We start from the raw sequence: 60,948 nt of genomic DNA, 5'->3' as shown, positions 1-60,948 counted from the left end.
TGCCAATATAAGATGACTCTGATTATAAGACAACCATTTTTCAAGACTCATTTGTGGAAAAAGAACATTGAATGTCACATAGTCTAGTCCCTGAATACGGGTATAATTGGAAAATAATGTATTATATTCAGCACAATAAGGTAGGCTACTCAGAAATTACTAATGCAGACAAGAATTGATTTTCAAGCCAGCAAAGCACATCGGTTCTCAGCAACAAGAAACAGTATAGTCTATAGAATTTCAGTAGTGTACTAAGGAATACAAATGAAGCTTAGGGGTCGCTGACAACCAGCACGAGATGAAATATTCATGGAAGCACAAGTGGTTTGAGAAAGAACCTTTGAGACAAATGCTGCACGCGCACGCGCACACACACACACACACACACACACACACACACACACACACACACACGGTGAGAGATGAACCGGTCAGTGTCTGTCTCGTAGCAACCAGTGGCCTATTCCCGCATTATGATGTTAATAAACTCCAATAACAAACAAACTGTTGATGTATTTTGGAATTTGAATTATTTTCTGCTTCAAGTAGTGTAATACGCTCAATTATTTTATGTAATATTCTATTATATAATGCTGTGATTCACTATCATAGTATATCGTTAATGTCGGGTGTTAACCTAGTCCGAAACGTTCCTTTATTATTATTTAAGTAGGGCAAAAAAAACATAAAAATGTGAAACATGGTTTCTGCTCGACATCAGTAATATGTAGCCTAATATTAATATTATATGATAATGTCATAATCGAAGTTGACAAAGATGATGAAAAGCTGATGAAGAACTAAAAAAACATAACAGAAACAGAAAGTCACATGCTACTTAAAGCATAATGAAATTTAGAATGTTATATAGGTTGTTAATGGTGGCCATATGGATTTGGACGCTGTGGCGACCCCGAAGGTCGCCGGCTCGGGCACCCTAGCTAAATCATGAGCATCTGTGCAAAATGTGGTGCTTTTAGACGGATTAGCACAAAATTATCCCTAAGCTCATCAACTAGTATGCTGATACATTTAGGAAAGCCATGCCTTCAAACTCTTATCCTCCTCAGATGGCCAACCTTACAGCAAGCTATAACCCTGAATGAATGCAGCACAGCCCTTTTAAACCCTGTCTGGAGAAAGGAGCATATCTGCACATGGCTGATACTGCCATAGTAACAGGTCTACCTGGTTACTGCACGTTGTAAAGCGCTTTGGATAAAGGCACTCATTGAACCATTTACCATTTAATGAGAAATGAGCCTTGACTTCTGCTGTTGATACTGAAAAATATCTTCAGGCTGAGACCAGAAACTGGGAGAAAACAATCAGAGGCTCATGAGACTGTCTGTGTGAATGTCTGACTAATAATATCCAGCAGCTGTGTGCAATTGAATTTGAATACGTTAGAGTTATAGGCTATACATCAAGCTTTGTTTAAACAGGTTGACAAATTGCTATACTCAGTGATGCTCTGGGTGCAGTTTGGAGAATTAAACGGTGACCTGCCGGCTGCCAATAGGCTCACTAGTTTAGAACCACCACTTAAGTTTACTGTCAAACAAAATTAAACAGGACAAGAAGTGTGTTTTTTTTTTTTCAGTGTACGTGAATGATATGACAGATACTTATAACTGATTTGTTCCTGTACGCTGATTATTCTGCACTGCTAATGTCCCACAAGGATCAAACCACATTAGAAAGCTCCCTGAGTGAGGAAGTAGCCAATATTAGTTCCTGGCTTATAGATAATAAGTTATCTTTACACTCAGGGAAGACAGAATCAATTCCGTTTGGCTCGAAAATCAAATTAGGAAGAAGCACAGACTTCAAGATCCAAAATAAATTCGGAATACATAGCAGCAAAATCACCAGTGAAATACCTGGGTTCAGTGGGTTGTATTTTAGAGGGTAACGTAGACGGCCGAAGTATGGCCAGCAACGTGCTAAACAAGGTCTCCGGACTGACTACGTTTCTAGCTCGAACAGCAAGATACATGGATAGGGACACAAAATGAGTGGTGGCCAACTCCCTTATCCTGTGCCACTTTGATTTTGGTTCGAGGGCTTGATTAAGTCTTTTAAAACCAAGCTAACAAAGCCAGTATTGCAGATGTGGTGCTCCCTGCTTTTAAAAGTAAAGTGGGCAAAGGCTCATTCATTTATAGGAGCCACACAGTGGAATAGCCTGGAATCCAGTGTTAAACTGACCTCCAATTTGAGGACATTTTTAACAGAAGACTAAAAAATGGCTACTGGAAAAGGTTCCCCTATAAAGGGTCATCTTAGAGGGATGGATAGGGACGTACTTGTTGTATTGTGTATGTAATGTACTTGTTAGGTAGGGATAGGTCGAGCCTGGCTCATGGACTATTCACATCACCATGGTGCATCGGCAAGAATGTGTAGACAAGGAGTTTTCCGTGTAAGCCTTTATTTCCGTTGCACAGACACGCATTTAGATTTGAGCAAGGAGGTGGTGAGGCATCACGGTTATGGTTTTTACTATGAAAGATAGAAACACATAATTATTATACAATCCAACAACATTTAAACAATACACCAAGTGAATATTCTCTAAGGTTTGTGATCATTGCATTTCCTTGAAGTTCACAATAGGCCAAGCACATGTGCATTTGCATTACACAAACATAATACTATAAGCTTCAAGGCAAGCAAATAGTCATTCTCCATCACAAACCCAATAAAGTACAACATACCGGTATGCATTCATGAATTTAACTGAACTCACTTCAGAGTTCAGTGACGCATAACCATATGGCCTGCTGAGACTCCAGAGCAGAGGCTCTCAGCTGGTTGCTACTGCTGCTGCTGCCAAACAGGGACTGAGGGAACAGGCAGCATTATATACCAGCGGCCACCAATGAGTTGAGTGAGGACAGCAGTGATTGGTGATTGGCAATGAGTAGAGCAGGTGAGGGGGGTGGATCCCATCCATGAGGGAGGGTTGCTGACTAGTTGCTGACTAGTTGACTATAAAAGTATTGTTCCGTTCGGTGTGAGAGGACCTCAGTGGAAATAAGTCTTTGGACTTTTCTGTGTAATCCTTGAATCGCTGATTATAATGTTGTATTACTGTATGATTGCTTTTCTAAATAAATCAAATCAAATCAAATCAAAAGTCTACTCTACAGCAGTGATTCTCAACCTGTGGCCCGGGACCCCACTGATGGGCCGTGAGGATATCATAAGTGGGTCCCCAAATAATTGACAGATTTTTACAGTTTTCATGGTGGTACTAAAAACAGATGAGATGAAGAACTTATAGCTCCGCCTGCTATTCCAAACGTAACCTAAGTAAACTATGCTTAAACAGTTAAATCTAACCGTATTCCTAACCTCCTTCACCTCAGTAAAACGGTGCCAAAACCTAACCCTATTCCTAAACTTAACCCCAGTAAAACTATGCCTAATCCTAAACGTATTTCTAACCTTATTCTACAAATACAAGAATACAAGAACCTCCCCACTGAGCCTCTTGGTGTGAGGTCGGCTGGTCGGAGGAAAAAAAATATGGTGATCGTGTTTTAAAGCGATCATTCCTGTTACCGATACGAGTGGTCTGATGGCTGGGCCATGGACGCTTTAGAGATTTTCAAGTGGGCCCTTATCCAGAAAAGGTCAAGAACCACTGGACTACAGAGAATAACAAGCAAAGCTAGAAACAAAATTAGAAGAACAGATCGAAGAAGAGATAAACTAATTCTGGTGCTTTTCACTTCTTTTGTAATGCCTTTAAACACACTAAAACACTCTTCAACTAAAGGACATTCACATTGCAAATGTGTCCCTCTAATATGGCAATGTAATGGTCACTTAGTGATATTGTGTGTGACTGCTATTGAAGAGAAGTATGTTAGAGTGGTGCAGGACATGCAACTGACCACATTCCCGGTGCGCATTTCTGAACGCACCCATAATGTTCACACGACGGAATAGGGTCACTTAGGGTTCATGTGGTTATTTAAAGTGACATAACTGTCAGTTCAAAAGCAGTTGAAATAGTGTATCTAGTTCCACACTTGTTATCTAAGAAAAATACTGGAAACATAACTCTGTCAAGTTGCATTTAATTTCACACTCATAAATATTCCAAATGCCAAGCATCAGACTACAAACATTTTCAAGGAATTACAAATATTGCAATAAAACAGTTCACCAACCCCTCTTTACCAAATATGTGACCGGCAACAAAGTAACATTTTACAATAGATGCTACATTCTGAAACATGTATAGTTATAGTTATGTATAACATGTACAAATATATTACACATAACATCTCATATCAGATTATCTTTTGTAATCATTTTTTTTAAATTATTATTATTTTTTAACTATGGACACATTATCATGATCTTAGTGTTTCATGGATTGTACATGAAAAGCTTAGCCAATGAACCACTTAAACCCTAGCCTCGATACCCAGGCTTTCATTTCGTACTTAAACCCTATACTTCAGGGTTTTCAACCCTTTTCATACCAAGGCCCAGTTATTTATTGGGTATTTAGCCACGGCCCACGGACCACCATTTGATGGCATTTAGCCTCTCAGACCAAAAACTTAGAATATGTTGTTGTCGTTGGACAAGACGTTTGTCCACAATTCCATGCTGTATTGATGTTGGTACCATTAGGAGAGATAACAGGCAAATGTTGATCAAAATAACAATTCTTCTACATTCTTTAATTGTGGAGACTTCTTAAGTAATAGATGTTCAACATGAATTAAACTCTTGAGAGCGTAAAATGAAACCAAATGGACCCGGGGAGGTTCATTTTCATTTTACGCAAGAGTTAAAGATCCATAAGGGTCCATTTGGTTACCAACTTCTCCATCATTTAGGTGGAGACCAAGGCCCACTGGTGGTCCACGGGGCCATGGGTTGAAAACTTGAAAACCACTGCTATACTTAATTGACTGATTGGGACTTCACCCTAAATAACAGATCTACAAGCTTGCAAAGCGCCACGTTGCCACACCATGTGCATGAGCTTGCAGCTCTGGTATTTTCAAAATGTGTTTATACAAACTTGAAATGGCACATTCTGCATAATGAGTACTTTTACTTTTAGTACTTTAAGTGCATTTTGATGGCAATACTTATATATATATATATAGTATTATAATATAGTAAAAAGTACTTTTACTCAAGTACTTTTTGAATTCCGGACTTTTACTTGTAACAGAGTATTTCTATATTGCAGTATTGGTCGGCTACTTTTACTTAAGTAAAAAACTTGAGTAATTTTTCCACACTGATTTTCTCCAAATGTTTACTCCAGAATAGGGACGCTAGTGTTCATGTGGGAAAATGACAACACTATACAATGACAAGTCATTACAACTAATCTGTCATACTTTCCCAGAAATAGTCTTATTTTTATGACATGGTATCACATAAGACTAGTTACAATAAAATACAATATATTTGATTGGGTATAAGTTATGGACAAAAGTGGCTTCAGTTCCATTCATTGCACTTAAATCTAACTTTACAATACCAATGATTAATGTCCATTGCCTCACTCTCCCGATGGCGAGAGGTCATTGCAATGATGTTGAAACTGCAACAAAGATGGTTAGTGGTACATCTAGTGTCCAACCCGTCACCTTCAAATAACTTGATTGACATTGTCTTTTTTTAATAACATTTTTATCCCACAAGTTTTGTAACCCATTTTTTCACCCACTGTCAATTGTCTAAATTAGACAATTAACTCTAATAATACTCTTGACTCTAGTAATCCTACACTCCCTCTGCCACGCTGGGGGCAGCAACAGACTGACCTCATGCTTCCATCAACGCATGAATAGTCCAAGCCGCTTCTTTTCAACTGACAGGGGGGAGTTTCCTCCGTTGGACGTTATTCCAACCAGTTCCTTTCCCCTCATCATGCACCCCGGCTGGCCAGTATAGAGAACAGGATTACCGCATATCTTTTGGCGGGTATACCTACCCTTAACCCTAGGCGACACGGGGAGAACATGCAATTAACTCCACCTCCCACCTAGGCTATGGGAAGAAACTGATGACGCAGAGGAGATCATTAATTGACATTGTCAATCAATTGGTGTCCTACCCGACTCAGGGTATTATTGTCTCCACCAGCTCCATCCACTGCAGATGTACTATTTACAGTACATTGTATTAACTTAGTCTATCATACAGATCGGTTCAAATAACTAATAGCTAAAGTATAAAATAGGGTTAATGTGGATAAACCTTTCCTCATTTTGCTGGGGACCCCGAGGAACCCCCTCAAGTACCACCGGGGTTCCCTGGGCCCCACTTTGAGAACCACTGTCCTATACAGTACCTCAAACAAAGGACCAGCCGGCAGACGGGACGTATTCAGGTGATATTGAATGCCATGCCTGTGCTATCATCCGTGAGGTTGAATCTCTTGCTCTCCTGCCTCCGGACCGGCTCAGTGCTCTCGTGTGACGAGTCCTTGATAACACTGTAATGCATGGGTAAGTTGTACTTGCTCACACTCTCGCCCTGGCCTTTGCACCTGCAGAGATTTTGAAAGGCGGTGCGGAACTTCTGAGACATGAGGTTGTAGATGACCGGGTTGACGGCGCTGTTCATGTAGATGCACATCCGGCAGAAGAGCACCAGCCAGGTGTTGTGATAAGGCGGGTCCATCAGGGAGTTGACCACCACCAGTGTCCGATACGGCAGCCACAGCAGGGCGAACAGAACCACCACCACGGCCAACATCTTTGTCACCTGGAGGTTTTAATTAAGGAGATACAGAGAAATAGCGTCTGATGACAATTAGGAGGGATAAAATAATTATCCTGATGGATAATAAGTATGCAAGCCCTTTGGGCAGAGTCATTAAAAAATGATATGTTAAAACAAGTTGAACAAAAATAGCATACAGATGATACGCAGAAAAGGTGGGAAATCTATTAGGAGAAATCTTGATACTATAACAAATGTTTCAATTTTCCAGTTACCAGAAATAGGCCACTTAATGACAATCATTAATACAAAGGGCACCGATAGCTGTGGTTAAGGCCTGTACTGTACCATACGGTAGGCTCTGTGACACCGGTTGGATTCCCGTGGGTCCCTGGGTGGACCCTTCTCTGGCATTTATTTATAGTCATATAGAGAGACAGAGTCTGGGAGTGACATGTCACACCCCGACTCCTACACTGACTATTTATATAAAGGCCAGAAAACGTCCTGAACTTATTTTATGACCAACTTTCTCAGGAAGTCACTTTATTTTCTATTCCTTTTGGGCTGTGACGTGGGTTTGTCTCTCAGGTGGGTACCTGTTTCCTTGACGAGAGTGCCCCTCTGTTGGCCCCGGGCCCCTGGTGCACGGAGCCTCTCTCTCCTCTGCTGGCCCCGGGCCCCTGGTGCACGGAGCCTCTCTCTCCTCTGCTGGCCCCGGGCCCCTGGTGCACGGAGCCTCTCTCTCCTCTGTTGGCCCCGGGCCCCTGGTGCACGGAGCCTCTCTCTCCTCTGTTGGCCCCGGGCCCCTGGTGCACGGAGCCTCTCTCTCCTCTGTTGGCCCCGGGCCCCTGGTGCACGGAGCCTCTCTCGCTGAGATGCGAACCCAGCGGGCTCACAAACAGAATCCTGGCGATGAGTCCGTACAGCACGACGGCCACGGCGAGAGGAACCACGTAGAACAGGGTGAAGTCCAGGAAATAGATGGGCATGTAGAGGTTCCGTGAGACCCGGTAGCCGCAGGTGACCACCACGCCGTTGGTGTAGACCCTCTCCTCCGTGTCCACCAAGAAGAACCACATGATGCAGTAGAGCGACGTGAAGACCCACACGCCAGCGATGATCCTCTTGGCCCGGGAGACCGTGCATATGAACTGAGCCTTTATGGAGTGGCAAATAGCGATGTAGCGCTCGACGGTGAAGGCCGTGATGGAACAGGATGACACGTTGATGCCCAGGTACTGCAGGTAGGTGATGCAAACACAGCCGGTGTAACCGTACACCCAGAAGGCCAACACGTTAGAGATGTTGGGTAAACCGGCGACGAGAAGCACAATGAGGTCGGCAATGGCCAGGCTCACCAGATAGCAGTTTGTTGGGGTCACCATGTGCTTGGTCCGCAGCACGACTAAGACCACCATGACGTTTCCGGCTATTCCCACCCCGCAGATGAGCATCGTCAAAACGATCGTTATCACCTGCTCTTCCACTGGGTTCAGCGGCATTTCAGTCAAGTTCAGGACGTGACTGGAGTTTATGTTGTGAGCGATAGTGGTGTTCGTGTCCATGGTGTCCATCAACTTCAGTTAATCATCAGGGCCATGAAGCAAAAAGCCTATAAAGAAATGAGACAAAATATACTGTGTTCACACTGTTACTTCCTGACAAACTGTGTTCTATTGCACCTAGGGTGCATTTGGTCCAATGTCCTAACAGCACCCCGACATACGTGGCCGGTTAAGACTCACCCGAGGCTTCCGCCTGCGGTTAGGGTTAGGTTAGGTTTATGATGTAATATTGGGATGTCGTACTAACGCTACGCACCCCATTTCCAGGAGGTCTCTCCCAGGCTTTTCTTTTCTCTTTGAGGCTAGAGTAATGTTGACTCCATAGACACATACAAAACAGAAAAAGTACAAAACGATGACACCCCATCTTTAAAGCAGATATTAACACAATCCTTCTCACTCAGGGAAATGTAAGGACATTATTACAGTCACAGACATTAGTCTTTCTAGGTGTTTTATTTCTAGTTCTAGTTGTTTTGGTTCTATATTCTTGTCCTCCCAGCTGTTTTCCATGTGTAATCAACCCTCCTGTGTATATTAGTGTTGTTCCCCAGTCAGTTCTTGTTGGATCATTGTTTGTGTTGCATCATTTATTTGTAAGGTTTTGTGTTCACCTGTCCACTAGTATTAAATTCCCAATCAATTGAACACTATTTTGCCTCGCTGTCCTGCATTTGGGTTCTCACCACACCACCAGATTGTGACACACATAGCATTAGATGTTTCTTTTAATTCCTGCATAGATAGAACAAACACTCATGAAACACCACTTAAACACTACTCTGTTGGTCGGGGTCCACACTTGGTCCCCTCCATTTTTCCCTCTACACCAAACATCTTAAAAATAGGTGGACAACAATATACAGTAGCTATAATGTTTGTTGAATGATCGCCTATTTCTGCTGAATGTTTGGATGTTAGGATTCATATGGCATTGGTTATTATTCTTTATTTATTTAAGTGATACGATTCCACACAAAGAATACAACCAAAACAGACATTCATTTCTTCATTAATGAAGAAATTAGAGTTGAGGCACTCATAATTTAACGTCTGACAACTCTCTTAAGAAAATGAAATTTAAGAGCTTACCATATCCATGTTCTGCAAAGAGCCGGACTCAAATAGCTCCTTGAAGAAGAGCTGCAGACCTCCGGATTTAAGAAACAGAAATGATCACTCCTATAAACATCACACTAACCACCACTAACCTCTCTCTCTCTCTCACACACACACACACACACACACACACACACACACACACACACACACACACACACACACACACACACACACACACACACACACACACACACACACACACACACACACACACACACACATGCTCACTCACTCACTCACTCTTGCTTTCTTTCTCTTTCTCTGTCTGTGACTGTCTGTCTGTCTGTCTGTGTGTCTGTGTGTCTGTCTCACACACCCACACGCGCGCGCGCACACACACACACACACACACACACACACACACACACACACACACACACACACACACACACACACACACACTGACAGACTATATCCACAATGCTATGCATTGCCACATAGAACCACCTACTTCAAAATCGATTCGTGCTCCAGCCTCCAGCCAACCGTGGTGTCCACTGCTCTCATGGCTCCCATGATAAAGACCCTGTCATTATTGTTCAACACAGAAGATAGCCAGCAATTCAACACCTCACCAGCTACTTCAGATATTAACTACCAAGCAGGCGAGCACCACTGACACTTTTCACCCTTCTTCTGGGCTTGTCACTATAGGCAAACACTCGGCAAACATAGCAGATCAACGTGTCACAACAGCGCAATACATTGTGAGCTGTCAAATGATTATTAATGAACCATAAACAAACCATAATGTGTGTGCATAAAGAGTGAGAGAACATCCCACATGTAGGCTAGATATCCAACCGCTTCTCACGATAAAATTCATACAGTGACCAAAAAAAAGGAACAGGCTGAAGCCCAACGTATTCTAAGCACGTTCAATCCCTGGCTGCATAAAAATGGTACCCAAATGCCTCTCTGTTTGGCACTCAGCATCAAGGGTTGGATCGGGGGTAAGTCCCTGCGACATACTAGACCTCAGCTTGAAATAGGGCTTAACTGGTCAAAATTCATACAGTAATGTACCATTTCCCTTTAAAAAAATGTAATGGAAGTGGGTGAAAATTGTAAGTATCCAAATACTCTGTAAAGTACAGATACTCAAGTACAGTACCAAAGTATACTGTATGTACTTCATTGCTGTCCACCACTGGCGTCATGTACTGTACAGAGGGTGTACTTGTACATCAAGCTGCCTCACAGCTACAAAAAAAGGAGATAGGCTCCTGACCTATAGGACCAATGGCTCAGGAATTGATTGATTGATTGAAGTATTTATGAACAGTTTGCAAAATTACAGTACATTTCAAGCACAACTCAATACAAAAACTGATAACTGTGGACTACACCATAAAGCATAATTATTACACTTGTTTACAATAGGGTCCACCATTTTCAATTCATCAGAACATGTAAGACATTAACATTTAACATTAAGTAGCCTTTGGAAGCGTTGGTTCCCAAGGCTACTTAATATGTTTAAAGTCTTCTAGCCAGCCTCGTTGCCATGTTGTTACAGCCTTTACGGCCAAACTAATCAGACAACGTAACCATCTGTAGATCAGACAACACATTCTAATGAAGCACTTAAAGTCCTTCTGGCCCTAGAGAGCTCTTGAGCCCTTTATCTACACAGGACATATGAATACTAATGCATGACAGACGAGTGTGAAAAACGGGTTTTCTATGACTTGCTAAATCCGAGGAGAATAGGAGATTACAGCCTTTCAGGGCTTATTTTACAGGAGATAATGTGCACAATACCTAGATGTATATTCTGTTAGACTTCAACAGGGGAAAGGCACACAATGTCGCATTTCTTTGTTTTATTTTATAACAAACTCTGAGTCTGGCACTGGGTCAATAAATCAATGATCCTATGCATAACTGACGTCTTTAGGTTTCGGTTTATTTGAACAGTCAATCATCCTTTTGAACTGACGGCTTATACATTTTCAACACATTGAATTTGATTGATAATACATATTTTAAAGCATGGTGATGGAGTTGAAGATAGAGTAGATAGAGATAGAGTGATGATTGCATAGTTCAAAGATTCCAAATCGCTGCTGTCACACAAATAGTACTCTTTATTTAGCACATTGACTTGAAGATTTATTTTCACCAGAAATGCATGAATAATTCAATATCCAGACTACACAATCGCAAAGTGAATCTTCTTCACAAAGACTGTGACATTTTGAAATAATAATGGTTTGATGTGGCTGGATTAACAATAGACCATAAAGAGCTGGGTTCTATATTCTATGAATATGAATTATAGTAGCATTTCTAAAGGTTCAGGTTCAGTCCAACGATTCGTGACAAAACAGTTTGATGTCTGATTTGTAGTTTGTTGCGTGACAGCGTTGCATGCTAAAAAAACGAGCATAACTTCAACATTAGTGAGTAATGTATAGGCACTATAGACCATAGGCAGTCTTGGGAACAAATGGTTCATATATGGCCTGTGACCTATATGGCTGTTAGGTCAGGAGGAGCTGCCCCTTTTGCATGATGCAAGTACAAGTAGCCTACACCCCTTGAACATGACACTATAGTGAGTATGTCGCAGGGACATATTACCCCAATCGATAGATAGATCTTTATTATCTCCACCAGGTCGAAGGCATGGGGAGAGAGTATGTTTTGCACTCCGTCCATCCGTCCGTGTGTGTCCGTCTGTGGACAGCTAATCTCTGGCACCGTTTGATTGCAGCCATACTCTGCACACACACTCCCTGAATGCCACAGCTGATCCTCTGCCCCAAGGTTTTCACATTGGCTCTTATAGCGCCTCCAGGAGGCCGCTTTCTGCAAAACATTTTTTTGGACTACACCTACAGATTTTGTCCAAACATCACACAAATTGGTACACAGTCTCCCTAGAGCCATTCAACGAAACGGGTTGCCGTTTCGTTGAAAGGCAAATGCCGCAAATCATGAACACATTGTGTGATTGACACATGAGGGACTAGAGGAAAATGGTACCGTGTGAGCATTAGTGAGGAGTCGGACCAATTATATGAAGATAGGTTGAAAATGGGTGTAGTGGTCCTTTAACCATCCATACATTATAGTCTTATAAAAGATCTAGAATGAAGACAAATCAAGAAAAAGGCTTTCTTTGCTAGTTGCTACTGCACATAGAAGCAAAATGCATTGAGTCCCCCAAGCTGGGCCACTCCTCCCCCCCCCTCTACACCGAATGCTGTACGAAATGGAGTTGGAACAACCAAGGTTCGGGAGGTTTGGCCAAGCAGAAGACAACCCACCTGCCTGCCATCTCCACCCTTGCCAACCAAACTCCACCCTTGCCAACCATGCAAACCACTCACCCACCTCCAACTAACCTGGCCACTCCTACCTCGCCCATAACTGTGGGTACTTAAACTCAAGTGTCAAAAATGCTTTGTGCCAGTTTCTTGTAACCCACCCTCCCTCCCTTTCTCCTTAATCTGCAGGTTCCAGAGGGGGTTCTACTATACCACTCAGGCTCACGCCTCGACCCCTAAGCCAAAGTATCTGGGTCCGCCCCCTCGAACCTCTGGTCCCACCATGTATTCTAAGCCTTGGCCGTTTATGATGCGCACTCCATGCTGCGCATGCGGCGCATCCATAGACGACCATGCTGCTTCACCACGTATTCCATGCCCTGGCCGTCCATGCCTCGCGTCCCGTGCTTCGCATGCGACGCGTCCATGGGCGACCACGCTGGCTCCACCATGTATTTAAGCCTTGTCTATAGATGCGGCGCATCTATAGACGACCATGCTGCTTCACCATGTATTCCATGACATGGCCGTTTATGCTGCGCACTCCATGCTGCGCATGCGGCGCACCATAGACGACCATACCCCGCATGCATACTTCAAGCCTCTGCATTTGTGACCACAAGTACCCTACTCCTTCATTCAATAAACCATCTTAAAGGGTTCCTATGTCTGATGCTTGGTCTTTCCTAGTGAAATATACATAATTTAATTCTGTGGTAAATTGTTTAGGATGTTGAGGTATTGTATTGTTGAGGATTGTTTGTGGAATGGTCATTAATGACATTCAAAGTTTTCAATAGAAGCTAAAGCATGCTTGCTTATAAAAAGTGTTCCACTGCATGTTCTCTAAATGGGATCCAAGGTCAGTGGTTCCATCTAGTGGAAATATATCGTAAAGACATCAAGTCTATAGATTTTAGTTTCCTTTGAATTAAACTGACCAATATCTGTGTTGGCTATGTTGTTGGTTATAATAATTGGTAAGTATACAGATATTGGGATACTGGTAAGGGTATTTACTATTTAGATTCAGAACCAGGTGAGTAGAGGTAGATTCAATATCTTTAATATATTAACTGAGCTTGTAGACCAGCTATATGTACCCGTCACATAACCTTTTCCAACTGGGGGTTCTTGGCCAAATACATATGGGTTTGGGGAACCTGGGGTTCATTGACATGGAAATGTTTGAGAACCACTATAGCTGCCATATGAGGGGCCCATAGAGGAATGACGTTAGTGTTTATTGGACCATTGAGTAATAATTGATGGAAATAGCATTCTGTGAGATGACGAAGTTATGCTGTTTTGGTTTGGTGTCCTGTCCTAGGGTATTCAAATGTGTAATTTTGGCAAACTTGGTTCAGTGTTGTGATTTGCAAAAGTGACTTCTGTTTGGAGACATGTGCTCAATCATTCAAGATGAATCTGAGTGCTTTATTATTAATTATTTTCAGCCTCGTTTCAGCTGATGTGTGTGACTCTTGTTTCAGAAACACAACTGTTTGTCATGTTTGTGAGCGTCCCTCACTGCAGTGAAGAGGCAGTGGAGTGTCCTGTGACTCTGACTCACATCTGCAACAGGTCCTTTTCTACAAATACAACTGTAGAAAATGCAGGACAAGCAGACTGGAGAAGTTCAACTCAATATTTTAAATAACCAACAAAGGTATCGCCAAACAACAGGGCTGACAAACTCAACTGGTAATACATTGGTTCCTAAACACTACACTGCCGCTGACACTAAAAAGGCCAAACTGAAAAATAATCTCCAAAACAAGCAGGCATATATAGACAAAATTCTAACAAGACACAGGTGAACTCAAACCACAATCAACACAGGGATAGGCTGGGGCAAACTGGACACAGCTAACTAGGGTTAACAATAATTAGGTGACAAGACAGACTGGTAACTAGATATAGGGAAACAGGAAGCACAAGAAAATAAGATACACAAGAAAGAAACACCTGGGGAATTAACAGAACTCAGACCTAGACACAGAATATACAAACACAGAGCTACAGATCAACTAAACAAGTACATGTAAATCAGGTGCTGGAAGTCATGATTCAAAGTTGACTGAGGGCTAAAACGCAACTGTAGAATTACCATCAAAATAAGACCAATACCATCCATTTTAACTGGCTGGGTTAACAAATAACTTCTGCTTTGTTCGCATTTTCTGCAACAAGAAGTCAACTCTCTTTTTTTCTTGCTGTTTGAAGAAGGATCCAGACACTTTAGTGCGTATTCGCCTGGCGTAGACCTCCAGAAACACCAAGCAGTAGCTCATCAACCATAGAAAACCCAGCAGGAGTCTCACACCCAGGTGTGGCGGTGACATCGGGTTGGACATCGTGACATCACAGAGAGACAGCTCAGGGCTGAAGGTCAATTTATAATCCCGGTGGAAGTTTGTCAGCTCCTGTTTCCCACACCATTCTGGCGCAATGGGATGGAAGATACAAGTCACTGGCATAAACCACTCGGCCTATCAGAACAAAAGACATGATGGCACATGAAGAACACTGGAATGGTACTTTGTCAATGTATCTAAACTCAATGTCCTGCATGTATGAATCAGATCAGTCAGATGTATAAAAGATTATGATATATCAGAGAATTTGAAAATCAGAGATTCAGATTAATCAGATGAATCAGAGAATCAGATTAATCAGAGAATCAGATGAATCAGAGAATCAGATGAATCAGAGAATTGGATGAATCATCAGCACGCAATCTGTCGTCTCACCTTAAAGTTGACACTGATTCCTGCAGAGGTCGGTGGGAAATCCAAAAGCCAGGAAACACTAATCTGAACGATGTAATACACAACATGATCCAAGGCAATTATGAGGCTGATCGCAAGGAAATATAGAGTTACCACAGCAAGTGAAATGACACACACAGAACATTCGTCACTTGTTATTTTACAACTCGTCAAACAAGTCTTATTGGCTGATTTCTGGGTTGTACCATCACTACATTTTTGCAATAGATCTTTTGAAAGGTTGGCGTTATCAAAACGCACCGATGTCAAATAAGATTTCAAGTAGCGCGCTGACTCGATGATTAGAAGAAAAACAAAAATGGCTGCTAGGATGCGGTTGGACAGCAACTTGTAATCATTTAAGAAACTTCTGGCATGTGAAACATTCATCTCTATCTGCCCACTCATATCCTTAAACAACCTTGTGACCTCTGACACGTCAATATGTGTGAACTCATCAAACTTCTTCAAGTTAGTGACGATGTTCAACTCTCCCTGTGTCTGTTTCACTTTGATGGCCGCGTCCACGAGGTCCTTCTTCGCTCTGGCCAGAGGGTCGGTCGAGTTCAACAGAGTCCTCACGAACCCCTCCGAGCTGCACTTCAGAACGTGTGCGACGGCCCCGACGTTCACCGCGATGTTCGGGATGACGTTCAGCACCAGGACCATCACGGCCGCGGAGACGATGAGTTTGCGTCCCTGCGCGGTGCAGACGGTCGGCAGCGTCAGGGCGAGGACGCAGCGCAGCGGGTGACAGAGGAACGTGCACAGGAACGTGCACGCACTGTAGACACCGGCGGTCCTGACGGACATCTCGTGGTCGTATCTCAGGGTGTTCCACAGCCAGTGGTACAGGAGGCCGCCCGTCACCACGGCGACCATGAGACACAGGGACAGCAGGGTGAGGACCTCTCTGCCCCCTGCTGGCCGGGTAGTGGAGTAAACATCCCAGAGGTGAAACACGGTGGACAGTAGGACCTCTCTGATGCAAGGAGGACCCTTCCTGGGAACAAAGTGGAAGAAGGCTGCCCTGTAAATTCTTCCTGAGTATTCATTTAACTAGAGAGTCAGTGTATAAATGTAACCAAATTGACCCGTAAATGTCTGTTTGGTTGCATTTACTGTACAGACACGATAATAAGTAATTGATCCGAATGATTTAGACACATTCAGCAACGGCTCCAGAATATTTTGACTGTGGTGACTATAGGGGGGGGACTGGCCATTTAGAACGGGGGCTAATGAATGGTTTACAATAGAAGTTGGGTTTGTCATGTCAATTGGGTTTGTGGGGAGGGGAGGCTTAGGGGGGCTAAGCCTCCAACAGAGGGAGCTAAACCCCCTTTCCTAGCCGTCCCCTGGAGCCATCCCCTAGCCTGACATGAAATGCCCTCGTCATTTACTTTCTTTACTATTTGATTTTATGCTATGATGAAGAACTACAGTAAAATGTTGATGTAGGCCTACATAACTGGCCAGTGGCCATGTCAGAATAGATACATTGATAAATGAACACTGAAGATTCTACTGTATATTCATTTGTATTATGGAAATAAAAGAATCCTCATTATGTTCATCCACACTTTTGAGACATCAATAGGCCATTTACATCAATAATGGTACAACAATGGAAAGCTTTTATATAACCAATATTGTTCCATTATTATCTTTAACATAATACAAATTGTATTACACCTTGATAGTATGCCGAGTGGTGCCAGGAAAAATATATCCCCAAAATATGAATCAGGATGTCAGGATATCATGAGACAAAGAGAAATAAAAAGTAAAAACATCCAAATAAGAAATTGTATTAATATTTCTTACCTGAGAGTGTTGACAGAGTTTCGAGACTTGATGAAATTCATTGTGTTTTCAGGGTTTTCAGGGTTTTCAGGGTTTAGATGAGCATGTACGTACTGTATGTTCTAGAATATGGACGCTCAGGCTAAAAGGGAAGTATAGCTGAACAGTCATATGGATATTTGTGGAATGACAATCTGAATTTCCACGTGGGAACACATGTGTTCCCACGTGGAAATTCATATTGTCATGACACACAAACAATCATATGGACAGGCATGACACATTTACATAAGTTTGGTTGATGAAGGTAACGTTAGTGGTTGTTAAATAGGGAACTGTGAATTACATCATTTCCCCTTTGCTTTGCTTTTTAATCACTCTTTTCTGTGGTTGCACTTTCTGTGTGATTTCTCTTTAATCACAATAATTCTAGCGTTTCTGGATGCTTTTAGATTGGCTATTTATGGCAAAGAGCTTTTTTTTTTTTTATCTTGAACAAATAAAAAAGTACAGAAAAGAAGTCTATGCTGCCTCAACACAATAACAATATATTTTTTCATTCAAGAAGGGACAGAGAGAAGCAAAAGTTTATATTGTCCGGCCCCTTCATACCTTAGAATATATTATAAAACAATATGTTATAATACAAAAATGAAGTTTATATAATAATAATAATAATAATAAAACCCTTATATTACATACAGTAAATATAGTCCTCCCATTATACTAACTACTGTATAGTATATTGGGTTTAAATGAATAAAGTTGAAGTCTGTCTGTCTGTCTCAGGTTATGATCCGGGGGAAGGTCATGGGCAACTTTTTTTTATACTTTAATACTTAAACTTTTCAGAACTTGAATTTTAGACAGAAAAAAGGATAGGAAGCTTTGGCAGACTCTTTGCCCACATATGGAGATGCCTGACAATACTGGCATTCTGATGTCACAGACAGTAGGCCTACTGACATCATAGATTGACCTGGTACTTTGTGCCAATTTCACCTGGAATAACCCTGTCAGCGCTGGAAACCCTGGCAGTGTCATCCATAAATGAAGTTGAATTTGGTTTGGTTGTGATAGGAGGCCAAAGGGGAAAAGGCAACTAACTGCCTAAATTCATCAAATGATAGTTTGACTAAAACAGTCACACTCGAGACTGCATACTTCCATACAATGTTGTTCCTTCCTTTCCCAAGGTGATTTAAAAATCAGAAAAAATGCAATCTCCTTCTTGCTCAAGTCAAACATGGTTGTAGGGACAATATGCCTTTCTTTCTATAATCATTCACCAGAGATATACGGTTTAACGTGCTCACACTTTGGGACTTGGGCGTCTTGTTGTTGTTTACTCACTTGTTGTATAGTTGTTTGTCGATGGCGATTGATGACTGCAAGGTTGGTATTATTGGTAGGAGTTTGTGTTGTGTGAGTGTATGGTTCAAAATAAACGGGGGCAAACAAAACAAGAACAGGCTCCAGACATAAACTAAATAAAGGTCTCAAAAAACAGACGAGCGCAGCTAGGGTTCGATAACAAATAATAAAGTAGGCTACTTTTCTTTCTTTCTTTCCTTTCTTTCTCTAACTGCGCTGTTTGTGCGTTGCGTGCAAGCTGTTGAAAATCTGTATCTCTACTGGCGTCTTTCTTCCTACAGCTGTGAGCCTGTGGCTTAATTAAAGGGAACCATGGTGCCATTTCTCAAGGCAACCAGTGGGGGCGCCATTTGGTCAAATCAAATAAGATGGCTCCTACAATGGTATTCTTTCCTCCATCTAACACGTACGTTACACAGATTCATGCTGTCCATTGTGTCCAAGTCATCATTCTGGTGTTGGGTGACTTATAGTTTAGACATTTTGAACTGGGACACACAGGGCCCCTGGTCTTCACTGACCCCACCACTAACTAACAGAGTTCAGTTAACCATGAAGTTAACCATTGTGGCAAACCTTGTGACTTTCAGACAATTTACAGCATCAAGCAGACGTCAAGGTATTTACAACCTCATGGTCCTTCTCAAAGGGGCTCATGTAATATATCATGGGTTCTAAATGTTAATATGAATGAGGAAATACATTTCATAATACACTGTATACACACGCACGCACGCACACAAACAAACGTTCGCTCATATATCATAAATGTATTTCTTAATATACCAACTTACTCTAATCATGACCACGATATCACTCTTAATCAAATGAATGTACAACTTGCAAACAAATAAACTTTTGTTCAGTTTATTTTAAATGTAACATGTTATGCAATACTGCAAATCACGCAGTAATTTGTCTGGATTCATATAGACTACAGTAAGACAATAATTGTAATTTCATTCGGACAAAACAAACCTTCAACAGACCAGAATATAGCAAAACATATATATATATATATATTTATAATAACTAAGAATGGGTTGATTTGACCTCTGAGTGATTTAAAGAAAAACCAAGGAACAAAAAACATTTGAAACATACAGGTCAAAATACAGGACATTTAGTGCCAGCAGATGTCAGCTCAGCAGCACGCACACACACACACACACACTGTGACACGCACACACGCACACACACACACACACACACACACACACACACACACACACACACACACACACACACACATTTTGTTCTTTATTTGAATCCAGAAATTACAATTAATCTTTTACAAGGAAACAAATATAACAGGGTCAGTCCATGTTCACTTAAGGATACACATGGCACCTCCTCCTCCACACAGACAAACTGCCTATAACAGCCGAAACAGAACAGTACTATTTGGCACGCACTGGCACGCACGCACTGGCACGCACACGCGCACACACGCGCACACATGCGAGCGCACACACACAATCACACACACACACACACACACACACACACACACACACACACACACACACACACACACACACACACACATTCTGAAACACACATTCTCAAATGGAAAAATACTTCCTTGCAACTAGCAACTACAGGTCAAGTTGTGGCCGCTCACAGCAGGATAAATGTCTGTCCTGTTGGGCTTTATCGAGTCAGACAGTACAATAATGTGTCCCCCATCATGTTTTTAAATTCTGCATTCTTGAAGCATCAGGACTTGAAGCTTCCCTCTGCTAAATACAACAGCTCACAGCATGAGCCTGAACACAGATGGGCTGCAGACTCCTCAATACTTGAGAATACAAATATTAAAATATGTTGAGTATTATATAAGCTCATTTAATGCATGGCCGGAGGCAACAGCTTCCATAAGTTCCAACCTTTTTATGACCATTATTATTGAGTGCAGTTTAGTTTAGTGTCTATTAATAAACACAATGTTATCAACTAAAGTACAGTATGCTGATAGCGTTGTGAATAAGATAATTTAGTATTAACTATATAATGTACAGTATATACTGATATATTTATTAATACACCTAATGAGTATGACTTAAAAAGTAATGCTTTTATCTTTGTTAATAAACATCATTGAGTATGAACTATATAAGGTATACTGATATATTTATTAACCACTCACACCCTACATACTTTGTTGGCTGGGGTCCCCCAGGGATCTATAGCCCCCTCCGTTTTCCCTCTACAGCAAATCTCTACAAGCTCACAATGTGTCGCAACGTGACCTATTTTGCTATGTTCGCCCATCTTCACACCAAGAGACTAAATCAAAGTGTAGAATTGGTCACTGGGAAGGATGGGATGCGCACATCGATGACATCACTGGTGACGTTGGGGTGGAGGCGAGCCCAGTCTGGGAAGGTGTTCAGGTCGAACATGGCCACGCCCCACGTGTTCATGGCCAGCGCAACGGACAGAACACCGAGAACATTCATGACCACCCCAGTCTTTACCTGTGATCAAACACAAATATCAAACTTAGTATCGAAGAGTGTTTCGTTATTTAAAAATTGTTACAAAGGTTTCTTTGTATGGGAACTTCTCAAGAAGGAGTATGAAGCTCAGAGACTACTTCGCCCATGTGGGTGTATAACATCTGAGCTCACTGGTAGAAATGTCATCTTCTAGGTAGGAGTCCTGGGTTTGAATCCCAGGAAGGGTATCAAATCAATCTCTTGGATTGCAGCTTTAATACATCAAAATAAAGGTAGTGGGTCGCACACACCAAGACTGCAGTTCAAATAGTTTATTTCATATTTGAACAAATACGGACAAACGTTTCGGCTATCCAGCCTTCATCAGTGTGGAGTGTGACTGAATGTAGGTTCCTTTTAAAGGAGTGGTGACATGTTGCAGGTGCACAAAATCACCGCTAATCACCTCATATCACACCCGGTGGGTATACATCAAACAGATTTCAACGTGTTTTAGGAATAGCAGCATGTCAGATAACGCCATTCAAGAGAAATTAATAAGTGGTTTACTGAATTTCCTCACCATGTCTTTCACCATAAGATGTCCTGAAGCAAAGGCGATGGAGTTTGGTGGAGTGGAAACGGGCAACATGAATGCGTATGAACATCCTATTGTTGCCGGCATCATGAAGTACAGAGGGTTGATGGAAACATGCATCGCCTACAAGACACAAGCACACAGCATGTCAACAAAACCACAATGTTGTTACCGTCAGGCAGAAACCTCTTACCTCTATATTTTAATTTATATGTTGTTGTTTTTTGTGGTAAATAAATGGCCTACTTCATCATAAAAGGTCACACAAAAGTAGCAAAAATAGCAAATCTACAAGCTTAATACAAGTCGCATCGGGACGCATTTTAAGAGATCTGCTATTTTTGCTATTTTTTTATTTGAATCCTGAAAAGTAACCGTTTTGGACATACGACAATATATAAAGTAATAAATGCACCAGCATGTTATTCTATTCAAAGAAGGTAACTAGGTAAGCCATTAACGGCATGAACACTAGCGTTCCTATTCTGGCCTGGGGGTCAACATTAGTCAAAATAGTCCATCTATAAGCTCACAACGTGTCACGTTGCAATGTATTGTGAGCCTATAGATTTTCAGCAAAGAGATTTGGTATAGGGTCAAGCATAGACCTCTGGGGGACTCCAGTCAACAGTGAATATGGGTTTAAGTGGTAAACCCATAGGGTGTTAAGGTGTATCAGATATATGCTGCTGACATCTAAAAATATGGTGGTGTGGTTAGTGGGTATATGCTCCTGTACTTTTAACAGTATTGCAAGATTTGCAACATTGCAAAGCACAACAAATCCTCAGATAATGATTACTGTCTGATAACCGCTGTTAATGTCCAACCCATGCACCATTATGTATGTCAACAACTGTGAGAGTTTAACAAGCCTACTGTATGAATCCACTGTTTAACCAGGAGGTATGATGTAAATGGTAAATGGTGCATTTACTGTATATAGCGCCTTTATCCAAGGCGCTTTTACATAGATTGTGCATTACATTCACCCATTCACACACACATTCATACACCGATTGCGGCGGAAGCCATGCAAGGTACCAAGCACATCGGGAGCAATTTGGAGTTCAGTGTCTTGCCCAAGGACACTTCGACATGTAGAGCCGGGATTCGAACTGCCAACCCATGGATCATTGGACGACCTGCTCTACCTCTTGAGCCACAGTCGCCCCTGTGTAAGTATATAGTAAAATATTATGCTTATACGTATAGAGCTTTGTTAATTTATTCTAAGATATGACGATATGGTCTAACTACAGGAGTTATGGGCTGTAGTCCATTGTAACCCAGAATAACTGACATTCCCCTAACTGTCCCCTCATGTCACAAGGGAAGAAATAATATTCAAACTGGATCTCCATATGCCTATATAAGGGCATATCAGGTCTGAGTCATAGTTCAGTGACATTCCTATCGGGTGTGTTTATGGTTATGTCTGAGTCATGGTTCCACGCGAGGCTGTGGTCCTGCCTATATATGGGCGTATCGGGTTTGTTTATGGCAGAACCAGAGTTACGACATTGAGGGGGTAGAACACAGTCTGGTCACGTGGTTCAAGTGAACTGTATAGAATAGATAATAATAGTAATATTCACCCAGTGCACAATATGCATAGTTATTATGATGATTTTGATTATGATTATTATAAACCATATTAACCATGGCGATCATCATTAGGGAGCAGCAGATGTGTGCAGATATGCTGGAGGCACTCACCAGTTCAGCGATGACAGGTAGAAATATGATGATTGTGGCCGTGTTGCTGGCGAACTCTGTGAAGCAGGCCAGGAAGGCTGTGATCAACATGACAGCTGCAGCTGGTGGGACCTGAGCGATAGGCTGGAGGTAACCTCCGATCCATGTGGCCAGACCTGACTCCTATAGGATGCCACCACCACCACATCACCACACAACATGAGCAGCACCATGAGATAAAGCAGGACAAATGAGATTGGGTTGCAAAATTGTGATTTCAGTGTAGTTAAGGAACAGTGTGTGAAAGATATACAATGTACTGTTTAACTTTACATGCTGGCTATGCAAGGGGCTAGCTTGTCTAGATCTGTCTGTCTGTCTAGATCTGTCTGTCTGTCTGTCTGTCTGTCTTGGCCTTGTCCACAAGGCCCAGACTGCAGGCATAGCGGTCAACCTGATGTTCTATCAATAAAGCCATAAAAAGCTTAAAATAAATCTTTAAAAAAAGAAGTACGGTAAGCTCCACAATAATAATAATTCTTCACATAATTATGTTTTATATTTGTTTGAGATATTGAAGGTATTTGTATATAATGGACATCAATGGGGCTCTGATCGTGCTGAAACTGTGACTGACAATAATCAACAAACTCTACCTCACAGCCTTTGGCCATCGCAAAACCTCCACCAAGCAACAGAATGATGTTCCACGGAACCGAGTCTTGAACTTTCTTCCAGGACAGCAGAGGAACATACGGTGTGTTTGATGCTGAGGACAAAACAGTTTAACATAGTTAATTTGCATTGTTATTTCCCACTAGGTCTGTTACAGTACATGATGCAAATTACTTCAGTAAAACTAAAACTATCCAGTTGTAACTGAGAGTTTCCAAATGAAACCAAATGGACCCTTGTGTTTCCATTTAGTTCCATTTGTAAAATAAATGAACACTGAGGATTTCTAGAATATCCTTGTTCTAATTGCTTTCTCTTTTTTAGAAAGAAAAGGCTTCTACAAACCCATTCATGAATCTCACTGATGAAGCAATAACTATTATGGTAATACACATTTAGTAATAACCTTAGTCACAATATTGCCACATGTTTTTCTTCTTTTTATTATAATGCCACTTACAAGTACTATGAGAATATTGTTAAATGTACTCCAGCGTAACATGTAGCCTACTGTAAATGTTGTGCTCAGTCCATGAAACATAAAACATAAAAGCACTTTGGTTTTGAAATTTGGTTAAAATTAAATGAGAAATTCCCTAAAAATGGAACTGTTTAACCCAGTGAACCCAATGTTCTTTTGGGTTCATTGTGAGCTTTTTTCTATTCTTCATGCAAGTCCAGTGGTTTGTTTGAGCAGCTGAACACACACACACACACACACACACACACACACACACACACACACACACACACACACACACACACACACACACACACACACACACACACACACACGCACACACACACACACACACACGCACACACACACACACACACACACACACACACACACACACACACACACACACACACACGCACACGCACACACACAAAAATGAATGAACACACATGCGCGTGTGCTCATATACAGCTAAACACACAGATGTCAAATGCATGCATGCGCGCGAGCACTCACAGAGCGAGACTGTGGCAACATTTTCTTGTGAGATTAATATAATCACACAAACACCTTGTTCAGACTCTAATCTACATCATTAACATTCCTCTGACGATTTACTACTTATTTGTAACAGCTGCAGTTCAAGCTCACATTAGAGCCTTTGTGGTGGTCTGGTTAAAGCTGCAAAATGTTTTAATTAATAAAACCTTATTTTAACCAATCTGTATGGAGTATGTTAATACTTTACAACTAGTACATCTGTGGTTGCTGCTCTTCCATTGAGACATTTAGACCCTGGTGTCTTGCAGGACACCTACTGGTTGACAATGTCAATAAAGTTATTTGAAGCAGACACAGCGCACCAGGTTGGACACGAGATGTGCCGTCATCTTTATTGTACATCGGAAATAAAACCTACATATTGTAGATTAATTCCAGGATGAAACACGAATGACATTTGTTTGTTGCTTTGGTTCAAATTTGTTAATTCTAATTCATTGGTACACTGAGTCAAACGTGTTTGTTAATGTTGTGTGTGTTTAACCTTGAGGGTTGGACCACCAGCTGAGAGAAGGTTTCTTGGAGGGGAAGAAGAAGAGCATTGAGACGATGATGACTCCTGTCACTGCGTCAGAAACATACCTGAAGGAAACACCATCGAATTAATCCTTTTAATCAAGTTGATTTGAATAAAATAACCAATAAAAAAACACCAATGGGCTCAAGCACATCTTCGCGCACAGCCGCGTCAGAAGAACCTGACGCCCGACGTCAACCCCGGCTTTTTAGACAGCTGGTGGATGGAAAAGAAGCTCCACCTCCGCGGCTGACTGACGCGGAGTAGAGCGTTTCCGGGAATCTGCCCGTCGCGTCAGTCAGCCGCGAAGGTGGAGCTTCTTTCAATGAGCCAACACGCCAACGCAAGTCATAATTATGAAGTACAAACCAGAAAACTGCCACAACCCACACAAGACTACAAAGACTAAGAAACAGAGGCATCTGCTGCAGATGAGTGACCATACCCTTGGTTAAGACTGTCTGTTGCATGTGTTTCTTACCCTTTCTTAAAGAACACAGACCAGCCGCTGACAAACTTCGGGTCTCGCGTGAACAGCAGGACGGCGAACAACACGAAGAAGAAACAAATGGACCCTTCAGCAAAACTAAAAAAAAAGTGTGTTGAGAAAATTTAACGTCAGCACGAAGTAGAGTGACGTCAATGTAAACATCAAAATTACGCTCCATGGGATTGACACACACAGAGATCCTCACTTTATGGGTCCCAGTTTTCTGTAGTCATCATCCAACGCGACTTCTGCTTTGGCTTCCGCCATTGCTCTTTGATCCTGTCGTTTGACACACAATCTGTGCAACATGAAGATGTCATAAACTGTTGAAAATGATCAAACATCACACAGAGGGGAAAGAAAAGAAGAAGACGGAAATGCTTTGCTTTCAGAATCACTTCTCAATTTCAGTGCAAAATGACTCATAGGGTCATGATGTTCTAACGGGCAGGGTGGAGGCTATTGGTTTAAGTGGTTAACCACTGTCAACATGGCGTCTCTAGATGTCATAATTTATGTGTGATCAAAAGATTTTCTGAAAGTGCCGAGATCTTCACGCTCACGAGCTTGTAGATCACACGTTCAAATGCGTGATTATAGAATCTCTCCGCACCTTGTGTTCAATCCCCCGTAGAGAAACGAGATCCAGATCCAACCCAGGAACAGAAACACCACCATGAGAGGGAACGCAAATGCAAACCAAGATCCAAAGTTGAGGACATCACAATCTGGAAAGTAACTACAAATCAAAAACAAAGATCAAACACTGATCAATACTTTCCTCCTGAATCACAAAATCTGCCTACATTTTATAGTATATTTTGAGTCGGCACCCAACATGACATGTTGTTGACCTTTTCAGCTGTCCAATCAGGATGAGGTTGGGTGTGGTTCCGGTGAGCGTGGCGGTGCCTCCGATGCTGGCCGCGTACGGAATGCAGATCAGGAAGCCTTTCCACACCTTCATCTGGTACTCTGACTCTGAGCGCAGTTCTTCAGCCGTCCTCGCATCACTGATCTCTGTTCCATCCATCCTTTTTAAGGTGTATTAACAGTATTTATTGAACTTTGCTTAATTCAGTTAAGCCTGAATTAAACTTTGTCGTATGGCAAAAATAGCAGAATTACAAGCTCACAATGCACCGCATCGTCGGCTCACCTCAGATTCATGTATTCATATTCTCCTTACCCGTCTTTTGATAATATTAGTTTTTCTGACGGCAGCGAGTTCACTGACTGCAGCTTTAAGTTGGATTGACCTGAGAGAAGTTGAAAAGAAGAAGTCGTGTCAGGTTATCATCAAAACCATTTCAAGATAATTTGTAGCTAAATATAAGAATGATACTGTAAGTCTTCTTTGATGTTTAATATCTGACTTGAAAGCAGCCTAACATCATCAATAAATTACTTTTTTAACTTTGAATCCAGAGCTCAATGTGTTGGAACAAATTATATGTACAAAGTTCACATCATGGTTTACATATTACAACTACAGGAGAAATACACATTACTGTGCATATTTCTGTGCAGCATGTATGAATAGATAGAACCTAATCACAGTATTTTAACACAAGCTTTCATGACTTGAATACATTTTGTGGCTTTGGTCTGTCAGAGGGAGCGAGTTTTCACACTACATTCCACACATACGGTGTCTGGGTGTGAATGTCCAGCCTCGACACAACGCTGCCTTGTTAGCTAGCAGAACACAGGAGGTTCACTATTACGGCACAACATAATCACTGGATTAAATTCATTATTCGCGGTAATAACAAAGCTGGGTGAAAACAGAGATTATTTAACCTGGTTTCCCTATTTTGGGAATTTGCTGTCAGGGAAAAATGTTTAAATGTTATCATACATGTTCAAACAGAGTCCAGACGGAAGTATGCACATCCCAACAAAAATGTGCAGGTGCTGAAGTAAAATACGTGCATTAGAAGAGGAAGGGAAGTCTGCACACTGAATAATAGCTCCCAGTAGAAAAATCTATTAGATTAGGTACAACGTTTTGACTTTAGCTATAGGGTTGAAATATTATGAAGCTATTACAGTATACATTTTCGAAAATAGATCTAGGAGCCATTTCTTTGTATATATTTCAGTAATAGGCTTTGTATGAAATATTTGTCATCTTCCCTGTGCAATTTTACATAGTTTACAAAGCCTAAAAGTCAAATAGAAATGTACATTATGTTCCAATGTTCAGTGCCAAAATCACAAATAAATCGTCAACTAAAATGTCATGATCAAACTGCCTCCCCCTGGCCAGCCGGGGTGCCTGATGGAGGGGAAAGGAACTGGTTGGAATAACGTGTTCCTTCCACGCGCTACATCCAACCAGGGAAACTCCCCCCTGTCAGGTGTAAAGGAGCAACTTGGACACTCAGGCATGAAGGAAGCATGAGTTCAAGTCCGTTGCTCTCCCCTTGTCCCCCATATATGGGGACTAGGTTGGTGGAGGGTGTGTAGAGCCCAGGATCACATTAGATAAAAATGGGTTACAAAATCGTGGGATAAAAAATATATTTAAAAAAGAAAATGTCATGATCGTTACAGCCCTACAGCAGTTACCATTTAGTATGTCACTGTCTGACTCCTCTATGGACCTGCAGTTCCGTTTCAAGTCCTCCAGGGGCCCGTAGAGACTCTCCAGGACAGCGTTAGCGATAGGAAGCATCATGGCGGTGGTAGCAGTGTTGCTAAGCCACATGGACAGGAAGGACGAGGTCAGCATCATTCCCAGTATAAGCCTGGGAACAGAATGTGGTACACAGTCATCTACCTTAACCAGTAAGGTTTGCAACTTTGCATTCAACATCGTTGACATCGTCCCCCATGCAGGTGTCTGTACTTGGCCCCTTCCTTCCGGTGTTCGTCCCTCCCGACATTATGGACGCATTTGGTACAAACGTCCACTACTCCACTTGGATTTAAGGATGAACTGATTAGAAGTAGGTGGTCAAAGGTCAAGGTCACTGTGGCCTTTAAAAATAATTCTTCATTGACTACATATACTAATACTATAGGCCTATATGAGTCTGGACAGACACGGATGTAACTAAACGGCTACTGAATTTACACCTTTACACCAAATCTACAAACTCACAACAGCTCACAACGTGTGTTGTGACCTTAGCATGTTTGACTATTATGACAAAGGCTACCCAGAAAAGGGACGCTAGGGTTCATGTAGTTATAACATACGACAATAAACGTTATTTGGACCTTTCTTCTAAAGCAGTGGTTTTCAAGCAGTGGTACCCAGCTAAATGATGGAGAGTTGGTAACCAAATGGACCAAATGAAACCAAATGGACCATTTGGTTTCATTTGACGCTCTCAGGAGTTAAATTATTGTTAATTATTATTATTTCATTTACAAGAAGTCTACACAATTAGAGAACGTAAAATAATTGTTACTTTGATCAACCGCTTGCCTGTTATCTCTCCTATGGTACTACCACATATATATTAATACAGCATGGAATTGTGGAATAAATCTATCCAATGACAAAAATAAATTTCTTTGGTTTTGGGAGGCTAAATGTCATCAAATGGTGGTCCGTACGTGGCTCAAATGCCAAATAAATAATGGGCCTTGATACAAAAAGGGTTGAAAACCCCTGTTCTAAAGTTTAGTCTCTGCCTCACCAAGCAGGCTTCACGCCAACAATCTTCAGCACCTTCAGGGCTATCCTGCGATGCAGGCCCCACTCCTCAATGGCCGATGCCATCACCAGCCCGCTGAGGAACAGGAAGTTGGTGTCAAGGAAGTACTGCGGGCAAACGGTCTTGGACGGAAGGATTCCCATGGTCGGGAAGAGGCACACGGGCAGCATGGCGGTGACGGCCAGGGGAAGAGCCTCTGTGCACCACCACGACGCCATCAGCAGAACCACGTAAAGACATCTCCCCTCCTGAAAAAGAACCGATGCCTTGATGTGAATATTTGTGATCTCTTTTGTCACTCTGGACTCTTTTGTGTGTGTGTGTGTGTGTGTGTGTGTGTGTGTGTGTGTGTGTGTGTGTGTGTGTGTGTGTGTGTGTGTGTGTGTGTGTGAGTGTTACTAACAAGACCCTGTATGAGGGATTACCAAGGGTTGAAAGGTGAGCCAGAAAATAGCAGCCAGGAGAATGAGACTATAGCAGGACACTGCCAAAGGCATCAAGAACTGCCAGCCAGCAAACTGGTGCTCTGGGAACCAACACACGGGCATCGATCACGAGGACGCCCCACGCTAACATACGTGGATGTACTCAAGAGCGATGCAGGAGTGCAAAGTACCAACGAACTGGCCAGATGTATGGAGAATCGGGATGACTGGAAACGACGATGGAGGGTCCAATGACTACTAATAATTTCCTAATAATAATGACTCAACCAGACAATCCGGTGCACTTCCCCCTCTTGAGATTCAAATTCCCTTTTTCTGTTGAATTTCTTGACCTCCAACTCCACTTGGCTGGCCAGTCTGGCAGTGTGCCGTGGGTTTGACTCCTGATCTCGACAGCCCTTGGCCTTACTGTATGCCACCCCCATCTCACTCCCCATTTCCAGTCAGCCTACTGTCTATCCCTCTATAAAAAAATATTAAAAAAATAAATGCGCAAAAAGAAAAAACATAAAAGAAATGACTACATGGACGGTGTGATTAGAAAGCCTACTTTCTTTAGTGGAAGCACCCTGATCCCCCCACCACACGTATAAAGGGTACTTTTTGGCCAAAAAAAGATTTGTTTTCCACCGGGGAAAAAATACTTTTAGTTACTCCACTCCTCTACCGATATTGCCAAGAGAAAACCTTCATAGAGAATATTTTTCCTCCAGTGAAAATCCCTTTCTGGCCAAAACGGACCTTTTATCCGTGTGGTGGGGGGCTCAGAGGACTTTCTAATGTCACAACCCGCCTTTGTATTGGTGAGTAGCAAAAACGTAATTTTTATTTACGCTAAAGACGAGAGGCTGGTCTACATTTATGTGACTCCGGAAGTCATCGGTAACATAGCTAAGTAAAAATAATGAGTATATATATTTTTTTAATAATTAGCATAAGAAAACAAATGCTGTCCCTGAACCCTGATACTGGGCTTCTGATAATCACAGTAGGTCTATATCACAAAATATATATTAATTTGAAACATTTACAAAACATTGTGCCATCTATAATGAAGTAATCAAACCAGCCATGCAGGACTGTATAGATAGCTGATAAGCAGTAATGACAGCATTTAGGAACATAAATCCATCTGTTCATTTTGAATGTCCAAGATTAGAATGATAAATATTACTGTAGCCTATTGTATTATATAGCCTATAAAAGTATTGATGTACCGGTATATACACTTGACTATAGGCTACAGTAATGGTATATGCAATGTTGCAGCTTTAAAGGGAGGGGTTATTTAGCTACTTTATATAGCCTGTAGGCTACTGCTGGACCATTTGTGACACTATCAATAGCGTCATCTTAATCTATTCTAATAATGAATACTATAATCTGTGTTGGTTATATTGCTTATCTTATCTTAATGTGAGAACTAAAGGTATAGGCCTAGTAAATAATATATAGTGGAGTAAAAACTACAACATTTAGACTTTTTTAGGTCATGTTCAAAATGTAATGAGGCTACCCTAGCCTACTCTCAACTTAAATCATGGAAAAAGCTGCGCACTCTGACTTCAGAACTATAGAACAAATAATTATAAACGTTAACCATCAAACCAACGTAGCAGTAAAACCGGTCTAGCCTGCATGCATTGAACGAGTGAATTGTGTTGGGTTTTTTTAGCTAATAAATTAGTTTAAACTAATTTGTCAGGAATGCTCCTATATCAATTGAATTGATTGTGGAAATGCTGTGAAACACGTGCACGTAACATAAAGCCTAATATTAATGTCAGCAGCATCATCAAACCAGCACAGCATAGCCTACCTTCTCTGGAAGAGCAAAAATTATAGGCAGAAACAGAAGTGGAGCCAGAAGGACTATCAGCTGTTTCTTTACGCACCACAGTTTCTTTGACACAGCTGAAAGTTCCATAATATAAAAAATATCAAAACAATAGAAGTTCCGTCCTGTTTAGTGCACGGACGTCTGAAACGGCTTGTTTCTGCAGCGTCTGCTGGTCAGAACATTGCAGATCTGTGTTGTTTTATTACTTTGACCTCCGCAGTGTTTTGGGACAGAAGATTAACCATCTGCGTTTACAGGTTAACTCCTCGGATGATGGAGTTTTGGACGGACACGGACATCATCATGACTTGACTTATATGAACTCAACTCAAAGTGTTTTCATAAGAATAAACACGTGAGTGTAGCAAATAGCAATATATTGCACACGTGTTTCCCAAACGTAGGGCCGCGACCCATTTTGGGCCGTGGACCCGCTTTTATGGGTCGCGATAATAAAAATCACACCCGTTTGAAGTGATAGGCCTATATTAAAGTCTACCTCATTTGATTAGGTGATGTAAAACAAACATTAGGCCGAAATGTTATTATTTGGCATTTAATGTTTGTGTTAGGGACAAGATGACAACATTTTCCCTTCATTGTCAATGCCGTTTTGAACATTGAAAACAAACATAAATTTATTTCAATGGCGTTTTTAAAACAAACATTGAACTAAACACAAACATTAAACCATAGGAGGGGCTATAGCGCCCAAAATAATATATAATAATAGGCTATATTTAAATAGTATAGGCATATAGCCTATAGCCTATTGTAGAAAAACATAATAGGATATTGTCAGGGTGCGTTCAGAGGACCCAAAAGCAGTACGACCAAAAAGCAGGATTCACAGTTCAGGATGTTTATTAAACTATAACTTAAACTTCCCATAAAATGGGGCAGGCAAAATAAGGACACAGCTAGACACTCTGACATGAAATGACGATCTGACAAGGAACTGAACACTGGGGTATATAAATAGACAAAGACTAACTAGACACAGGTGAACTCAAAATACAATCAAACACAGGATAGGCTTAAACAGGACAAAGAGGACACAGGTGAAAACACTGACACATCACAAGGCAGGTGAGACAAGGTAGGAAAAGCAACTAGGCAGACAGGAAACACTAGGGACCATACTACAAAATAAGATACACAAAACCAACAGGGTAACAGAAAACCAAACAGAACAGGAAGACATGGCAAAATACTGAACATAAAACAACCACATAACCATTAAGGTCAAGCCACATATTAGTCCAGTGGTTTGGACCTAAGTCAATTCTCAAATTCAAAGGCAGAGGAGCGAGGCGTGACAGATATATAGTACTATAGCCAATTATATTGTTTATTATCGCGATTATATAAATATGTAATTTCATATTTTATTATAGCCTACTATATGAAATAACATATTTATATAATATAATATACTTTACAATAGATTGAATAGAAGAGTGTTCATTTGATTTAACCCATCAAGGCCCTTATGCATCCATTGGTTCCATTTGTAGGCTACACTCTCTGAGATACAAATGGATGCATTAACTAGCAACCATTGTGTTGCTTGCTATGGGAACAGTTTGGGTCCAAGTTCATTTCTTTTCAGCTACATAGTAAAATCCAGACCAGTGTTCATTTATTCATTTGTAGCCTTCCAAGGGAAGCACTCCAACTTTATATAAAATAGCTAAACCAAAACCACAAGGTAGCAATATTCTGTTACACATGAAAAGCCTGCATTTGCATTTGAGTAAAAGTATTGTATCAAAATGTACGGTACAAACAGTAGGCTATACTCATCATGGAGAATAATATTATTGGAATACTCACTTAACAATAACAATCAGGCCAGGACATTGATGATCAATTGCAACACTGAAATGTGCATCTTGTGTTCAATGTAGGCTACTTTTAAATGTATATTGCAATGATTTGAGAGCTTGTATAACTATTTTCAACAAGAGACACCATCATGACAGTAAGTAAGTAAGTACAAATCATGCTTCCGTGTCCAATCTTTAGAAATCAAGATTTAATACTTTCAAACCATCCTATAGAATGTGGTTCAAATATGCTGTCAGACTTAGGAGACCATTAGGATTTGTGTACCATTTCACCTCTAGTGGTTTAAATTGGGATGATCTATATTCATAAACCATCTTTAGTTAAACTGTACCAGAGCTTCCAACCTCCCTCCAGACAGTGTGGAGATCAACGTCTGTTATCCGACTATGAGGACTGGTTTAGGGCGTTGGGGACTACAGTACTATGACCTACCTGGAGGTCATGTCGGTCCACGAAAAAAAAATACATCACCTCATGAACAACTGAATTTATGTGATTGGTTAGCTGATTTAAATATAGACGTAAATGTTCCCTTGTGTGGGGACAGAATTTACGTCATATTTGAGGCACATATGACCTAATTTCTCCTTTCATTGAACTGAATTTATGTGATTGGTTAGCCGATTTGCTCATCTACATATGATGTAAATTTTCCCTTCTTTGTCAATGGCATTTAATGTTTGTATTGCCACAAATTTACATCATATTTGGTGGACATTTGACCTAATTTCTCCTTTCATCGTCAATGGCAAATATTGAGACATGTGCGGACAAAAGCTGTGAAACAGAACATTTACAGATGCAAAGAGTGAAAATTAAAGGGGATTTTTATTATGAGTCTCAGACTAAACTACTGATCGGAAATGTATTAAGCCTGAAACCCAGATGCTATTAAATACCATTATCTTTGGAAACGTCACAATTTTAAAACACAGTGGTGAGAATGAAAATGAAAATAGCCTAACCTTTTTTCAACCATAATAATAAAGCATAGTTAAAACAGTGACTGTACAGTATAGGCCTATGTCCATATCTGGGAATAATGTTGTTCCTAAAACTAGAACCAAAGGTAGATTATTGTGTTATTAATATAGTTTACATAATTTTATTTGTCTTTATATTTAATAGGACCTTTAGATGCTCTTTATAAGCAATTGAAACTGCCAATCATAGAACTTTGGTGTTTAGCTGGTCTTTAGTTCGAAGTAGGAGTGTGGTAATATTGTGTGATAGTTTGATTCATGTCATGTACTGTAGGTGCACCATGGTTGCCTGGGTGGGACTATGGCTGTCAATAGGAACTCTGTGAGGAGTTGCTGAATGAACTAAAGAAGTCAGTCCAGATGTTTGCTCCTCCTACGGTTGAATTACCTAACGATGAGAAATGGAATCAAGTATTATATGTCAAGGACAACAAGAGTTATTTCACTATTGCTCTCAATCAAGCACTTCATAAATGCACCATTTACAGCCTAATTAATTGAATCACAATGCAACACGTGTTCGAAAAGATTTTCATGAACAGACAAGGTAAAAAACAATGTATTGGTTCACCCCCTGACCCAAGTGTCATGAGGGGGTTTGAGAAAACACAGCACAACAGGTATTCAGACAAGATCTGATCTATACAGCTGTTGTGGGCACAACAAGCAGCAAATAACTTTGGAAATACCTACACACACCTTCAGGGTAAGGCGTTGGCTCAGACAACTGCAACTGGGGAGGATATTGATCTACAATGGATGCTTACATGGTCAAAGGTGCATGCCTCAACAAGAACACTTCCCTATACACATCAATTGTTCTAATGGATATACAAACACAAAAAAACTAGAGTTCTCTTAAATGATACTTATTTCAGAATTATTTTTAGAATTTCAAAGTATACAATTATTGAGGAGTACTCTGTAGTTGGATGTTTGATTGCAAAAGGTCATTTAGATTTTATTTATTTGAATAAAAAGCATGTTCGTGTAGGCCTATATGCTACGTTCCAGCAGCATAATTAACATTTTAGGATATTCTTTTCTTTTTCCAATTTTCATCTTTCCACTTTTATGTCCATCACTAGTAGTGAATATTCAAGCTATTAACTCTTAAGTATAATAACTTTTGTGGATATGCATAATGGAAATACACAAAAGCAATGATTTATTCAGAATACTGGTTTTGGTTTATGGTACAGTAAGTTAACAATTAATCACAAATTAAATACAATACAATTTACCTTCAAGTAGAAATGGAACGTATAAGTAAAGGGAAGGGAAGTTATATACATATACGATACTTATATACGATATACGATATATGTAATAAGTATTTTAATAAGGCTCGTAAGAGATATGACTTTTCAAATTTCAACAATAAATCACAGCATTAGTGAAACTTTCATGTCTACCATTTAATATCTCACGGAAATTAGCTTTTTCAAAAAGAGTGTCTACAAAGTTCCAAAGGTTTCACAGCTCATTTTCAAAATCAAACTGGTTGTCAATTATTTATTTCTGCCAGCAACTAAAACAACATATCAAGAACATAAGTTCTAAAACGACTTTTGTGCTAACTGACATTGCTGAAAAGTACAAACAGTGCATTTCTTTTCCAGATTGTCAAAAAGGGGGAAAGGGAAAAGGTGTTAAGTCACTTCAAGTATTACATAGATTTTACAATATATTAACTTCTTAACTTATATTATATATTATTTTATCAGCAACAAGTCAAAACTTCAAATTAAACCACATCTTTCATAACATGTGTTGTGAAAGAAAAAGTGGTTAAATTGACTGCACTCCAAGTCACGGCTAGACTTATTTTGGTCCTGAAAATTAGACATGTTGTCTTTGGATGCCGCTCGTTACAGGTCATGGTCAGAGTTGTGAGGATCAGGAAGCTTCTGAATGTCGCCGTTTTGGAACAGGTTGAAGTAAAAAATTACAATTTCCTCATAATTCTTCTTAGAAATCCTTTCATTGATACCATGGATCCTGAAAACAAATGGCTAAAATGTTATGTTTTCCAAAACATCATACTTGAGGCCCATTCATACTCAAACGATTCAACGATACGTACTGTATGTACAAACTGTATCTTATCTTACAAGTGAGAACTGGGCGTAAGTGGCACCGCTATCATGCAGCCATTATCATGCAACCGTTATTACTGCCCCCACTTTCCATTGCTATGCTTTCTAGTTGTATACAAACGAGTCACGTCCCCATAGAAAGACGCACAGTGGCGTCAGGCTACGAGGGAGCACTCGTTTTGTTTCTCTGCATATTTCATTCAATTCAATTCATTTAGTGAGGCCCCAAATGGCGTTTGGTGTGTGACATGATCGCACCAAACTTGTTTTCAATGAATGCTAGACTGAAGACTAGAGTTTAGTTGTAAAATTCTAAATTAATGCTTTGTAGACATACAGAGTGCAAGAACTACCAGGGTTTTCACATGAGACAAACAAAATAATACAATTTGGCGGGAGTGCATCTTTAACTACAACTGGGTCACACAGTTGGATCATAAGACTGCCTTCCACACCTCCGGCAAACTTCCGCCCCAGAGTGTAAATTGTTCCGGCCTCCCGTCGACACGCATAGCTCCAACAAACTGCAGCGGCCAATGAGGGATCTATTCTTTTTAATATCTACAGTATGAGTCAGTGTTCTCCGCTGTTTTCTACCAGGGAGGGGGCGAGCGCTCAGACTGGTGAACCAATCGGCACCTGCCTCTCTATACCAGAAATCATGCTGGCTGGGCCAGGCTATATTGACAGCAACAGACTTGGTTGAGTGAACCATCACTCACCATTTGAAAATTCTTACCTTTGAGCATCGCCAGGTTTGAGCCAGATAGGAGCAAAGCGATAGATATCATTGGTCAGCTCCTTGAAGTGACGGCTGTCTGTGTTCCCAATACAAATACCTGCATGTTGAACATTTTGGATAAAATAATTACCTCATGGTCATGGATTGTAAGAAATAGAACCACCACTCCACCAGTGAAAAGAATCCTATCCCATTTACACATGGTTCTGACCTGGTGCCACGGTTACTTGTGGGAACATGTCGAGCACAGTTTTCTTGATGATCTGGTAACCGAAGGAGGTTTCATCATACGAACTGACAGGCAGAGGGTCGAATCCTGACACAAGCTCTATCTTCACACGCTCGTCCCCAACAGTGGACTGGATCAGGTCCATAATCTGAACAACACACATCTCAGCTGCTACACATTCTCACTCCCAGGCTGTAATATGGTGATGAGTTGGGTAACATCTACTGTAACTGTACTATACCTAGCAACTTTGTCTGAAAGGGGCTGAATCTCACCTCTTTTAACGTCTGTGCTGAATGGATACGCAGATTGACGAAGGCCTCAGCAAGCGAAGGGAGGATATTCACCTGGGTGTGGAGGAAGGAAAATGGTGAACAGTAGGGAAAATAAATTCAAAATATAACAGATAGGAAAAGGGAGCAGCTAAATGCTTTATTGAGGTAAGTGTCCCAGAAATATACAAGCAACTGTAAAGCTGTATAGTGTCCCAGAAAATGATAAGCACCTGTAAAGCTGTGAAGAACTAATACAGTCTAATGTCTGTGTAGTTTGTTTGACCCAAAACACTTCTACTCTCAGAAACCTTCCGGGTGAACTTTTCTTTCATACATATAGATTTCCGGCGCCCCCCGACGTTTTCATTGCTCGGTTTCCATCACCGCATGGAAGAAGACTTTGGCAAAATGCCGGAAGGTAGGCTAGAAGCCTATACCCTCATTTTATTTCAAACTTGTATTGCAATGTATGTATGTTTGGTTTCACTTGATTGACGTCATACAAACACACATTTTTAACTTAATTAGTTGATATGAACATGCAGACTCGACGTGCGCCAAGAACCCTTTCAGCGTGTCTTGTTCCACTGCCATATTGTACTGTACATAATAACCTTATTGTAAAAACGTACCTTAACTCCTGCATTAAACATGGTGACAGCAGTGGTGGTTCTTACAAAAGCATTGGTGTCAGGTCTTCGTTCCATCATTCTGCAACATGAAGCATTCTTATCTATTTATTCCTATTCATGCTTAATTAAACATATTTAGTCCCCCAGTGGACATTTAATTACCTGCCAATAAGTGGAGAAAACAGCCACAGGTTCGACATGATGAGTTTCAGTGGAAGCCCGAACTGTTAAATCATAGAAGTAGAACTGGTGATAAAGAAATATTGCAAAGAGATGTTTGATGTCACATGACTGGTAGCAGATTTACAGCTGTGTCTTGCCTTATGAGCCAGATGTTCAAAGGTTCCACGTTCAGGTCCCTGTCCAAACAGTCTAGGCATTGGGTTCTCCTCTAGCCTTAAAACACAGCAAGTGAAGAGACAGTACGTGAGTAAGTCTTGGATATTACTAATTCATCTCAACAACAAGGCAACTTAGAAGTTGTGCATAGGTGAGCCAAGTCAGTGGCTCAGTAAGTTTACTTTCAGCTCCCCCTAGAGGATACGCTGGGGGGATAAAACTCTACTGTAGTCCAAAATGTTGATTTCTTTGCAGCACCTTTTTACTGCTGTAGCCAAGATACCAATGCTGCTCTCACTGGGAGGCATGGAGGAATGACCTGGAAATGTAGACACACTCAGCTTTACTGTAGCTTGACCTTTCTCACTTACACCAATCCTACAAAACAGAGAGAGAGAGAGAGAGAGAGAGAGAGAGAGAGAGAGAGAGAGAGAGAGAGAGAGAGAGTGAGAGAGATGGTTGTTGTTGGGATCATAATGCATTGTATCTGCTACTAAAGACGATAGTTCAATAAGTTGTGTGTTTCTATCTCTACTTTTCAGTGGGTTGTGCTTAAACTGTATACAACAATGGCTGCAAAACATAAACTGTGTTTCGTAATGGCTCTAAATAACAGGAAGTTTGGAACAATGGGTGTGTTGCTTTTTTCTACAATGTCCGTCAGCGATGGTTCCTCACAGAGCAGCGGGTCCGTCCACACCACTGATGACTCCATCCAGAACCGCCAGACCCTCGTCCAGGACAAACGCCAGCTGCACGCCGCGTTCTTTCAGCAGACGCGCTATGTTCACGGCCCCCTGGTAACCTGACACCTTTACCCAAACATACACACACACGCGTACTTACATTTAATTTCTATTCTCACTGACATGTTGAATGTCAGAGGGAAAATAATTGAGACATTAGTTGTTCATCATTGGTTAACGTACCTCTTCATCGTGTCCCATGCCGATATAAAAGCCCCTGCGTGGTTTATAGCCTTTCATCAGCAAGTACTCCAGAGCCTGGAGAATTCCCTGGGAGAAAAGAAGTTAAAGGGTGTTCAATAAATAACCTTTGACTTGGTGCACTGCAAGCCTGTCACACACCATTTCTTACCATAAGAGAGTGCTTGTCATCAATGGTCCCTCTGCCATAAATGAAACCATTCATCTCCTTAGCAGAGAATGGCGGAGCTTCCCAGCCGTCAGCCTCGGACGCAGGAACTACGTCGATGTGGGCCAATAGCATGTAAGGTACCAGACGAGGCTGGGTACCTGCCACCCATAACAGGTGACTGTAGTTGGAAACGAGCTCATGCTGGACCAGGCCCGAAGAAAAGACTGTTGGAAAGGCTGAAACGAGGAGACAGGCGTACATAACTTTTCAACATATTTCCCTTTTGTGCATATTGCATACAGTGTGACAGTGTGACTACCCTACACTTCACCGCATGAACCGTAGCAAGTAACTAGCACCTCTATTCTTGCCTCGACCTGTCATACTTAAACAATCTAGTAACAATGCGGTGCATTGTGAGTTGTAGATTGGCTATTTTCAGTGACGGGATTTCTAGGCTACACTCGGTGAGTCGGTGTAGAGGGAAAAGTCACACCCGTATGAAGTGAGGGGTGCTCTTATCATCGTACATCATGGCGTAAATTCTCCATTCATTGTCAATGGGAATTTAATGTTTGTGTAGGACCAAAATCTACACCAATAGCTTAATATAGCCTCTCAAAAAAGAAGGGGACCAAGTATAGACCTGGGGGCATGGTTAACTTCCAGTTCCTTCATTGATACACAAAGTAACTGAGGCTATAGTCTATAATGTCATGTCAGTACTATGCCTAGACTCATAGGTGGCCTTAAGTATGTTTCACCAGTTTCAATTGAAACGGGCCTCCATCCTCAGGGGGACATCCATCCTCAGGGGGACATCCACCCTCAGGGGAGCCTCCACCCTTAGGGGAGCCTCCACCCTCAGGGCCTCATATTTAGTCTTGAAACGGGCCTCCAGATTCCTAAGGCCACCCCTGAGAACACACGAAGCTGTCCATAGGGCGCTCTAGCTCCCCTCAAAGAGCCAGAACTTTGAGTTGCTCAGTGGACTGTCTCTCACACAGCGATATGGATAAAAATATCACACCCGCGTGACGTGAGCGGCACTGTTATCAACCATATATCACATTCCGTACTCAGCCAGTCAGCTTGAGCACATTCCGCGCATGCGTGCGCACACACACACAATTACACACACACACACACACACACACACACACACACACACACACAGCCTCAAAATACAACACAGCTCAGTGTTAGGGAACCCTGTAGCGTGTGGAAGACCCATAGATCCATAGACCCCAAGGTAGCCGCAATGAAGTAATAAATGTAGCAATAGAGTTCAAAGGGTGCAGATGAAGAACAGCTGCACTAATTGGCATCGTTAAGGTGTGCATGGCAACAGTTTGTCTTGTGTGATGTCACAACAGAAGATATATAAGATGATGCACCGTGTTGAAAATGACTGTAGATGTCGAGAGACAGACAGAGAGAGAGAGACAGACAGACAGGGTGATGTTGTCTTGGACCGTTTCCAAAGCAGGAGGACCAAAGAAAGCCTATCATGCTTCTGTAGCAGTGAGGAACAAACTGTATTCCTTTGGAGGCTACTGTGATGGATGGACCATCAACAACATGGAACAGATGGATGTCCATGTCTTCTACACAGTGTCTTTATGCTGGAAGAAGTTACCTCCAGTGGAACCAGGAAGAGGAGACGGTCACCTTGAGGTTCCATCCAAGCGCTGGGGCCACACAGCTGTGTTGGTTGAAGATACAGTCTACATCTGGGGAGGGTCTTGGGAAGAGCAGTATTACAATGTGCTTTATGCATTTGATGTTGACTCCCACAGATGGTTCCAACCCAAGGTTTCTGGGACTGTTTCAGAGGCGAGGAGCGAGCACTCAGCCTGTGTGTTGGAGAAGGTCATGTTTATCCATGGAGGAGACACCAAGCTGAACGGATTGACGACTAATAACATGTACAACGGATTGACGACTAATGACATGTACAAGTTGGACACCAGCACAATGGTCTGGACTTTAATTAACACCAGAGGAACTCCACCTCCTGATTCACGCTTTCACTCTGCCACCATCATTGGGACAAAGATGTTTGTATTTGGGGGCTGGAGGGGGTACCATGGGGTCTTCAACACCATCAGAGTGTTTGACACAGAGACCAACGCCTGGCTGAACACACCTTCTGCACAACTTCTACCAGAAGAAGGCTATCGTCATTCAGCATTTACCTACAATGGAGAGCTGTACATATTTGGTGAATGGATTGACATGGACAATGATGTGTGGAACCAGAACATCAATGATGTGTGGAAATTAAGTCCAGAGACCTTCTCCTGGAAGAAGGTTGAGCCCAAGGGGAAAGGACCATGTCCAACGCATGGTATGTGCTGTTGCACTGTGGGAGATCATATCATCCTCTTTGGAGGAGACAAAGGAAATAACACTATCTCTGATGAGCTGTTCATCTTAGACTTGAGTCCTTGTCTTAAGACGTTATGTAAGCTAGAAGTTATTCAGTACGCTCTGGACCAATCAGAACTCCCACACAACATCAGGTGGGAACTGGCAGCCATGGCAACCAACGACAACAACAATAACAACTAAGACCACATTCCAGACGAAGGAACAGCAGAAAGATCAAGAAATGATGGATCAACATCTCATCCCACCTGATGGTGAGCCACCTCTCAGCATCACTTACTGAGATTCAAACCTCAGGAGACTCCTCTCCAGACAAGCCCTCCAACCATTCAGCTATAGCATCAAACAATGACAATCTTTTTTTTTTTTTTTTTTTGAAAGAGCAGTACCTTACAGATAGCATTTTCACATATGACACACGGTGACACGAGCAATTCCCAAGATTTCTTTTTCCACCCCTCTTCCCTCCCTCATCCCCCCTCCATGTGGCTCCAACTCCAATGTCTCTGTATAGTCCTTTTTCATATAACATCAAGTCCACACTTAAACAGGGACAAACAGGGCAATATCAGGTAGGATAAACATGAACACCCCAGTAAATAAACTGTGCCATGGTTCGTTTCGTTACCTTTCTTCAGAAAAGTGTTGAACTCCAGCAGTGCGGTGGTGTTGAGTTCTGTCTCTGAGGTGGACACGGTGGGAATGCGGATTGACTCTGAATAACAAACATTGAAAAGCAATTCTTATTATTAATAATAAAGACTAAAGGGCAGAATAAACCCTGTCCTGTATGTATTGCCATAATCAACGTATACGCCCCTTTTATTTGGGATGACAGTTTGAAGGCTTAATCCTACTCTGAAACGCTCGCCAGATGTTCAAGCTATCAACGCGCCCCACTGCTACGCGTTGATAGTTTGAAGATCTGTTCTTTTTTCACGAAGCCGTCCGGCTTTGCACTAGTGTTCTTGATTTGAAGTTTGAACAGGTTATTAACCTCATCTGATTCTGACCAGACTTTCTGCAGTACCTGTGGAATGCCTGGTTTCGATTCCGAATTAACCGGTGTGATTCCTGTGATCCGGTCTAAAGCCCGCCTACTGTATTTGCTCATTTGAACACGCATATACACCGTTTCCGTATCCGCTCTGGACCCAGACCGGACAAGCAATTTGCTAAGTGAACTGAGCCCCGCCTGGAACAGGTCAATGAGTGCACATTATCGTTACGTTATCCACTTTATTGTATTCTACTGACTCAAAATAAAAATAAAAATAACTCAAATCACCTTTAAAAAGAGCGATAAGTTCTTCTCTCTGGCGCGGGTTTATGTCTGCCGACAGATTGTTGGTCTTCTCCCAGTGAGCGAGCTGAAGTCCAACATTTACATCCAGTGACAGTGTCCTGATAGTGATTATCATACACAACACCAGAATAATAAATAACAAGCTACAAACGACGATCTTTAAGAATCTACATAATTTAAATTTGGTTCCACGGTCTGTCATTTTGCGTTGTTGTTGTTGGTGCATGGTGTGTTCAAGCAGCTGACAGACTATCTCTCTTCTCTCTCTACAGAACAGCACAGTAAAGCATGGAGCCTGGGTAAGAGGTTTTGTTACAGCGACACCTGCTGGCCTGAAAGCAGCCAAACAACCTATGAACTCAGGCCTGTAGCTAATATTCTGCCAACTCCAGTTGTACAATTGTGGCCTTGCCTTGCTATGTCATCTGACTTTGTCCACAGTAGGAACATATTATTTACATGATTACACAACCTGACAAATTGTAATATTCCTTGTATTGAAACTCTTGGTGGTAGACTGGTAGTGTCTAGTCAGGAGCATAGCGGAGGCATGTTCTTGATGGTTTATATTGTAAAATCACTCGAATTAGACTGAGTAACAGAACCTGCACACTCAAATGCTCCAATTTTATTTATGTTTTCAAGCCTGGGCTCTTTATTAGGCGGCCTGCAGGTTCTATTCTTCCTAATTATAATCTTAAACCAGCATGGTACACCGTCAGCTTTTTTATAAACCAAACTCCAAACACACTGCACTCCTGGACTGCAGAGGCCAACATGTTCACATACACCCGGTTAGTGTTACTGTCATCAGAGATTTGTGTCAAACCACTGCACCGCTGTGTCCCTGCTGAAGCCTACTTGATGTACTGTATTATGGTCAGCTAGTTACACTGTCTGCATGTGGATATGAAGCTGCTACTTTGTGACAGCTTCAATTTGTCTTTCATACAACGCATCAAAAGTCTGGTTTAGATGGGTTTCTATATCTGGAAAAATATCTAACTATTTGAATGAAATAATCCCCTTAATTAATACCATGCACTCTCGTATTGCCATTGGAAATTGACAATTTAAAGGGAACTAGGAAAGTGCACAAATCTCCACCAGCATGCCTCATCAAAAACATAATCTCTCCCAGGTTGGCAGAGATTATATTTACATTGTAATACAGCAAGGGTTGCTGAATGTCAAACAAAGTCTATTCCCCCTCTCTTGTCTTTATTCTCTGCCTGCCTCACGTCCTCTATCTCTACTTTCTATGCTTATGTCTATTATCTACTGTAGTTATGTCTATTGTCTAAATATGGTTATGCCTATGTCTATATATGGTTATGCCTATGTCTACATATGGTTATGCCTATGTCTATATATGGTTACTTATGTCTATGGTTATGTCTATCGTCTATATAAGGTTAGGTTTATTGCTTATATTTGGTTTAGTTTGTGAGATTAGCTGCATGCACACACAGAACAGAGATGGCTACACAAAAAGAGTTCAGATCACGGTCAAGGCCTGGGAGCTCTGCTGGTGAAAACCCAGGCTCTCCTATCAAGCAGATCCAGATCGAAGGACTGGTGGTGCTGAAGATCATCAAACACCAAGAGATGCAGTGTGGTGAGGAGATCCAGGGTGTCTTGCTGGGCCTGGTGGTGGATGACTGCCTTGAGATCACCAACTGTTTCCCTACCCCCCCAAGTTCCCAAACTCAAGGGGATGATGCAGACTTTGATGCAAAACAATACCAGATGGGGTTTATGCAGTCTCTACGCCATGTCAACATAGACCATCTGCATGTGGGCTGGTACCAGTCCACCCATTATGGCTCCTACATCAGCCGGGCGCTGGTCCAAACCCAGTTCCACTACCAGCACAAGATTGAGGAGTCTGTAGTGCTCATCTATGACCCTATAAAGACTTCCCAGGGTTCCCTGTCCCTTAAGGCCTACAGACTGACCCCTAGACTTATGGAGATCTGGCAGAGTGTAAAGAAGGACTTTACACTGGATGGCTTTAAGAAGGCCAACATTGGATTTGAGCACATGTTCGAAGAGGTTCCCATTGTGGTAAAGAACTCCCATCTTATCAACGTGCTCATGTGGGAGCTGGAGGAGAAGTCAATGGTGGCTGCTGACAAGCACGAGGTGCTCACCCTATCCAGCAGTAACCACATGGAGAAGAGTCTGCAGCTACTGATGGACAAAGTTGATGACATGAACCAGGATATCATCAAATACAACTCCGCAATCCGCAATCATAGCAAGCAACAGCACCTCCAGAAACGGCAGCAAGAGAATGCCCAGAGGAATATCAGAGGAGAACCCCTACTGCCCGAAGAGGACATCACCCAGACGTTTAAGTCTGCTCAGCCCCCACCACGCATGGACACTCTGGTCATTGCTGGGCAAATAAACAATTACTGCGAGAACGTGAAGGAAATCACCTCTCAGAACCTTGGGAAGTTGTTTATGGCAGAGGCTCTTCAAGGCCACAACAGCAGTTAAGAGGACGACAGAGATGATGGAAGGCCTCAGCCCACGATGAAGTGCTGCTCTGGGAATTTGTTTTAAGTTTAGGGGGCTTTTCTTGCCTAAGAGTTGGGGGAGTGCAATGCACACTTGTGTGAAGTGAGGGGCACTATTATCATACATCACAGCCAATCAATTAATCACATTCCATTCTCAAACGGACATACACACAAAGCTGTACATAGGAGGCTTTCAAAAAAATAGTTGAAATGATTAGGTCACTCAGTGGTTGTGGCAAAAAATAAAACTTCTGGGAACTCAGATTAGTGATGTCATGACCTTTTATTTGTGTTTTTTCTATTAATTTGGTCATTAAGGTCCACAGAATGATCAAAGTCTGCTCTGCCGGAAATATCGAGAAAATAAGTTATGGCCAGGTTATTGCTCTCCCCATGTCCCCCATATATGGGGACTAGGTTGGCGGAGGGTGTGTAGAGCCCAGATTACAAAATCGTGGGATAAAAATTAAAAAACAAAAAGGAAAAAGTGTGATACTGTCCCAATATGAACAATCTAATGTCTATGCTGTATAATATAATAAAAAAATCACACCCATGTGAAATGAGGGGCACTCTTGTCATCAATTTATGTTAGCAGACATTTGACATTGCTACATAAGGTGGTCCCTTGGCCAAGCGCTCCCACCAACATGCGATTGATTAGCCGATTTGCTCGTTTACATATGACGCAAGTTTTCCCTTCAATGTCAATGGTGTTTAATGTTTTGATGTTTAATTGCGTCATATTTAGCGGAATTATCAGCTCTTAACATACATCATCTCATACTGGCCAATCAGAATGCCTGTGATTGGTTAGCTGATTTGCTCGTTTACATATGACGTAAATTTTCCCTTCAATGTCAATGGCGTTTTATGTTTTGATGTTTAATTTACATCATATATAGCGGAATTGACAATTCTTCCGTTCATTGTCAATTTCAAATATTGAGATGTGTGGGACAAGGTTTAGCGGACATTTGAACAGACTTCCCCTTTCACTGTCAATGGCAAATCTTGAGACGTGTGGGGACAAAAGCTGTTTATAGAAGGGGCTACTGGCCATTCAAAAAAAAAAGAACGTGTGAAGTGAGGGGCGCTCTTATCGTCGTACATCATGACGTACACTATGACATCAGACACGGACGTAAAATTGTACATTCATTCTCAATGGGAATTTAATATTTGTGTAGGACAAAGTTTGTGCATACACCAAAAGCTGGACATAGGATCGCCCCTCAAAAATACATTTACACGGTGCCCCACACCTACATAATTCCAAAATCATGGTCTTATGCTTAAATAAAACAAGCCTACAGTATTATGAATCAACACTTTATTAAACAAATACAAAACATAAATACTGTAGATCACAAGCCAATTAAAAAAAGAAAAAAAAGAACCCGTAAGAAAAAAAGCAGACTGGGTGCTTTGTGTGATTAATTCACCGCTTATCACCACAGAACTATTATTTGGTAATCCAATATTTGATGAACCTGTATGTATGAGGCATCAGCTATATGAATAGTTTTGATCCAAAACTGGTGGGGAAAAACCTTTTTCTCCCTTGTGTCGCGCGTCAAAATGAGCAGATGTACACGCAGGCATTACTCCTGGCCAGAGATTGGATCGGTCACGGGCATGTCCTCCGATGACGTCAACAGCTGTTCCTCCTCGGACCCTTGACTCAAACTGTCCAGTAAGGACACAAGCGGGTTGTTGTCGTCGTTCACGTAGGTGTAAATGAGGATGAGGAGGCATGCCACGACGACAAAGACCAACATCCTGACCCAGATGGGCACGAGGCGACGTTCCAACTCCCGCCGCTCTGCCGTTGTTGGACTGACAGGGGTCAGAGCGGGGGTGACTGGGTATTTATATACAACAGGTCTCCCTGCAGCTCCCTTGATTGGCTTCCGGCGGGTGACACTGGGACATGACAAAATGACAACTTCGTATTATTGATCCATTCATCTGTGTTGTGCCTAATTTAACCACATGAACCTATTTTGGGCATGTTATAATAGGCAAACACTTGGCAAAAATAGGCAAACTTTAGGCAGAGAATATATAGACAATCTACAAGTATCACATCGTTATCGTGTATTCCAGAGAAGAAAAAGGTCGTATATGAATGAATGAGAAAAGTAGCTATACAATACATTGTTCCATGAAAGTTGAACATTGCTTTAATATACTTTGCAAAAAATATATCTATAATGAAACTCACACAACTATTTTAGGGTACTTACATGATGCCAGGTGGACTGCTGTATGAGTCAGTTGCAGTATCTGCCAACAGTTCAATCACAGGCTCATCAACAGCCATGGGTTCCTCCGGAAGCTAGGACATGAATACAAACATTAATAAATAAATGACCACACAGCATACAGAGGTCGTCACCACCAATGTGCCACTGGACCAGGAGGTGCAGCCAGTCAGGTGAGAAATACTGAAATGTGACCCGTCTTCCTGTGTCGTAGAATCCATAAAGTTTAAGTGGAAAGTAAATAGTTTGACTGAACAGGGAGTTACACTAATCCCTGATGTCACCCTGTCCCAAGTACCTGCGTATCTCTCCGATTGCACCCTCTCACCCCATGTGGAGTAGCACGGTACTGTACAGGAGACGGAGATGGTAGACTGTGATACGATGACTCCTTCTGTTATTGGAGTGAAAAGTCATGTCACTCAGCTAGCATTCCGAGTAGTGAAAAGTTCTAGGTCTGTCCAATATTTGTCAAACAATCAATGAATCAGTTGGTTTGGTTTTAGACCATCAAGACTTTTATGCGATTAGTCGTTCATGCTTTTTTTCTATGCCAAATTATCTCTTGAAAAGTAAGACAGCCCTGGAAAAGTTACAACGCTCAATAACCACTTGAACACTAGCATCCCTATTCTGGGCATGTCATAATAGAAGACCATTGACCAAAAATAGGTGGACATTTGGTGTTTATAGCCCATGTACAATGTGACACTTTGCAGGCTAACTATTTTCGTCAAAAAGATTTGTTGTAGAGGGACAAAATGAGGGGGCCAACAATAGACCCGACCAATTAAGTATATAGGGTTTAAGAGGAGAAAAAAAAAAACTTCCCTCCACCACCATCTCAGTGATACTGAAGCTCTGCGGGGTGACGCAAAAGGAACCAGGAGAGGGACCTGAGTCCCTTGACCAGGATGGAACCTATGTATAGAGGTTAGTATTAATGACACAATAACCCTTTACAATTGACAATTTCACTACCCAAGACATTTTTTTTTACCTACCCATAAATAAAATATTATCAATTTCAACTGTGAATATTATGAACCGTTGTACCCCTTATACACCAGTGATTTTTGCTTAGGAGGGATGTAAATGCATTGACAGTGCAGACATTGCCTTCATTGATTCTGCATGTTTAAGAATCTATACCCGTTTTAATGAGTTGACCGTGACAATACTGCTGAACTTCAACACCCAAACATTGCATTAGTGTTCCAGTGAGTCCAAGGACAAACACAAGACAAATGTTGACAGTGATAAACCAACCTAAAAATTTACATGGATTGTGTAGTAAACATGTGAGATTGAGAGGAGAGGTTCTAGGCTCAGCGTACCCCAGGCTCTATTGCTGAGGGCCGGTTTACAGAGGCTCCTCTACTGAAACCACTGGCAATCTGTGAGAGGGGAGTCTGAATCCTCTGTGATGATGACTCCACAACATTCCCAGCATTCCTCTTGGCGCTGCCTTCCCTGTGTTCTGGGGGTATACTAAAGCGCTAGAGCAGGCCAGTGGACGTCCAACCAAAATACAAAAACAAACGTTTTCATTTTTTATCTGAAAAGTCAATCATTTTGGTAAAACAATGATGGGAAATTATTTTAAGATTTACCAGTCTTGACGAGTGCGAAAAGCACCCAACAAAGCCAGTATTTTGAGAACGAGACTCTGCCTATGAAAAGTGAAAATAGTTTAAACACACAGGGAGGTTGGTAGCACAACGCCATAGCAGCTAATGCCATTCAGCCAACGGCTGAATCCTCTATACAGCATAATCCAAATCTTCTGATAGTAAACAATTGCACTGCGAAAAGACCGTGTACATACCGGTATGTACACACATTATGTGCCAGTATATCTGGAGCCACTCAATTCTGAATATTTTAGCAAACAATTAGCCAAAACAATTGGTAGTGAAGATGTGAATTATATAATGGTGGAAACATCGATAACATGGAGTTATCGTTTTATGTTTTTTCAATAAACGCTAGGGAATGTACCGGAGCTTTTAATAATCAATGTTAACTATAATTCATTATCGTTAGAGGCTAAACCTAAAAGGCTAAAGTTTGTCATGCGCTTGTCAGGCGTACTGATACCAATTAGCAAATTTCGTAGTAACTTTTAAAATGTTAAATTAACTATACCCAACTACTTTAAAGACTTGTATTTTCCACTCTTTCAACATGATCAATGATCATATGTACATTGAGATCTACTTATGTGTACACTCCACTGTACACAGTGGAAATCTATGCAAATGGTTAGAATCGGAGTTACAACTTATGACCACTAAGTGGTACTGCAGGCAATAATTCTGACAAAGTCACCAGTGACCTAAAAAGTAAAAGGATCACAATACAAAGCTTATTGACAGTGATAAAGACACAGAACGGATACATTACTTGGCAAAATAAGTTCGCTAAACAGTACAATTAAAAGCTTGTCAGCAAAAGATGAAATTATGTTATAACTCACCGGGTTCTCCGACTGGTTCAAGGAGGAATCTGGTTCTTGTACTGCTTGTTCGGCAACTTTAATACAATTACAGACACAAATACAAAAGGGTTCATATTAAATTATATAAGATCTTATACTTTTGCAAAAGTAGTGAAAGAAAAATGTAAAAAAAATGTAAGTTCTTGCTTATAAAGGCATGCTTAAAATAGGGACACCAAGTTTAAAGTGGTTAAGTCTGTGGGTTTTTATATCAAAATGCAACCAATGAAAAGTATTAAGCACTTGCGACTAAATGGCCCATGGGATCCAATGAACATTGAACAAGCCAATGTGTTGAAAAGTAACGTGTTGGCTATGCAAGGTTTATACCCAAAAGCAACAATATGCAGAGAGAGAGAGAGATAGAGAGAGAGAGAAAAATGCTCACACTTTTACTATAGCCAGCCACCAAAATTGGACATTTGTCATGCTGTACTTTTTATGTGTTTTTGAGTGGTGCAACCACTCCAAGGAACAGCAATGTCCCTATGTCCGTCCCTATGTTTCAGACTGGTCTGATTTTTCTATTCATTTGGTCATTAAGGTCTGGTATGTCCATTTTTGTATACCACACCATAGACAACCAACAAAGGCAAACATTTTTCAAATTTCCTCATGCTTTAAGTAGAATGTGACATGTCAAACTAGGGGGTTTTCATGATTCTGAATCCATTCAAAGCATTTGTTTTGCACAAAAAACACTCCTTGGCATAACAACTGCCATAGCAGTCATCACAAATGTGAATGCTTGGAATGGATTCAGAATCATGAAAAACACCTAGTTTGTCACATGACTCACATGCTACTTGAAGCATGATGACATTTGGAACATTTTGCCTCATATTGGTCGTCTATGGTGTGGTACGTATATAAAAATGGCCATAACTTTCTTTCGCGATGTTTCCGGCAGAGCAGACCTCTCATTCTGTGGACCTTAATGACCAAATTATTAATAGAAAAAACACAAATAAAAAGTATGGCATGACAATACAGGTTTTTGGGCCTGTGGCTCCCCGGCTACTAGGACACAAGGCCAACAGACAACATTTCTACTTGGACATACTCGAGTCTTCCTCCTGTGCGTCGGCCTCTTCTCCATTTTGCACGTCTTCCACCTCTTCTTCTTCGCTGTCGGAGTACAGCGCAGCATCAGCGGTGCCGTTCAAGCTGGGCTGGACGTCAGCTTGAAGGACCTTTATCAGTCGCCTCTCGTACAGGGCTCTGGTGGTGGCTAGCACAGACAAACTGCCCTCAGTCAGCATACGTCACTCATCACTGATGGCTTTTTTTCCTTCTTTAAGTTTCCTATTTTTTTTTTTACAATTTCTTTCAGAAATGTTGAAAGAAAGAATGGTGAAATTAGCCAATCTACAAGCTCACAATGCAACATATTGTGTTGTCAGTTTGTAGATTGGCTATTTATACCATTTCGGATAATAATGTATTTTTCTAAGGTTGGGTCCCAATAAAATAAAAAATAATTAGAGTTGAAAAAGTTGGAACCTTAACCTTTAGCATTGATATTTAGACCAACACTGAGAAATCTCACCAGTAATGGGTCCAATGTTAACCCCACATTTGAGCAGCGCTGCCCTGAGCTCAGAATCCGTCAGTCCATTGGGATCCAGCATCTCCGAATCCCCCCAGTGCTTTTCTTCCTGAAAAAAACCAAACAAAGATTTGTTAACATGCATACATGTTAACATGAAGTTGTGTGTATAAAGGGCCATCCATAGTTCCATACTATAACTTCACTATCACTATAATTTGAACTTTATAGTTGTGATTCTTTTTAAACCAGCTCTATCGTCATGGTGCTTGGTGTGTATTGTCGTACATTGTTCGCTAATCGATCCACACAGGATAAATCAACCATCCCCGGCCACCCCACACACACACTCAAGGACAGCCTCAGTCATGAAACTATTCTATTTTCTCCCCTCTGATTCTGAAGGCATGGCAAGCAGCGGGATGGATACTTATGTAGGGAAAACTGTAAAGTTCTGGAAATAAATTCCAACTTTGTTCCAAAAACCCTGCTGTCCAACTCCGTCCTGTCCATTTCAGCCTGCCACAGACGTGGTGCATTAGCTGGGAAGACAGAAGTGTGGTGGCCCGATGAGTAGAGCCTAACCAACGGCATAATTTGAATTGAACTTGGGGATGCAACGCAGTGATGGTCAGGGTCAACCCCTGTGAGCCGCCATGGTGATCCAGCTTCCCCCGAGCCAGTCCTCCCAGCCCGTTCAAGACCCCTTGAACGGCCTGGGAGGACCGCGCCACAGATGGGGCCGTCCGCCGTCCGGTAGGCCAATGAATTGAATTGATAAGTCCCGGAAAAGACGTGCTGTGATTGGCCACCATGGCCAGTGGCCAGTGACCTCACGTCGCCAATGAACTGCGGTGGACAATGAGGCATTGACTGTAGGTTTGAGAGTGGTGCAACAACTCCTATAGACAGCTGTGTGTGTGGCTGTGTCCGTCCATGGCTGTGTATAGTACATTGTGGGTTGTATATTGATTATTGAGATGGCAGTTACGTGACATTGAAAAGGACAAATCAAACAAATGGGACACTTTATTTTGAACACAATAAATCACAATAACCTCAGTAATCAAGCAGTGAAATTAGGGCATTGTATGCCTCTCATATAGGGATTGCATTGACAGCTGCAGTACAGTTCTAACGGACCAGAAGTAGGACCGCTGTGGGGGCGTGACATTTGTAGTCCCTGTGTGTCTATGCCTGCGACAGCCCAAACCCAGAGCCTGTGACAGTGTCAGTGCGTCACTATTAGCTGTGGGAAGACGTCTCGGATAAGTGTGTGTGCATTCTCACATGCACCGTTTAAATAAATGAACACTTCACTTTGACCATTTTGTTCCTTTAGCTGATCCACAACACGTTTGTTGCAGTTTTCCGAGCAATATACACAAAAACTATCATAACAATTGAGGGATCAAAAAATAAATACTGTAGGCCTATATCACGGCGACTGTAATATGCAGAATTCCAGGCAGTGAAATGTTTATTCTTTTTCAAAGTATCAAAATAGCAAGCAGAAAGTAACTGGCGACTCAGCTCTGCCTCCTGACACAAATAAATGAAATGTGGCAGTGGCAGGTGTTAAGACTGAGATTGCAGTGAGGCAGGCAAGGCAACCCCTTGCTACAAAAATGTCCCTCACTGAAATCTATACCAACTGGTGGCAGCCAGTCAGTGTGAAGTGACCCAGATTGCACTGCGCCCATAGGACCCCCCCACCACCCCTCCCACCACACCCCCAACCCCCCCACTGCTGTCCAACAGGCAGTTTTTACAGCTGCTGACCTTGCAGGGTATCAGTTCAAATGCATTCATTCTCACACACACACAACAGTTGCCAGAACATCAACCTGGACAGCTTGCTCAGTAAGAGGGGCATGAAAGCACAGTCCGATTGTGTTTGTTTTTCTGATTTTGAAGTTGGTTTTCAAATTCAGGTTAAACACTACAGAATGGTAATAAATAAATACATGCCAGACTATTAAATAGCCATTAACAACGCATCATGCAGCTAATCAAATACATTTATGTGCAGACTCAGAGGCAAAGGTGTGCTGGTCAATGCTTTACACTACAGTACACATTAACATTTTGTAATTTGAAAAGTTGTACTGTAATGGCTGACTACCGGTACATGTTTTCTGCTGTAGTAGTTTAACCTGAAACGAAGTTTATTGTGCAATATTCCTGTCATTAACCACTTTCACTTATCAGTTTGACCAGGTCATTGTCACAGACAAACATGTAAAAAGTTTAATAAATAGCATGAATAAGTGATAATTTATGTAGGATATTGAATTGCGAAGCCGTCACACTCTAGAATAGCAGTGTGTGTGTGTGTGTGTGTGTGTGTGTGTGTGTGTGTGTGGACTTGATTGATTGAAGTATTTATTAACAGTTTGCAGAATTACAGTACATTTGAAGCACAACTACAAACACTTTTAACAGTGAGTGGACGATCCAATAAAGCACTATATTGTACAGTTGTTTATGTTTACAAGAGGGTCCACCTTGTTCAATTCATCATAACATTTAGAGACGTACAAAACAAGGGATTCGCCAAAACAAGGGATTCGCAATGTGTCTTAATGACTGTTGGTAGGGCGTTCCACATTTTGGTGGCATAGGAGCGAAAATAATTTAGTCGCTCGTTTGTGCCGAATCTGGGATCACCATCTTGCGGAATAAACAAATCCAGCGTTGCACCAATCGTTGAAACTGACGGCTAAACTCACGGTGACATCATCCGTTGCCAGCAGGTTGTCCTCCTCGTCGCTGGAAAAATCGGCTGCACTTTTGTGATCAATGTGTTTCAAATGCAGATCCACATAGACCTGCTTCTGGCTCTCCTCAGCTGGCAACGCGACATTGTGCGCTACCAAGTCTGACTTCAGTTTAGACTTTGAAAACTGGCTGGGATCCTCCACAAACACCGGCATGATGACGACCGACCACGAAATAATGCAAAGTATCCGTCCCGAAATTGAGTCAAAACTCAAGCTGCAATTTAAGTTAAACAGCGTTCAAATATCCGCAAAAGAACACGTGCTGACTGTCAACTACAATAACTAGCCTTGTCTGTCACACACAACTCTGAGCGGAGATTGAGAACAGCTGCTTCCACTAACAAATAACAATCGCCATGCGCGCTTGCTTGCGCGTACACCGTGTGTGTGTGTGTGTGTGTGTGTGTGTGTGTGTGTTGCTGCGTTCACGACAAATCGGGAATTACGGAGGCCTGTGTCAAATATTGTCCTCCTGTGAAACCTAGCTGGGTTGGAAGAAGTTTATAAGGGGGAAGGGGAAAGGTAGGCATAATACAAAAATAAATGTTCTCAACACATCAAATCATTATGCAAGTTAAACCTTACCTGTTGTCAGTCAGTCAGTAGCCTACAGTAGGCTACTATGGGTGCCCGTAACATGGTGCCAGTTAAACAATTCAAACAAACAATTCCAATTTCAAGATACTATTTTGATATGTAGGCAAGTTGAAGTGCCTAGCTTTGATAGTTGCAGCAATGCTAATTTAAATGAGTTGGGTTAGGAGGATGGCATGGCATCCACCTGTTGTTCATTTTAATAATAAAACGGGGAAAGAAACACATGTAAACTATGATTTGATATTAGCAGCATTACCGTCCAACAAACGTGTCTTTCAGGCCAGGTGGAACTTTGTGTTCATCGCTGCGTTTTTGACTTTTTGTAGCGCAGCTGTTCGCACGCGTACCAGTGATTGAAGAAGATGCACATCTTGTTTGAAGCTGCGCCACCTGGTGGAGCGTACAGGAGTTGCAGCATTCTTCCATGTCCTGCAGATGCTTGGACTCACACCACAACCAGTGATGCAAAGGGTAGGCCAAGGCTGCACACACAAAAAGAAAGAAACAATAAGCACACACATCCACTAACTAAAACGCCAGGTGCTGGGCCGAGGTAAATAATGGAAAAGAAAATAAGGTCCGCAGACTGGACTGAGCTCCAAAGCTTAAATATGTATTCTTTACACCAGTGGTTTTCAACCCTTTTCATGTCAAGACCCATTATTTATTCTGCATTCGAGCCACGGACGACCATTTGATGAAATGTTGCCTCTCAGACCCAAAATGTAGAATATTTCGTTGGTTAAGAAGATTTTGTCCACAATTCAATGCTGTATTGATGTGGTACCATTAAGAGAGAGAACGGGCAAACGTTGATCAAAATAACAATTCTTCTACACTCTAATTGTGTAGACTTCTTGTAAATTGAAAGTAATGGATGTTTACCAGTAATTAAATTATTTCAGAGCAAAAAATGAAACCAAATGGACCCATATGCATGGGTCCATTTGGTTTCATTTTACACTCTCAAGTTAAGATCTATGCGTCCATTTGGTTACCAACTCTCCATAATTTAGCTGGGGACCACCTGGAACCCCCTCAAGGACCACTGGTTGAATACTACTGTTTTACACCAAAGTGGACATGACGTTTCAGACCAGTCTGATGAAGAGCCGTGAGGCTCGAAACGTCATGTCCACTTTGGTGTAACAAATACATATTTAAACTTTGGAGCTCAGCTCAGTCCAGTGTGCAGAGCTTATTTTCTTTTCTGTATACACATACACACACACACACACACACACACACACACACACACACACACACACACACACACACACACACACACACACACACACACACACACACACACCAGTGAATTCTCTGTCTCTGCTGTTGGGAAGAAACTACTTAACTAAAAAAAGAAAGGAAGAAAACCTTTTATATATTTTGAAAACAAAGCAATACTGCCTCATCAAAGTTGGTGTTGTGACAGTTTGAGGGTCCAATGGAGTTATTAGGCCCCCCCCCCTTTTTACTACTTTTCATTGGTTCAATTCAATATTTTCGAAACAACACACAGACCTAAAGCGTGTTCAATAGCACTAATTTATGCAACAAACAGAATTGAGAGAAGTTCTGGTGTTAGCTGTTCGGACTGATATGAAAGAGTGGTGCATGCCAGATGGTTGGATTTGTTTGCCTTATTGTAACAGCTTCTTATGGCGGACGGGATCTAACAAGGAACCAGGTTTTAGATGGCCTATTTTATTCACTACAACAAGTCTGTCTGTAATGAATATAATATTGATGGGGTGGTTTAGTACCTGCATGCTACTAAAATGTTATCGCGGTCACTCATGAGTGAACGATTCAATGACTCATTAGGGAGAGTTGTAATTGAAACAGTGTTGTGTACAGTTCAACACTGCTACATCATTATAATCATTGTTTGTAGCTGAAGGTTGTTACATTTAACTACATGCTTCAGTCATCCTTTACTTAGACAACTTGTGTATTAACAAAGGATTCTCATGTCACTTTAGCTATTATGGAGCAGCACACTAGAAAAAGTGCCTGTTACCATACCATTACCTCCTGACCTAGCTGACACAACCCCCAATGCTCAGTCTCGTTGTATTTGACCGAAAATGTTTCAAAAAAAATATGATTATGGCAAATTTTCACAGAATGTCACTGCACTACTCTACTCCGCCATTACCCTTTTCATGTCACACACTCCCGGCCTAGAGGGTGTGACATGTTTGGGAACACCTGGGCTAGGTTTCCAGTGGTCACTTTTCCATTTTCTATTCAAAATGTTGATGTCCTGTATTGACGACAAGGGAAATTCATTTTCCTGCTCTGGTCAGTATTGACAGACAGACAAACTAAATCTCTCAGAACTTCTAGATGGTTGCTAATTTGCTATAGAAGTTGCTTCCACTTCTCATCTCAAAATCTAGTAAAATCTGTTTACTCCTACCTGACAGCAGAGTCTTGTATGTCTCAATGGAAGATTAGGGAGACCAACTACTGTAGATGTTCCATTAGTATGGTATTAACCATTGAAACCATATATATGTATAGTTGACCATGTTCCCTGCTCTGTACCAAATCTCGAAATTGGTACAAAAGTCTACAACGCATTGTGAGCTTGAACATAGACTGTTTAAGTCTGTTTTCGACCAGTGTTCACCCCAGAATAGGGATGGTTCATTAGGTTTAGCATATTCTGCCATACAGCTCGGTAATGTATAACATTTTGTTCACTCAAATCAAATCCAAGTCCTGGATTGTTATGATAGTCAATTAAAGTTACATTGTAACTTTAATTGACTTTCATAATTTCTGAGTGTGCATATCGTTTTAATTTCAACAAACTTTTAGTCCATGCAGTCACCTACTGTAAATTGCTGTTGAGAAAATGCCATTGTTTAGTTGTTTATTGACTGTAATTAAAATGACTTTACCCTGGAGGAAATGACAGCTGGTTGTCGCCTTGTCGGGGGGGGGGCGGGGGGATTAGTGCATGTTGGCCCAACATTCACAGCAAACTCTCAACAGTGACAGAAAGTAGGGTAATTAACACTAGAGAGGATGACATTATACCTTTTGTTTTGTTTTTTCTTTCTGCCTTTGGGTGTTGTTTTCCCCAACATCATTACCAGGGGTTTAGCAGCTACATTTTTTTTTACCCTTCCAGAGTTAAATTAACACTTTTGCTGTGCAGCAGCCAAATTAAAACACAACACCACTGCAATGTGAATAAATAAACAAAAACAATTCAGCAAAGCAGGGCAATTCAATGCCACACTGTCAGTCAGTCATACCATCTATTCTAAATAAATTGTTTCATATCCAATACTCATACTAGCTGGTATTAGTAATTGATGTATGGGTGTAACAGCTATTTGAACTAATCAATTTAAGCGATTATGAAAGCTAATGGATTTTAATAAAATAACCGATGTTATGGGGAAAAGTAATTATTTTCAAAAATTATGAATATAGCCGATCTACAAGCCAAAATAGATTGTCTATGTTCACTATTTTAGAGTGTGTTTAGTAATAATATTAACATCTTGAAACCTAGCATATTCCTGAGTGAAAGTAGCAGATCTAAGATGCGTTTTGAGCTTGTAGATCAGCTATTTTCAGCAAAGAGCCCTGGGAGACTCCGGTCAGACAAAGTTTAGGATTTTAAATGGTTAACTGTTTCTTTTAGAAGTGGTATAGATTATCATACAAGTTGATACAACTATTAGGAAATAACCTCATCTCAACTCTAACCTCGTCTTGCAGTTACTGAAATATATTTCCGCTGCAGTATGTCTGAGTGCTTTCACCTGGCAGGCATTTTCCAGGGCCGTTTGGGCAGTTAATCAGTGTTGGGTCTCAATGGGAAATGAACTGCAGTAGCTTTTGTACAATTTCATTGTGTAGTATTTCAATTCAATTGAAGTAACACACACACTCACACACACACACACACACACACACACACACACACACACACACACACACACACACACACACACACACACACACTTTCAACACACATTGTGTTGAATGTGCAGGGCAAGAATAACTGTTACTGAAGATTAATCCTATGTGAAGTGAACCTCGGTGAGACATTGGTGAAAGCAACATTAGGTTAGGGACAGATTGATCCACACTAAATACAAAAAGGATTCCATGAAACTGCAGACATCAAATATGTTTTCTTCAGATCTAGATTAAATGGCGTGCCGACAGTGTGTCCAATGGTTGATGATCATCCACTCTGCACCCAATGGCTTTAGACCCTACGTGACATGTTAGACAGGAATCACATAGGAATAGAAAGCCATAGGACACAGTTGTGGGATAACAAGCACAAACAGTAGCAAATTGATAAGCACAAAACTAAGCCTCAAATATGCAGTCAAAACGTCAATAGAGCTTGAGAATAGAGAGCAAGAGCATCATAACAAGAACAGTAACAGAAATAGCAGAATTGAAGATCAAATATTTCTAGTAACCTGTACTGATATTGTGACGGAAATATAAAATGTCTTTGTCAAAATATTGTATAAAAAACTGTGCATGAGCTAATGGATCAGCTATTTTCTTGATTTGTATATGGCAATTTTTAAAGACGGTGCTGTGATTGGGTGCCGCTGCCGTGACCCCTAAAACATGAACATCATGTACAAAAAAAGTGTACAGAAATAGTTAAAATTATGTTTTATGTAGCCACACCCACCAGTTCATTAAGTATAGGCCTACCTGGTTTTCACCTTAGCACCACCCACTTGAACTGAAGCCATA

The 60,948-nt window shown here is 41.4% G+C and overlaps 6 protein-coding genes across 7 annotated transcripts; 1 reads left to right on the top strand and 5 right to left on the bottom strand.

Annotated features, from left to right (window-relative positions):
- Window positions 1-6,375: 6,375 nt before the first annotated feature.
- LOC308315124 (thyrotropin-releasing hormone receptor) lies at window positions 6,376-8,219 on the bottom strand (the record flags this gene model as incomplete). The annotated part of the gene is made up of 2 exons (XM_080762960.1): window positions 6,376-6,756; window positions 7,491-8,219. The coding sequence occupies 2 exons, from the start codon at window positions 8,217-8,219 to the stop codon at window positions 6,376-6,378; spliced, it is 1,110 nt and encodes a 369-aa protein (XP_080619086.1).
- A 6,598-nt stretch (window positions 8,220-14,817) lies between these two features.
- ocstamp (osteoclast stimulatory transmembrane protein) lies at window positions 14,818-17,318 on the bottom strand (the record flags this gene model as incomplete). The annotated part of the gene is made up of 3 exons (XM_080762959.1): window positions 14,818-15,171; window positions 15,433-16,453; window positions 17,278-17,318. The coding sequence occupies 3 exons, from the start codon at window positions 17,316-17,318 to the stop codon at window positions 14,818-14,820; spliced, it is 1,416 nt and encodes a 471-aa protein (XP_080619085.1).
- Window positions 17,319-20,924: 3,606 nt separating this feature from the next.
- Window positions 20,925-32,114, bottom strand: slc13a3 (solute carrier family 13 member 3; the record flags this gene model as incomplete). Its single annotated transcript, XM_080762958.1, has 13 exons — window positions 20,925-21,110; window positions 21,655-21,792; window positions 23,389-23,550; window positions 24,024-24,136; window positions 25,548-25,645; window positions 26,062-26,166; window positions 26,276-26,368; window positions 26,684-26,809; window positions 26,925-27,104; window positions 27,260-27,329; window positions 28,645-28,823; window positions 29,724-29,989; window positions 32,007-32,114. The coding sequence occupies 13 exons, from the start codon at window positions 32,112-32,114 to the stop codon at window positions 20,925-20,927; spliced, it is 1,824 nt and encodes a 607-aa protein (XP_080619084.1).
- Window positions 32,115-36,362: 4,248 nt separating this feature from the next.
- Window positions 36,363-44,219, bottom strand: LOC308314917 (N-fatty-acyl-amino acid synthase/hydrolase PM20D1.2-like). The gene is made up of 13 exons (XM_080762726.1): window positions 43,955-44,219; window positions 43,295-43,381; window positions 40,276-40,511; window positions 40,107-40,193; window positions 39,856-39,989; window positions 39,436-39,555; window positions 39,159-39,234; window positions 39,001-39,062; window positions 38,839-38,917; window positions 38,207-38,278; window positions 37,914-38,079; window positions 37,700-37,799; window positions 36,363-36,862 (listed from the first exon to the last, which is right to left on the bottom strand). The coding sequence occupies exons 1-13, from the start codon at window positions 44,196-44,198 to the stop codon at window positions 36,733-36,735; spliced, it is 1,593 nt and encodes a 530-aa protein (XP_080618852.1). The 5' UTR covers window positions 44,199-44,219; the 3' UTR covers window positions 36,363-36,732.
- A 1,232-nt stretch (window positions 44,220-45,451) lies between these two features.
- On the top strand, window positions 45,452-46,477 carry LOC308315120 (eukaryotic translation initiation factor 3 subunit H-like; the record flags this gene model as incomplete). The annotated part of the gene is made up of 1 exon (XM_080762956.1): window positions 45,452-46,477. The coding sequence occupies one exon, from the start codon at window positions 45,452-45,454 to the stop codon at window positions 46,475-46,477; it is 1,026 nt and encodes a 341-aa protein (XP_080619082.1).
- A 1,387-nt stretch (window positions 46,478-47,864) lies between these two features.
- On the bottom strand, window positions 47,865-55,890 carry lemd1 (LEM domain containing 1). 2 transcript variants are annotated; one of them, XM_080762728.1, is made up of 7 exons: window positions 55,549-55,890; window positions 52,817-52,925; window positions 52,331-52,498; window positions 51,247-51,302; window positions 49,066-49,161; window positions 48,750-48,841; window positions 47,865-48,426 (listed from the first exon to the last, which is right to left on the bottom strand). In XM_080762728.1, exons 1-7 carry the CDS (start codon window positions 55,750-55,752, stop codon window positions 48,105-48,107), a joined length of 1,047 nt encoding a protein of 348 aa, XP_080618854.1. In that variant the 5' UTR covers window positions 55,753-55,890; the 3' UTR covers window positions 47,865-48,104. The 2 variants fall into 2 exon arrangements, with proteins under 2 accessions (XP_080618854.1, XP_080618855.1); XM_080762729.1 differs by lacking the exon at window positions 49,066-49,161.
- Window positions 55,891-60,948: the final 5,058 nt, after the last annotated feature.

This window comes from Protomyctophum bolini, assembly GCF_963924005.1.
Source record: "Protomyctophum bolini genome assembly, chromosome: 5".
Lineage (NCBI taxonomy): Eukaryota > Metazoa > Chordata > Actinopteri > Myctophiformes > Myctophidae > Protomyctophum > Protomyctophum bolini.
The sequence above is the reverse complement of the archived record's forward strand: the minus strand, read 5'-3'. Positions and strand labels throughout refer to the sequence as shown.

Excerpts from the sequence above, each read along its gene's own strand:
- LOC308314917 (XM_080762726.1), bottom strand. The coding sequence starts at position 44,198 with ATGCACCAACAACAACAACGCAAAATGACAGACCGTGGAACCAAATTT. Across the intron at positions 38,279-38,838 it reads TGTTTAATGCAGGAGTTAAG|GTGAATATCCTCCCTTCGCT; the intron begins GTACGTTTTTAC and ends CTCCACACCCAG. Across the intron at positions 36,863-37,699 it reads AAACCTGGCGATGCTCAAAG|GATCCATGGTATCAATGAAA; the intron begins GTAAGAATTTTC and ends ATTTGTTTTCAG.
- lemd1 (XM_080762728.1), bottom strand. The coding sequence starts at position 55,752 with ATGCCGGTGTTTGTGGAGGATCCCAGCCAGTTTTCAAAGTCTAAACTG. Across the intron at positions 52,926-55,548 it reads TGGCAACGGATGATGTCACC|GAAGAAAAGCACTGGGGGGA; the intron begins GTGAGTTTAGCC and ends GGTTTTTTTCAG. Across the intron at positions 48,427-48,749 it reads AGCAGTCCACCTGGCATCAT|TGTCACCCGCCGGAAGCCAA; the intron begins GTAAGTACCCTA and ends GTCATGTCCCAG.